The sequence below is a fragment of the Tachypleus tridentatus genome, chromosome 4 (genome assembly GCF_004210375.1).
Source record: "Tachypleus tridentatus isolate NWPU-2018 chromosome 4, ASM421037v1, whole genome shotgun sequence".
In the NCBI taxonomy this organism is placed as follows: Eukaryota; Metazoa; Arthropoda; class Merostomata; order Xiphosura; family Limulidae; genus Tachypleus; species Tachypleus tridentatus.
Window position 1 is genome coordinate 99,450,564 of NC_134828.1, and position 56,638 is coordinate 99,507,201.

Sequence of the window (56,638 nt, forward strand, 5' to 3'; positions counted from 1 at the left end):
ACTTAACGCTGGTTCCCCGCTGGTACATCGGTAAGTATACGGATTTAAAACCCTAAAATGAGGGATTCGATTTCCCTCGGTGGACTCAGCAGATAGCCACAAGAAAACACTTATATGGTAAAAGCTAACCTCCTGCGTACGCCATGTTTATTTATATTTTTTTTTAAAAGTGTTTAATTTTATTGACTATAATCCTTATAAACATTTCAAAATGTTTACTTTTAACTTTATATCAACACAGCAGTAGGAATAGAGAAAGAAAAAAGATGAAAAAAAAAGAAGAAAAAGTTGGAGTGAAGGCCAGTTTCTTAGCATAACTATTTAGAGCAAATTCCAAAATTTATGAAGTTTAACCGGCACAAAGTCTTGTATTGTGACCAGGCTAAACAAATTTCACGTCATCAAACCCTAGACCTGCCTGAGACTGTACGAAATGTGGTCATCATCCTTAGTTGGCCTGGGTTCTTTGGGTTGTGTTTAAATATGAATATTCGGGTGAATGAATACTTCAGGCTATCTATGTGTGCGTTCGTCAAACCGGTTAGAAGAAATACCACTCCTGTTGGTATGTTTATGATAACGTCTTGTTAGTCTTTGGACTCGGAGTGTTATCAAACGGACGGTTGTTAGGCTAAGTGAGTTTTGTATTAATTTGTTGTAATCAAAATCAAATAATAAATTAGCTATTTCTTCATAACAAACAGTATTTCGTAAGTAGTAGTAATAGTAATAGGCTATTACTACATAGTAATTTTACTTTACCCTGTAGTGATGCTGATAGTGAGCGATGCTGGTAATGTTATTTCGTATCTTCGAGTATATTGAAAATTTGCTAAGACTTTGGAGTTATGATAAATACTATCACTGTAACACGAACGTAAGTTAATTCGCGATAAAGTCGAGATATTAATAGTTAATAACACTCATCCTTGATCTGCGTATGTGACTAGCTGAGCAAGGCTTGGCTAAAGTCGTAACGGCTTCCTCCATCTTCAACTATTGCTGTGTAATAATGTAACATTGTAACCTGTACGATTTAAAGCCACAGGTTGGTAGCGTACATTACGTTTCTAATAATCCTGTTAGTGTTAGTATTAATTAACTTATTATATTAGGCTAAACAAATATTCCGATCACAAGTTAGTCGTAAAGCTGATGCAGGACGAAAGGCTTAATTTGAAAGCCCCATGTAGTAATTAGGTTTTGAGTTAGAGTTATGAGAATGACAAATAATGAATAATTTTTAGCCTACATTTTACGTACGAAGTTAGTTGTTTATATAGAGTGAGGGCTAATAAATGATAATCTACCCTTTCAACCTAATTAGAATTTATATTGGGTGTAACTAAAAACTTGCGCTGTAAATCGAGCTAGCTAGGCCTATACAGTACTATTGTACGGATGTCATTTTCTTTGCCTGATAAATTTCGCAAATAGTAACATTAATATTAAGGTATTCAGTTAGTGTTATGGGTGAACTTGTGTGTTTGACAGTTAAAGAATTGTAATTAGCACTCCCTTTAGGTTTTATAGTTTTAGAACTTGTAGTGTGAGGTTGGTAGAATGTAATAAAGTTATTAAATATTATTTAAACTTACAGTTTATTTATTATCATTATTATCAAATAGTTAGAGAGGTTTTTTACCTTCATCTAAACATTTTTTCTCTTAATATTTTAAGCATTTGTTAACATTGAGTAATGTATGGCATACCCTCATTGTTGGAGACACCAAAACACATGAATTTTTAAAATATTCACTGCACATGACATATTTCAAGGTAGTACATTGGGAAAATAATATAACAAAAAAGAAAATAATAAGTGCAATATCTTATCTTATCAAAAAGTTCTAAAATAAATGTTGTATAAGTAATTGTGGGACAACAAAAACCAACAGGTTATGTTAGAACACCTACTTTGCACAAGTTGCTAAAACTACAGTTGCCTATACTCTCATGTACAAGATTTAGCTTGGGAAGTTAATTGATATAATTAGTTACCTATGAGCATTCATTATATGAATTAAGGGTCATGTAATATTATGAAAATTACATTTAAGTTGATTTATGACATGAAAATAATGTTTGTGATCATTACTATTTTTGATTATATCAGCTATCTGAGTCTTGTAAAAATCATGATTAGGTGAATATAACTGATGAATGAGCCTGATAATTAATTGATTAATTAGTAAGTTACACCAGTTACCTAACTCTGTTTGTTATATAATTCTGCACTTCTGATGTATTGGTGAATAATAATAATGACATTAATAGGGGCACAGTTAGAAAAGTGGTTAAGTTTGCTGAAGTGAGCACACAGTGGTTTCACAGAGACTAGGTCAATTAACATATCACAGACGACATTTAATTATGATAAGTATTGGATTATGATTGTAGTTTTCATAATGAAAATAACATCTATAATGTAAATGGAATCCTCTTATAATTATGCAAATGAGTTACAAATCTAGGAATACTAAATGAAGCAACTCTTAACTTGTTCAGCTGGACAATTTAATGAATATAATCAATTATCTGTGAGCATGGAGTACACTAACTAGTAGGAACAGTTAGTGTTTCTGTTTACTGCTATTTTTAATTTTACTAATTGAATGTTTGTATAGTTTCTGATTAAACTGAATGTAACAAAAGTAATCAACTAATCAAAATTTAGGTTCCCAGTTATCATTATCTTTAAGTATTTTAACTAAGTATTTGAAATATCTCTATTGTGTTTGTTTGTTGTTAAGTGCAAGGCTTAAGGCACCTTTCTGGCAGCACCCACTTGTTACATTAAATATTTTTATTCTCTTCTGTTTACTTGTTGTGATTTAAGGAACACTGTTTCATCTTTTAATTGTATTTAATCCTAGGAAGGTCAAAACATTGTTCTCTCCTTATCAGTAAAAGTGTTAATATCCACACAAGCTGTTCTGAGATGTATAGATAATAACTTCTAATTCAAGTACTGAAAGCATTTACATGTGGATGCTTTCTTGCCAGATTTTCTTCTCTTTGTCACTCTGTATCTAACAAGTACTTTGGTATAAGAAACCTACAGTAAATCCCTTGAGTGACTCACTAAAATTCCTCAAATTTCAGTAGCTCCCTACATGAAGGTTATAGTTCTGCTTCTAGTCATGAGTTCTGATCTCTGACATCAGCCCCTCAGGACATTGGTACTCAGAACAGATTTTGTCTGTATTGAAGACTTCCTCTGCTTAGTTGTATTGCCAGCAGTATTAGTAATTATTGCATGTTGTCATATGATGTGTGGCTTAGTTGCAAGGTTTTCTGGACGTGTACTTATCAATCTAGAAGCTCTGCAGATCCGTGGGTCACAATTAGCCATTCATTTCACATCTTTGCTCCCTATTATCCATCCAACCTTTTGGATTTCTGTCTCTCACAATTCATCAGGGTTTGGGGATTAGTTCTAGGGTTATCTGAGTCTTGTTGTGGGGGTATTGAGAATTTAGTTATTTCTTTACAGCTTTAATCCTTATGAAATGTTGAGCCGATGAAGACTGGAGATTAGTGTTCAATCATTAATTTTCCTTGTTTATATCAATGCTTAGATTCTCCAAGGTTTACAAGTTAATCATTCCTTAATCTGTGTTAACTTTTCACTGGGGTTGTAGATATCCAACTTGGTTGTGTTTGGCTCCTATCTGCACTTTGTCTTAGCAGTGGATTTGCACCACAGTCAATGTTTGTGATGGACAGGGCTCAGGTACTGAGGTTTCAATTTTTTTTCCTTCATTGTTGCATAGACTTAACATGGGTTCTCCTGTATCACAAATTTTTTCTTACTTTTCATTACATTGTATTGTGCACACCATTCCGTGGACACCTGGTTACTGCTGGCAACATCTCTTCAATTGTTATATCATCACATCCTGCTTCTACTTACAGATACAACTCAGACAGGCTTCTCTTTTGGTACTGTGACATCTATTCATGCTCCAATTCAGTCATCATCAATCTGGGTTTTACTTCATCTCATCTCTCAGTTGAACTCAGCTGTCTCTCAGCCTGCTCAACCTCAGTGCTGTAGAATAGATTGCCACGCTCTTGGTCACCTCTCCTTCTCCCACAACACAGATGGTTCTCTCTCTTCTAGGAATGTGGGCATTACTCAAATCCTTCATGCCTTTTGGGGGATGAAAACACAAGCAATCCTTGTATTGGTCTTCATGGAACCAGATATTATGCACATCTGTTTCCTGGTTTTTCCAGTTTCCTTCGTTGGGACCATTCTTCATTCTCAGGAGGATTAAGTCAGATTCAACTACAAACTGAGTTCCTCTACTGCTGCCTTGTATAGAGCTCCATTCCCTTTATAAATAAATGCCTTGCTTTAGGGATGGGGTACATATACCAACAGTTGGGAATTCAAAAACATTCATATCATCTGCTGACACCATAATTATTCTTCAATATTGGCTTTGTCTCTGAAGCTTTGACAGCTCCCTTCACTTATGTCAATGCACTCAATGTCTTGGTATTGTATATAAGCACCTCACTCAGATAATATAATCATTTTTTCTTAACAAAGTGTAGGTTGTGGTTTTCTCTGAAGTGTTATGCACCATTTGATTAGGGATTGCAATTTTCACACCACCTTGTGGATTTCTCTAAACAAAAATTAGATGTGATATTTGTATGAATGAATTCCTGCTGTTGTAAACATAGCAGCTAATTTGCCATCCCTTATTTTTCCTTTATCTATTGTTTCTCAAGAGTTGGGGAGGGTCATTCCCAGAGGCTTGGAAGTTATTGTCTTCCACTTCAACTCAGACTTTTGCTGCTGCACTACAATTCACTGGTACATTGAGAGTGCAGACAGATTTCTCTATGTATCCAACAGAGTCATTCTCAGGCTATCTTAAGAGTCTTTTGGCTCTATGATTAAGGTCCACTTCCTTTGGCTCCAGCTTCTGGATCCATCTCCTTCAGCCTTGAGATGAAGAAAAATTATTTGTTCACACCCTCTGTTACTGGAATCTATGCCCACTGACATAGAACTTCCCATTTGACCATGGGCAGAATTCAGGGAGGTGGACAGACCTCCTTCTCTGAAAGAAAAATGATGTAGTTGAAAACAGAACTCTGCCTGATTCTCCTCCACATAAGTAGAAATGGCCACTTTAATACAATGGAATTGTCAAGGTTTTTGTTCTAATATAGATGACATTAAGGAATTGATTGATTCTTATTATCCTGTGTGTCTTTCCTTGCAGGAAACATTTTTGAAACCTGCCAATACAGTCATCTTTGTTCAGAAATTACAGATTGTGTGATGGATGAGTGCATGGAAGAGTGGCACTGTTGGTCAACCAGCATGTGCCCACGCTGTCTTTGCCACTCAATGCACTTTTGCTATAGTCATCTGTGCTTCCTTGGGTTGTATGATCACTATTTGTCTCCTAAAACCTCAACGTGTTTTCCACAATATCACTGTCTGTGGTGGAATTCTTCCTGCTAAATGGAAGGCTTAAAATGGGCCTGGTATAACTTTTGGAGGTATCACACACTTTCAAACCATATTGCTTTTCAGTGGGCTGTCATGCACATGCTCAACAGGTATGACATCGAAATCAGAAGGAAACTTGGATTAAGTTCACAACCAGCATCTCTTACCTCCAGTTCCAAAATCATATGGGACAAGATTCAGAAGATCAATGGGCAGTGTACTTCCATTCCCTTTTCAGTCATGCTTTCTGATGGCCAGAAAGTTGCTGATGCCCCACAGCATTACCAGTACTCTCAGTGAAAGCTCTTCTCTTGCATCTAGCACTTCTGTTTCATCCCCTACCTTCTAAGCCATTAAGACTTGGGCAGAGCAATTGCCTCTTTCCTTTCAGGCTGATTGACTCTCTGACATGGGTGGAGAGTTTATAAACTGGATATTGCCAAGGGCCTTTTAGTAGGGCATAAAAGACTGGAACATGCAAGACCAATGCTTCTGTAGATGAATCTAATGTCAAAGAATGGCTAATGTGTCAGTGAAGGTAAGTATTATTGGAAACACATTTCAGTTTTGGAATATGTTAACTTCCAGTGTATGCACAGACAAAGAGGATTTCCTATACAATGTTTTTGTTCTTGCTCTTAAACAGGTAAGGTTTCATAGTTTAGGTTTTGTGAGGAGTAAATTGTCAGGCTTCACTCTAACTATTCCATAGTGGTGTTTCATGTTTCTTATCAAGAAGGCACATGATCTGAATCTCCTTGTTCTCAAATTCTGGACTTTCTGGGCCTAGGCTTAATTCATCACCCGTCAAGTTTGCCCCGTTCCACAAGTGATGCCTGTGGTAGCAGGCCTATTGTCTCAATTCATACAGATTCTCCCAACAAATAGATGTTGCATTGCAAGGCTCAGTTGGATTGCCTCTCATTTTGCAACTCTATTTGGTAGGTTGGCCTCTCATTGGATCATCCAACTACTGACGATTTGGTCTCCAGTACCTTATCTTTGGGCCTTGGCATTAGATGTTTTCCACCTGAACAATGTGAAATTACCACTCTCAACCTACTCTACACTTCTTATCTTACTCGGGGTACAAAATATGATTCGACCCCAACCCATTATTAGATCCTGTTGAGCACACTAGATTGGCAGCTACACCTTGGTTGTTGTTTCTGCAGTCCCTTCTGGTGTGTCCAGCTCTTCTATTTAAGCTCTTTCTGTTCAGGCAGCCATGATCAGATATAGTACACCTGGCTATTCAGAAGCTCAAGCTTCTGGTTTAGAGGTTATGCTGTCTTTGACATGGCATTGGGATTTAATTTCTAAGGTTTTTATGTATCCAGCTCAGTTTCAGGTTAGTCTGAGAGTCACTTTTCTCAAATTTAATGACATGCATATTGGTAATGTTGTATTGAAAGGAGATCAAACCCTTTGCAATCAGTGGTGTCAACCATAACTTGATTTTGACTTGGGTCATTGACAGAGGATTGTGCATATTCACAGTTTCCATTGTATACAGTGATCCTCTTGAATTACAGTTAGATTATCACAACTATATACCTTTCAGTCCACAGTATTCTCCTGATTCCTTACATCATTTTGGGTAATTGGTTCCAAATGACCATTCCATTTACTTAACATGTGACTTTGGATTATATGTTCTTTCTCTACAATTTTGTATGCTGCATATTCCTTTTACCTGCATGTTTATTTTTCATGGCTTTTCATTTGTCAGAGTGATTTTGTGCTGTTTGTGCACAGACAACTTTTTCATTTGCACTACTTCCTCAGACCAGTTCTTCTTACCCTACCCAGCACTCTGTCAGACAGGAAGGGATTTAGTCCTTTTATCTGGTTCATCTGCTCAGTCTTCTCCTAATAGGGTCCATGCTTCTAGTCTTGATTTCTCTAACCCTGTTCCATTGGCTGCGGTTTCACTAGATAGTTTTCTATACAGATCAATGTAAAGGAAAATAGCAAAATTAACACTATGTTAGAATAATTCAGTGGTTAAAACAGTTGGTTCATTAGTACATACATCTATTTTTATTTTTCTTGTACAGTTATAAAGGGACATGGTATACAAATCAATCTGCAAATACTGCTAATCACCTTGCTCTGAAATACTACCCTTATGAGATAGGTCCAGTTTTAATATTCAAATGGATGGTAACTTTAATTATAAAATTAAACTGAATTATAATAGAACTCATTTAACTGCAGTTTTTCACTGTTGAAAGTGGTCTGAAGGCACGATGGGTTTATCAACATTTACACTTAAAACTTTTTCACACTACAAATATTTTTCTTGCATAGCAAGTAAACCCTTTCTCGGGGGCAAATATTATTTCAAATCAGTACACAAAAGGTAAAGTATTCTGATATTTTAAAAATTCAGGAGGAACTACTATAGAAAAGGTAAAAAATGGAAAGGGGTAAAAATTGTTAAACAAGAAAAAGGAGTAAATAGAAGATGGGAAAAGAAATTATTGGTGACGAGAAACCCACTTGAAATAAAAATGTATCTCAGAACAGCTGGTATGGAAATTACAATTTTGCTAATAAAACAGAGAACAATGTTTCAACCTTCCTAGGTAGTGTTGGTTATTGAACATAAACTTGCAAATAAATGGCCTAAGTATGGGGAATCCTGTATAACCAGTTCTAGCTGACATTTTCATGACACAGAATCTCAAACGATCAATTAAGCCTTACACCTACCACTATATTGGTACAGGTATGTTGATACAATTGCTGTGTTCACATCTGCAGAACATGCACTTATTTTTTTTCAACCACTTAAACTTTGTACATTTTAATGGTAAGTTTTTATTTGTGAACAAAAAAAAAACTCACCAACTAGCATTTCTTAACCTTAAGTTCACAAGAACTGATACACAGTTCAAAACAGAAATCCACAGAAAAATCACCCACACTGGATTATACATTCCCTGGAACTCAGCACATGAAGCAAAACAAAAACAACGTATTAAGAAACCAAATAAATGCAGCCACAAAACTATGTTCACCTGAAAAAATTAATGGTGAAATTAACAAAATAAAACAACACTTCATCAACAAATCTCCAAAAACTGTTGAAAAAACTATATGCATATACTTACATCAACAACAAACAAGCAATAATAAATCCCAAAATAAAACAAACTACAAAACCTTACACTGCTGCATACCCTATGTTCCCGACATCAACAAAAAAAATAACTGTGTGGAAAAAGACTTAAAACACAACATTTCAGTAAACATCAGATTTATTCAAAAACCACTTGCAAAACTTCAGTTCAAACTATGCAAAACTACACTGAAAAACACAACACTAACATTATTCATAAAATACAGCTCAACTGTTATAACTTCTATACTGGAGAAACAAGCAGAAAAATGGAAACCAAGTTCAGAGAACAAAAAAAACAAACATGTTTTTGAACACTGATCAAATGAACACAACATGACCATAGAAAACACTCAGATACTAAGAAGGAAAAAAAAAAAAACAAAGAAACCCTACTTATATAAGTACACCTTAGGAACACCTTTATACCTATACCAATTAGTAACCTAAAATTTAACTGCAATGTCCCCAGCAGTCTCATACCTATTTATATGCTCATTCCTAATGTGCCCAGCAGTGGTCAGTTGCAAACTCTTTGTTAACCTGAAGATGACTTAGGAAACTTGAAACATTCTCTGTTTTATTAGTAAAAGTGTTAATACCCACATCAGCCATTCTGAGATACATAAGGAAAAAAAGAGTAACTGTATTTAATATTGGGTTTTATCATTAAAGCTTTTAGCCAACCAGTCAGGCACATTGAAAAATTTGGTGAAAATTTGAAAATCTGTAAGTGAAATAGGTAGGAAAATTTTGAGTATTTTGAAATAATATTTACCCCTGTTGTTTTTTTTAATTTTAGTTGTATGAATGTTCAACATTGTATTTTATATACTAGTGATTTCTCAGTCTGTCAAGATTTTTCTGAATAATGAAATATTTCCTAGGAATAAGCTTTCTTATGTAAATTTAGTGACTAAATATTCATAACTTACAATTTATGTTACTATAAGTATCATTTTTGTCATATGATAGGTGTCTGAGAAACATTTATTTTTAGCAAATGATTTTAAAGCAAAAAGTTATAACACGTGAAAAGCAAGAGGTTCTATGAGAGTTATAGGTGTAGAAGGAAGATAGAACAGCATTTATTTTTTGTAAGGCGTACTATTTTATCCTGTCAATCACCCCAATAATCTTTTAAGGTTCAGTAAGATTTTCTTTCATTCATCATTGCTCAAAGTAAAATAAATTTAAAAACCTTAACCTATTTCAGAAGTTAACTTTCCTATCCTTGGAATCTACTGATGTGTATTACTCATCTTCTAAAAACAGTGTTTTTTAGCTGGTTTTGCCAGATTTGATCTTTGGTTGTCACAATCCCTCTATGTCTACAAGAACAAAGGTGATATATACACCTCAAGGACAAAAAAATTTGGTTTGGTTTGTTTTGAATTTTGCTGAAAGCTACAGGAGGGCTATCTGCACTTGCTGTCCCTAATTTATCACCATCCACCAGCAACTCTTGGCTACTGTTTTACCAACAAATAGTGGGATTGACCATTACATTATAACTCTCCCACAACTGAAAGGGCGAGCAAGTTTTGGTGTGACTGGGATATGATCCTGCAACCCTCAGATTACAAGTTGAGTGCCTTAATCACCAGACTATGCCAGGCAAGGACAAAAAAAATGCTGTCCTAGTACATATAGTTTATGATCCCCTAGAAACGTGCTTGACATCCCAATTGAGTGTGATATGAAATTGTTTTATCTACTTTACCTTTTCTTGGATAATCCATGTGATTTTGCAGATAATAGCTCAATATTTGATGTATGTGGATGAATTTCAAGACAGGTTTTATTTTTACTGAAGTTTCATTACGATTTTTGTTATGAATTCTTGGGATTCCACCTTCTCTTCTCCATGGTTATTCTTTATGGTATGTGGAACCTTTAAGCACTACTTTTCTAGCATTTGTAAAAAATTCAAATTAGCTTGTTAATATTGATTTTTATTACTTGAAAACTGTAAGAATGTTCCTTATGTTCAAATGTCCCACCTCAGGATACCCATCATGGATGTAGTATTAGAGCATCTTAATTTCAAAGATACACTGTAGTTGAAACTTTGGGAGTCACTTCACAGCCAGTTTATCAGAAAGGGATTCCATGGGCACTATTTTCAGTATTCTATCTAGGTTGCCTTTGTCTTTTTATTCCTCTGTATTTCAGATAAAAAGAAATCAATCTGATTTGTAAAAATATTATTTGGATTATTAAAGTTTTTAGAAAATGAGATTCCACACATAATGTGATGTGTAAAAACTATTTCTAATGTGATGAATTATATATTCATATATAAACCTGTATTTACTGCAGATGAATTTTTTGTGCAATACTACTAATATATTTTTACCTGTGTACTATTTTCTACATATAATTTGTACATGACTTGTACAAACAGTAATTATCAGTATTACTAGAGGATTCATTTGGCTTGTAAATGTGTCAAGATGTTAAACTGTGTAATATAACTATGATTCTTTGCTGAGTTAATTAGAGTATACATGTAGTATTTTAGGCTTTTTAAAGCTTGTTTATGTTAGTGTGTCTGAAATGAATAAAGATTTGGGTCACAAGAGCAGTTGCTTCATATTGCAGTCAGTCAACCCAATTCTTTAGTAAACAAGTTATGTTTAGTGTGTGAGAGAAAATTTTAGTAGTTACAAAATCTGACTGTTGAGCATGTAAATTTTTTTGATAATAGTTGATAGATAGCAACATATAAAAGTTATCTGTATGCTGTGAGAGCAGTTTTGGAAGAAACAGAATTTCAAAGCTTGGACAGTACAAGATGTTGAAAACAGAACAAACCAAATGAATTATGCAAAATACAATACAAATAGAATGACAGGTAACATAAATAATAAAGTAATTATCTTTATCATGGAGGTAACTAAGCTTAATTTTAAATCAAAATCACTACAGTGAAAGGATATATGCAGTGATATATGGTTAAAATTAATTTATTTTTCTGAGTTTATAGTTATTTAATCAAGTTTGTTGAAAAACAGCAGAAACAAGCTGTACTGTAATTCTGATTTGTATATTTTCAAATACTACTGTTTCTTTCAGGAATGTTTTATTTATTTATTTATTGGAAGTTATTTTTTCTAAAAGTAGTAATAAAAATTAGTCAATTAAGAAGAAAGTGGGAAATTTGAATCCTTGCTTGCAACTGTATGATGTATATTGTATTTCAAAGCTTAAGTGTGGCAACGAGTAGTAATTGTAGATTTGCAAAAGGGGAGAAAGGGAAAGCATATCACACTTAAGGCATTATTTCCATTCAGTGAAACTCTTGTATTGATTGTGCTAAACATACTCAGTGTTTTCACCGCTGTTGCTATTTTGGATTATTATGCCTAGGGATAGGCTGAATTGTTAGATATACAAGACTGTTTAGTGTAAGCATTGTTATTTAATTTAACAGGTAATATCTTAAAATGAGCTTCACAGTTTAACAGAGATAAAACAAATAATTTCTCTTGTCGAAGGGTTTTCTAAAGTAATTCAATCTGTCTGTGTAGACTTTAATGAAAAGGAGACAATTATTGAAAGTTCAATCTAAAACTGTGATAGCCAGTGGTTAAGCAAATCTATTGCAGATTGGACTGTAAGAAATGGAGAAAAATAATTTGTTCTACCAATTTGATTCTAAAGCAAATGAATCAGACTGTGTAGACTTGCAACAGAAAAAGAATTATTAAGTGTGATACAGTTAATATAGTGTACAGAATTTTTGTACATATGTTTGACTTGTTTTGAATATATTATTTTGATATGGTAGGTTACCTTCATTCACATAAGAAGCTATTCTCATTCATTACTGCCCTTTATATGGCCAAAAAAAACAACTAATCCCAATGTGCCTTGTATGAAAATTGTGTGACAGCCCTCCTCTCATGAAAGCACAATGTACTCTCTTGATGTATGTGACTATTCAGTTCAACCAAGCTGTCACTTGGCTGTAATCATAACAAGATATTCATGAAATTTATTAGTCTACCTGATTAGTACTTGATTTTCTCTGTGTTTATCCAGTGCCCCATTTTCCTGCCATTTACTTACTGTTACTTCCTTTTTCTACTATCCGTCTCATTTTGAGGCAGTCCACAGACATCTTGAGGTGTTTTTTTTAAGGGATAGCATCCATCTAATCACCACCACTTTGGCTCATTTGTTGTCTTCAGCTCTCGAGTTACATATGGTTTATCTGTTGTTGGGATGTCTTAGGTCAAGACACAACCTTGTTCCAAGTTTGTTTACCATTCCATTATCTTAAGGACTTACAATTGGGTTCCCTTTCTTTGATGGTCTGTTTTTGTGATGTACCTGAGACTTTGAAATCATATGAAGAGTTTATACATAAACACTTGATCCTGACCTGGGGCCAAAACAAGCTCTTATTCCCATTTTCTGCCCTAGTTCTTCTGAGCCTTCATCTGTTCCTCCTTTCAAGGGTTCATCAATGCATAATTTTACTTAATGATGATGCAAACATTGCCAACAGTACTGGTGACTACTTGGTGAGTTTCAATCCAGTGAGAGGTTGTTTGTCTGAATTTGTTCCCCTTTGGTGACTTCTGGCCATAAATTTATAGATTATTATGGTTGTATTTAAGGGACTGTTTCTTCATTTTTTTATCCCTTTTTTTTTTTTCTCAGGTATCTATTTTTTTCCCTATTCCTTAGGATCATGCTATCAGTCAGTGTCTGTCCAAACCACTAAAGATTCCTCCATTCTTATAAATGTGGTACGATTCTCTTTGCTACCCCCACTTGGACATTGGTACTTAGTTACCTGGGTTTTGGATCACAGTTGACCTGCTGCAGTATGATCCTCTTTTCTTCCCCCCACATAGATGTTGGTAGCCAGTGGTGAGGTTTTGGATTGTAATTAACTTACTAACAGTATAATCTTCATCCTGCTTCTGCATGAATGTTGGTTTCCAGAGGCATGGGTTTTGAATACAGTTGACTTGTTGTGTTCAGCTCTTCATGCCCCAGGTACTCAACATCTAGATGCATATTCTTTTTCTTACAAAATTTTATGTTTTTGGAACTGAATTTCATAAATATTGTGTCTGATTTGATAACAGTTTTAGTTTATTTGATAAACATAATAAAATTAGTGTTTACTAACGTTGAAATTCAATAAAACCATATTTTGTGTATTAAAAATGAAAATTATATTTAAGCAAAGAATTAAATTTCAACAGAATAATTTTATTTATCTCCAGTCATGTGACTTCTTTGTTTTATACAGTGTATGTAACCTTTGTACCTGGTGGTGACAAATCTTCTCTATAAACACTATGAATTTATTACACATTCAACCCATCTTTATATTGTATAAACTTACCTTTTCTCAAGTTATCTGGTGCCTTCTTGTAGAAGACACTCTGTAACTTTCAAACAAGATATGATTTGAACTTATATATTCAGTATTATGTGATAGCCTAATTCTTGCCCTTTCCAGTCATGTATGAATTTTCTTTATAGCTTTTTTTCAAAGTTGTATCTCACTAATAAATAACCAAACCTATTAATTATGTTAACATAACATTTAAGGTTTCAACCAAGATCTGTACAAAAACTAAGGAAAATTCTTGAAAAACCAAGAGATGGATTTTTCAAGAGGTGATAAGTTTATAACAATAAAAAAAAGCTATTATTTTGAAGGAGTAGAAAAATTCTCAAATAAATTGATAAGTGAGTTGTTTGTCATTGTGCATAAATGAAAATTTGAACTTTATCTGTCTCTATGAATGACACCAAGTAGATGTGAGAAAATAACAAAATATTAAGATTTTCTGAGTTAAAATTGTTGTAGTTAGAATTAACATACAAAAATTGGCTCTAAAATTTATATATGAAAAAATAAAAAAGTAGGGGAAACCATCTCTGTAGGCTGCAAGCATGATGGTTTAGAATTAAGTTGCACTTTTCATCTAAACTTTGAATATGAAAATATACATGCATTGCAACTGCATTATTTAAGCATTAGAAACAATGAAAGATTTCACTTGGCAGTTACCTGTTAAAACAATACTGTATACACTTTTCCTGAATTATATTTACATAATGTTTAAGTTTAGATTACTGTACAATTATATAACCTAAGTTATGTGGGTATGTGATGATTATTCTGGCATTGAGTCAAACTGCACAACTGTTTGAAAATGATGAGTTAAAAGGAGTTCAGAAATATTACATACACACTACCATTATTTATTTGGCCTTTATTTATTTGATTTGCTTATCCAGATTGTGATGATGAACCTGTAACCCTTTGGTATGGGCTCAATATAATTTTCATGTTCATCTACACATTTGTACTATAACGTTTGATACAGCATGTGTATTTTCACAAAATTTGAAATACTTTCAGTAAAGATTACAAATATTTTGTACACAAAAAATCAATTTTTTAATGAAATATTTTTGCTAAATATTTGTTTGTGAAAAGCCTTTTTTGTTACTAGTCTGATTGCAAAGTGATTTCATGTCATGATTTAAAAAAACTATTCATCCCAAAACTCAAATATTATTTGAGTAATCTCTAGGACCTCCTAAATACATTTCAAATGTTTGTTTTCAGTAGGACTTTGTATTTTTTTCTATACTAAAACTGGATGAGGTCCGTCACTTGATTAACCTCGCAACTGTCATAAAAGAAATTAGGAAATATAAATTGCTTTTTTTGTGCTAGAATAACTATGTATTATAACATGAAAATACGATGTTTAGTCTTAGTAGCTTAAGTCTCATAATGCTGTATATTAACATATATTTATTATTTTTACCTTCCAGTGTAGGCTTAGCTAACATTACATAGCATGCATTCATGTTATGTATCCATTAATGTAAAACTGACCTTTAGTCTTCCCAGTGTTTTAGTGGATTATTATTTTGTAATGTACAGTCACATTTCAATTATTATACCTTATATATGTATGTAATTAGATTATTACTATTTAGAAATAAATTGCTAAAGTTATTTTTTTAAAATATGGAACAATAAATCAAAGAGTAAAGAAAACAGTTATCTCTCTTTGGTCGGTTATTGCTGGACATAGATTGCTAAGCTTTTTAAAATTTTTACATGGGAGGGTATCAAACAAATTTTTTTTAAGTTTTATATATACAACTGAATAACCAAAACATCATAAATAACTATACTGATACCTTAGAATTGCTCTATAATGTATTAAGCTTAGTAACTAAGATTATTTAGATTTTCAAAAAATATGAAACTTCAAGAAGACTAAAGACATAACACACCTCCTTGAAATTGTTGTTCAAAAGAACATGGTAGCTTTTTCACAGATTAAAAACCACTCTGGGAATATTCTAAGCCATTGATTGGTTATTCACATGTATATTGAAGTAAGTGTATATAAGTGACTATTTTAAAAGATGTGAACAGGATTACTGTTTTATTCAATACATAAGCCATACCTCAGCAAAATTAAAAGATATAAGGCTATTATTTTATATTCTAGCTTGATATTAGTAATTTGAGTTCCTAATTTGTATGAAACTATAGACTTAGTATTTTAACATCACAAACATCAAATTTTAAACAGAGCTGCATTCAACATACTACATGACTCACTAAAATCTATATTCAAATGTGTTCTTTTAATATTTACTTTCAAATTAAGAAATTAACTCGTGTAATACTAAACTTTGAATTATAACTGCATTTATAATCAACTTATTGACATCAATTTGTAAAATAGTAGTCCAATAAAATTTTGAACACAAGTCAACAAATGCAATGACATGGCCTTTGACTTGTGACTCATAGCAAAAGAATTAAAAGGTGAAAGTGCAGTTCACACCAGAGGCTATGCCAAGTCAAAGAATATAGTAGATCTCTTGGTTAAAAGATAAGAAATCTAATATCATTTTCCAATCTTGTTATACCAGACATTTCATTATTGTTTTCTTGTTTATAGGGGTGTTTATAGCTTAAAATATAAACATTAGCCAAGTTTAAAACATTTAAAATTTTCAAGTCAAATTTTAAGAAGCTAGGGTTATGCAAAGGTTCCTTCAATGCATACTCACAACTTTTTCATGTAACATTACTGAAAAATAGTGAGATTCACATTCCATTTGTAAAGCAGGTTATGCTGCCAGTCAGTTTTGAACAAATTCTATATTACTATGGTAATTAATGTTACTAATAAATTTTACATTGAACAAATAGATATTACTACTGAATTTAATACAAGACTGTGACAGACTTACATTTTAAATGCATGTGATGATTTAGTTTTAGCAGGATATTCATGCTCATAAACATTCGTATTGCTTTTCTTACAACTTGAGCAATGATAAAATCTCTTGTATCTTACACATACCAACTGATGTAATTCTGATTCAAAGCTTGGAGAAATTTTTTGGCTTTCCATTCTTTAATATTTGTTTAGCCTTTAAATTCTGGCCAGAATTTGATTTGTCTAAAGTTTTACACCTAACCAGTTTTCTAAAGATATTTTGAATGAATGAAGAATGCTATTCTGGGTAGCAGTATATAAATTTGATTGCATGCTTAAAATACAAGTATATCTGTAAATTTAATATGTCAAGGAAATTACAAATGATACCCCTTTACAATACCTATCTTGCATAATTAATTATTACCTCCTATGAAAACCTATCCATTCAAAAATACAGTGTGCTGAAAATGATGTGACACCATTCTTCCATAATCAACTGATAATATTGACCCAATTAATGCCATCAATACAATATACAATCAAATGTTTTTGACACAAACTTTTCATAACAAACTGTGTAATGTACTTTCAATGGTAAGATTGGAATTGTTGATTGGCTTATACCTATATTATGCATATTAAGTTGGGAAAGTATGAATAAATGTTTAATGTCTTGTTGATTTAATTTGTTTGTATCAAGAACTTGGAAACCAAGTGTGTGATGGTGTGGTGTATAAAATACTGAATTGTAAAATGAAAAGAACTCGGGTTTTGCTTCATGGGAAAATAAAAACATAAATTGGAACTTTAAAGGCATTATAAGTAGCTGATTATATCAATTACCAACATGTATTATGTGACCTATAGAGGAGCTGTATAAATAGTCAGCAAGTCTTTCTGATTCTGAAATGGTTGTACAACCACAGTGTCAGTAGATTTCTTTTATAGAATAACTACTGTAATAGTGTTTTACTTGTGTTTTATGGAATAGTTAATTTCTTTTTTACACATAGTTCTTATTGTTGTCTTCTTAGATTTGTAACTGAATTCATATGTTACACATTTTCTTTTACAGAATGAAAGGTTTTGTTTCAGAGGTGTACATTGTTTTTATACTTCAGTCTGGATTTTCTGTAAATACTCTGAATTTGTATGCAATGTGTAATTAGGGCATTTTTTAACAATTCATTACATAAACTCTTATTTAAAAGTAATTTTGATTAGCTAGAATCTCTATATTTTTTTCAGAATTATTATTTTATTTACATCTGATTTTATGGTAAAAACCAGTATAATTCTTAAGTGATGTGATGTTTTCGTTGAAAAAAAAAGTCTGTCTTTTTTTTTAATGCAGTATCAGTTAATTAAAAAATCAGAAAATAATTCTAAGGATATTGCTTTAGTTTACTATTTTATTTGAAAAAAGGAGTTTCCAAACTTGATTCATGCTATATAACAAACTCGTGTTTCATTTTTAAAGTTACTGGTATGTGCATTATTCTATACATCTATTTACAGAATCACAAACTTCATGCAGCCATTAATAAGTTTAATGAAGCTTTTAAAGTGTTAGAATGAAAGGTGAAGACGAAGAGGGAACAGTTCAAAAGCAAAATTTTAGCACAAATATTACAAAGTTTCAAGCTATTCCATATAGAGGAAGAGAAATTTATGCAAGGTTTGAGCATTATCGGTCAAAGAGTTATGTCCAAGCTCTACATAGTACGTCTTCCACTTCAGTCCATCACAAGTCCACCCTTCACTCCAGTGTGCCAATTATTGATTCAGATGTTATGTCACCTTCACAGAGTGCTCCTGCAACTCCCAAGGGAAACCATATCATTAAAAAGTCATCTACCTTACCAGCAAGTAGTATTTGTGAAATAGCTTTTCCAAAGCCTGTTAAATCTAATAGCTCAAGTTTAACAAATTTTTTTAAGAAAATTTCTCCCAAACTCAGGCGAAACTGTTACAAGCAGAAGGAAAAACCTTGGATTGTTATAGAGTTCTCCCAGGAAGAAATTGATGGGCACATCTCTGATAGCATGGAAAGTGATCATTCTGTTGAACTAGCATTAAAAGGTAAAGAGGAGTACTTAGCCAGACAGAAAGAGAAATTGCACAACAAAGACACAGAAAAAACACAGAAAATTAGAAGGAGCTCTGAAGTTGCTGATCTCTGTTCCTTCTACTTGGACAACAGTGATAAATTGTGTAGTAAAAAAAAAATGTCACCTAAGCGGTCTAAGTCTGAGATCAATAACCGCTCATTTTTCTCAAGGTTTCTGCTCAAAAAATTTGTTTCAGCACAAGAAAACTATGCTTCTACCAAGCTCAAAAAGAGTAAAGCAGAAAAATGCTCAAACAGATACAGGGATGGTAATGGGAGACCAGCAAAGGTAAATTCTAAGTACAAAATAGATGAAGATGAATTCTGTGGAGAAACAAAAATTTCTGAAACCTTTAAACCAGTGTGCAGCTCCTTGATCAAGGATTCTTCCCAGGTATTTAATTTAATGGATAACATCAATGCATGGAGGTTGAAAAACTATGTACACCTTTGCCTGAATATACTGTGTATGGTTACTGGCATAAACATTTAAGTTACTGCTGGAACTGATTAGTAGAATGTGGATGTGTCATTACTAAACATGTACTTTAAAACCTAAAATGTGCTTTTCTTCAAAAACCTAAATACGTGTGGCAATTTTTTTTCTATGAACAGCATGTAGAAAATAAAATGGGTGCATGTGCATTTGCACACACTAGATCAATTTCTGTGTAGACGTCCATGTAGGAGGTTGCTGTGATTTATAGCATGTTTGTGCAGTGGTAGATAGATTGATATTTTACAAGACTGTTTTTTTGGCTTCGACCTATGTTTCTTTCACGTAAAAATGTACGTTTAAATTTACTTTTGTAGAAGCAGAATGTTTGTTCTTTAGTGTTTTAAATTTTCATCTTCAAAAGATATTTTGGTTCCTATATAAAACTTTTGTAACCATGTTTTGATTCAGCAGCATGTTTAGAATGATAGTTATATATAACTGTGCACCATGTATATGCTGTAGATCATGAATAGCACATCACTCACATTAAAGTGGTTTGTTTGTCATTATTTGTAGCCAAAACAACAAAAAATATTTGAATTTTAGTGCATTAATTTTTAAATCATGTAAGTAATGAAAGTTATGAACTGATTGAAAGACAAAGAAGTAATATACCTTATAATAAAATATTAAGGATTAACAGGATACGTACAATATATTTTGAAGATATAAAATACTTTGATAAGATAAAAATAAGAATGTGTACTTTTATTTAAAACATATGACTTCCACTCATTTCTGAATGTATCATTCAAGATATTTTCTTTCCATAGGATGAGGTAGCTTCTTCCAAAATTCAGTCACCCACCTGAGTTTTAGCAAAAATAAGGATTTTATTTGTACATGATAACATTTAGTGTGAAAGAGCTAGATTCCCTTAAAACTGTGCCATTTGAGACATGTATAATAAAAAAAAAGTGAAAGTTTAAACACACAATACTCCAAACTAACAATTTTATATATATACATATGTGTGTGTCTGTTGTTAAATACCATTAAAGAGGCAAGTAGTTTTGAAAGTTCTTTGTGTGTGCATGTGTATGTGTGTAGTTTTCATAGCCTAATGGTGCATTGCATAACTGATATAATCCCAAGTAAGTAATTTATGAGGAATTTATATTATGTTTACATTTATGTTTTTGATAAGATATAGTCTGTGGACTGCTGGTGTTTTCAATTTCATTCAGATTGCTATTCTCCCATGCATGTACATAAGTAGATGGTGTACATCTGTTATTAGTACACTTGATTACTGCATAAATAGATATACGGTTACTATTTCTGATGACTTGTGTATTTATATAAATAGTATTTGAACTGCATTACTTATTGTTTTGTTAAAATGTGAATTTATCATTTTTAAAGGGATTTAGCACAACTAAAAAGTTTAATTTTGATAATTGTTTCAAACACATTTTACTATGGCTAAAATAATCCATGGAAATAATGACTATATGAATATTTCAAATTGTTATTGCAAAGATAAGTCTGTTCCTCAAAACATTAGTTGAATCTGTTGTGTGTGAATGTGTGTGTACATGTTAAAGATGTGTACACATACACGGACCATAACCTTTTCGTTTATTGTTTCTAGTCCAGTGTACATACAATTTTTGTTTTAAAGTTTGACTGGTATGAAAATAGCATACAGGAATTTTGTAAAAGTAAGTATCTGTGTTTGGAATCAGTGATTGGCTGAGAAGGCTATTTTGAACAGTCTGTATGTTGCATTAATCTGATAATACAAAAAAGTAATTGTGTATTTTTGAGACCATTTTCTGTTTATGATTGGAAATTAAGTGGCTCTAATGTACTAACCATTTCGTTTGAAATCTCCTTAATTTGTATAGTTACTGAACTTGAACAGGAATTCTGTAAGTAAAGATGTGCATTCTTTTGCACAAAGCTAGCATGAAACCTCTGAAATGCACCATAATAGAAAACTTGTTAGAAAGAAATGTATTGATGTCAGATTTGGATGAAATAAAGTTTTATACTTTTTGAAATAGGTTATAGTGGATCTAAATACCTTGTTTGTATTCATTGAGCCGAACAGTGTTTTTTTGGATTTTTTTTCCAGAAGAGTGATTTTAAACAATACAGAGTAAACAAGAATGTCCAAAATTTGAATGGTTGGGATTGTCATCACCAAAAGGTATGAAATTTGTAAAAACTAGTATTTGCTTTATTTTAAACAAGTTTTATATAATTCTTTGAACTTAAATTCGAAAGTGTAGGTTTCATGTTGTTCAGGAATATACTCAAAGTCTCATTCAAGTTATTAAAATTAAGTATAAATGACAAGCAGCAGCAGGTTTGTTGTAACTTAAATACACTTTTGCTCACTGTTTGTATAGAGAATAAGCATGTAGATGGTTCTAAGTCATTTGTGATTGACTGGTCAGAAGTCCAAATGTTTTAGCAACTTTTTCAGTTGTCTGAGCAATGAAGCATCTTTAGTTTTTACTAATGAAGGCAAGTTAAACATTAACATTTATTGTGTATATTTTAAGGTAGAAATAAGGAAGTGTTAGGTTTCTATTTTAATTTTAGGTTGTGAAACTTCAATGTTGATACATTTCACTGTTAAGTGATGTCTAGAAGGATTTTATAAAATAGTATTTCACATCAACAAATTTCAAATAGCCCTTTTTTAAAATTTAAATGGCAGTTATTTATATTTCCATAATCATAATTCCATATCTGTACCATTTACTGGGTTTAGAACTACATGTAATGTACATGTGAAAGTTAACTGTCGTACAATGATTGTTTTAAAATTGTAGTGTAATAAATTAATAAATAGCTATGCGAATCAGTTTATGTAACTGCACTTTTCTGAGAAAGAGGCCAAGTTAAATGACAGACTATACTTATAGAAAAAAATATAAAATATCAGAAACACCTTGAATTTTTAATTAAAGTAGTGTTATAAATAATGTATGGAGTTTGTATTTGTACTTACTGTTGAAATTATTTGTACTAATGCACATAGATATGTATAATAACCTACTTTTTACATATCAGGAATCTCAGTTGAGTCAAAAACTAAATCCTTGCAGTTCAAAGGTTGTTGCTGTAGATCATTTAGTTCCATTTAACAGGTATGTCATATTTGAATCATCTATAGTATAAGGTAATACTTCATTATTACCAGCGGTACTAATGAGTGCATGTGTTAGTCTTTGTGTGCTGCTTGACTAATCACACTAACAGATTACTAACGTTTAGTAACAAAAACATAAAATGAAACAGAACAGTATAATGTACCATGAAAGGTAATAAAGGTTAATTTAGGACTGTTTAATTGGTTGTTGTAAAATAAATTTACATATATTTTTGTTTTACTGTGAAGTCAAGGTTAGGTTCATAAATGTTGAACATTATCTCAATATTTAAATATTAAACATTAAATATTTAAACAGAACAGTATAATGAACCATGAAAGGTAATAAAGGTTAATTTAGTACTGTTTAATTGGTTGTTGTAAAATAAATTCACATATATTTTTGTTTTACTGTGAAGTCAAGGTTAGGTTCATAAATGTTGAACATTATCTTAATATTCAAATGTTTTTTTGGTTTTTTTTTATTTAAACGAGTATTCTGTTGAACTGAGGTGATAAAGGTATCAGCTAAGAAAAGAGAATTTTTCATTAAATTTAGTTACTTACATCCAGCATACAGTATTGAAAACAATTATGGAAATATTAAGGAAAATACTTTATCATGTGAAAATGTACTGCACCAAAGTGCACTGCAGTTGGTTGTCATTTAGTCAACAGTGTAGTTCTACACCAGTATAAAACCTTATAAATGTAGAAGTAATTACATGATATTTAGTGTTAATAATGTGAATTTAGTTGTGGCTCTAGTGGCAGAAATAAATGACAAGCATTTCAAATCTCAAGATTTTAGTGGTAAGAATATTCAGTACAAAAAATTGTAGCAGTACTCCACATTTAAGTATAAGCTGTATTTAAGACTGAAAAGGGTATGAGATACTGAAAATGAAATATTCGGGGTAGAAAACAAAATCTCTTCAAAAGGTTAATTTAATATCTCATTTAATGTTTTTTTGTCAATTAGACAGAAGTCAAATACAGACCTTTCTAAGAAAATACTTCACTTTTATACACAGTTTAGCTGTCTCTCATTGCATTTTACAAAGAGAGTTGCCTGTCACTAGCTTTGAAGTAACTCCCATCTAATTTCATATGATTTTTTGTAAATTTATCTAATACACATTTGACCAACATCCCCCATTAATAGAAGGGTGACATTTCCATGGACAATAACTCTACCTATAAGCTTGTACTCATGGAATTTCATTTTTTCCTTGACATTGTATTGTATAGCTGTGTTTAAATATTTTATATGTATTCAATATTATTGAGCTTTGCACTGTTAACCACATGCTTCCTGATCTCCTACTATCCTGAATACTGATTTTTTTCTCCTCACTCGAGAATGATCTGTTCAACCATGTTTTTAACCTATTTTGCTTTGGATCGTTCTTTTCTGTTCATGGCACAACCTTAATCTTTTATTTTCTCTTTGAATTTCATTCTCAAGTGTGTTCCTCTCCTTATATTTTTCTATATTTCTTATTAGTTTTTATTTTATCACTCCATGACTCATGTTTCTTGGGTTTAGTTTTTTTTCCTCTTTGCTTGTTATTAGGATATATACTGTTTCTTTCTGTAATAGCTTTTTTTTCATGCCCAAATTTCTCTTTCCTCTTTTTTTAGTGCTTCTTTTTATCATGTGTATAGCCTTTGTTCATTTCCTTTACTCAGTTCCCTTATTTTCTGTTTCACTTTCCCATTCTTTAATTTTGTATTTGTGTCTTTTTCTCTCTACTTATCTTTCCTATCATTGCCTTTTACCTGGAGCATTTATTCTTGCATCAGATGGCTTCTGGACATTCCTACTTTTCTTTATTTGACCTGTGCCACTTCTGCTCTATCCCTCTGTACTTTTTTGTTCCCTTGCAGTTGGAGCTCTTTAGGTCAAGTTACGTCCTTTCCCTTACTCCTTCTTCATCTTTATTGTACACTTATTATTACCTGGACTCCATTTCTTTGTCCAGATGTCTGCAATGGCTTTTCTTTCTCCTTGGCAACCTGGAATGATATTCTACAACTCCTGGTCTCTTTCTCTTCCAAGAGGTTTTAATTTTTCTCCTATTCTTCCTCTGGATCAGATTCCTGCTGACCTTTTCATTCCATATTCTAGTTTAGTTTTTTTTCTTGTTTTCTCACTCTCTGACATGTTCATCACTCTTCTTGTTTGTGACTATCATTCCTGGGTATCCAAATTTTCTCCTGCTGTTGATATCACTTTCATTTTTCATTTCTCCAGCTTTGTTTTCTCACTCCTTTTAGGACTCCATATGTGGTTTCTTTTTTCACCTGGACTGCTGTTGGCCATGGACATTGTTCTCTGTTCTGTCCATCAATTTTGTCATTGTATCTCACACTATTTAATTTGACTCAGTGTCAGCCCCTCTTGTATTCGTTGTTTTTATTGGTTCTTCTTTTGAAGATGTTTCCTTGCAATATTTGCAACCTGAGGCTAATGTTTATTTCCATTTACTGTTTATATCTTTAAGCCCATTCTTGGATGTTTCTTTTTCTACTGCCTTCTTTCTTTTATAATGGCTACTGTGGTTATATTGAGATCTAAACTCTTTTTCACACCTTCTCAGTGTTAGAGACTTTGGGGCATGTTTTTTCTCGATTTTCTCATTCAAGTTGACCCTACAGTCTTTGCCTGTGTGTAGTGGCATATCTGGTCTCTTGATTTTTCACTTCCTGTTTCTCTTCCTCGATGAGTTATTCTTTTGCTTTTAGAGACTATCATGCATCTCTTACAGTAGAACCTGTGGATCCATGTTTTTTGTTTGTCATTTTTTTCTTGGGTCTTTTGTGATCTTCTCTTCAAGAACTTGTCATGGTACCTAAACTGTACCCACACAACTTCTTGTGTTTTCTTACCATTTCTTCAGTTATTACCCTCCCTTTTAATGCTTTTATCTCTTTAGTTACATTTTTGCTGAGGCTAGGATCTCTGCCAATTGAATGTAGGACAAGAGTTCACATCAGTGTACTTGACCTTTTCTGTCTTCATCGGACATATTCATATTCCTGTTCCTACAAGTAACTTACTTGTTCATGTTCCATTTAAACATTTCTTTCTCCAACCATCCTTGAGGCTCCTGTTCCAGGGTCTTTTGTTTCTGAGCTCATTCACACCATTTTCCAATAGCTTGATTTTTGGTGGTGGACTTTCTCTCTAGGCCAGTTATATTCTATCAACAGTGAATTCTTTACAATAACATGTTTTCTATGAAGTTTACTGTTGGATGGATACTTTTTCACTTTATTCATCTTCAGGCTCCATCTCTTAGAGTCCTCTGTTCCTCATCCTTTGGCCCTAACAGTTGATTTTCTCAGCAGGTTTTGTTCTTACCTCTTTCTTTATACTAACTTGCTTATTTATCTTCTTTTTGTGGGCTTCAGTTTACACACAACTCTCCTTCTTGGGCTGTATTGTTGATGCCTCTTTGACTGCCTTCAGTTTTGTCCCCTTGACACTTAGATCCCATTTTATCTCTCCCCATTATCCCCTCTTTTGCTCTCACTTCATACACATTTTTCTTCCTACTTGCATGTGGACTGTGGCCAGTATGTCACTCCTTGGGCCGGATTTTTCACTTATGTGACATCTTTCTCGTCGTGTTATTTTGTTACAGATCTTTCCACTATCCTTTACCTCCTGGCAGTAATTCAGTGCATCACCTTTCCATCTTTTTTACTGTAATGTTTATTGGTGGATTCTGTGTTCCAGTCTTTCTTGGTTTGTGAATGGCCTTTCTCCTTTCCATGTATTCAGAAGCATCCCTTCTTCCATTATATCCCACTTTATTGTTTACCTAATTTCTCCTTGCTCAACTTTCTTACCTGCCTGAAACCTGACTGAGGTTTGGTATGGTCTCATATATGCCCTGTTTGAGTCATTAACTTTGTGAATTTTGTACTGTCTTTATTCCTTGATTTGTTTAATCCTACTTCTCCCCCAGGATTACTGTAGTTTGAGTGGTTTTTCTTTTTTCCCTCACTCTCTTCCACCACACTAGTAATTTTTTTTTCTTTTCCTGACTGATCTGTTCTTCCTTGACCTTAGACCAATTGGGAGGTAAACTCTGCTTTTTTTCTGTCTCTCACTTAGCAGAACATTGGCATGGATCAGTTCCTGTGTCTTATAATGGACTTCTTTCATTGTTTCCATACAAGATAGGTGTGTTGACTTCTCCATTGACATATTTGTTTTGAGATATGGATGCTTGAATGCTATTTCATTCTTTTATCATTTGATTCATCACCATTTTTTTCCTTCTCTTACATCTCCTATAAGCAAGCATGTGGCCTCTCTTTACATGTTTCTCTCCTTTATACATTTTAGTTGTTTTCTCTCCTGATGGTTTTTGGATTCCACAGGTCTCTATTCTTCAATCACCCACCATCTTTGAGAATAATACATACAAGAGGTTCTAGTGGTTGACTGATTTTTCCTTCTAGGGTATACTTAACCAAAATCCACAATAAGCCAGGATAATATAAGGCACTCATACCATCCACCCTTGCTCTGCATGATCCCACTATGAGATGAGGGTGTTTTACAAAACAGTATTCATTCTATTATTTAGTTCAGACCTGAAAAATTTTATAAACTCTCATGGAAAGAGCTAGTTTCAAGGATTTGTTCTTCTTGTTTCTCTAGTTTGTTGTGGTTGGTTTTAAAAAAATAGGGTTTTATGGGCACCATCACACAGTTTCCAGTAAAAGGACTTTTCAGACTGAAGGATCAGTGAGCATCTGGGCACTTACATTTGGTCTACCTTAGGTGAATTCTCCCATCGTTCATCAAGTGCAGCACAGGAGATCCTTACCACTTACCAGATTTTAGTTCCTGAGGTGATATGCCTTGGAAAACTCTCACCACTTAGACCCAACTGCTCGGGTTAGAAAAAGAAATATCAATATGGTGAGAAGTAGTGGGGTGGTAGTGATACTGTTCATGTAGTGTGGATCACCCAACATATGAATTATATAAATCACTCATGCCACCTGTTATTTCCTTAGAGTTTCATGGTAGAGTTGAGGTGTGCACTGTGTGCAAAACTATGATGTATTACAAATATACCCTCCTACTGCAGTTGGTGTTAGTCTTGTAGAGTCTGAAAATAGACCTGAAGCATATAAATGTATCCATATTGCATGACAATTTGTCATCTTCTGCAGTTGAGTCTATCCCTTGATGGTACAGTTGAAGTAAGCACAGATTCTTATTACATGTGTCTTCCTCCCACACCTTGAGTCTGACCCAAAGAGTCTGATGGTTGGGTGAGGTGTACATGTAAGATACAGTCTGATGTGACTGCATATATTGGCTGTCTAATAACTTTGACACAAGAACTGAGATGTCCATGTTCACATTCTGTTTATCCCTGCAGTGCAAATTTTGCTTCCTCATCCCTCTTTCCTGTACAGATAAAGGTATGTTCCACCACTGGGTAACACATTCCCGTAGGCTTTCCTCAGATGCTTTTTGAAGGGACTCATCTTGGGAATTTTGCACCTCTTCCTCCACTATTTCAACATGGGATTTTAGCTGAACTTAGTGTAGAGAGGGTGTAGAATATTTGAGATTAACATTTTTCTCATCTGGAAATGTATTTCAACCTGACCTCTCCACTTTACAGTGCACATTTTATTACTTACTTCATTGAAGAACAAAGTTTCATGAGTGCAAGTCCATAGGAGGATAGGAGGGGAGTTATTGTGTAAGAAGGTGTCACCCTCCTATTCATAATTCATGAAATTAGGTGGGAGTTGCCTCAAGGCTAGGGCCATGCAAATTTCTTTGTCAAACATGCTGAAGAAAATAGCTAAACTATGTACAGGAATGAGAATCTATCAGAAATAACTTTTTTGGTAAGGCAAATGTTAACTTTCAACTGACCCTGCTGTAAGTACAGTTGTGAAGATTACCTTCAGAACAGTATATACACATTGACACAATGTAGTCTTAACAAATAGTAGCTATTTAAAAAAACACTGCTGAAAAGAATTAACTAAACCAAAAGGTTGAAGTGGGCATTGGGTCACGAGTAGTTGAATGAGCAAAAACAGAGATGTATGCTCTGTGCAAATAAATCCAAGTTTGAATTGTTTGACAATAATGAACAACATTTTGTCTGCAAACAGAGAAGGTAATAATATTATCATAGTCAATTTACAATATATACAATGAAGTGGTGGGAGAATTAGCATAAGCTTGAGGCTATATCTCACCCAATGAGGTTGGTGACATGCAAAAAAATTTATGCCATCCTTACTGCTGACAAGAACAAATACATTATGATTGATCATGCTATTCCCTTAGGAACATGACTCATCAGGCGAGAATTCATCTACCAGTAAGGCAGTGATCCCAAGTAGAAAGTAGATGTGGTGAAATTACATCTTGGCTGTAAAGATGCTGATGGAATACTCACAATGTGGTTTGGTCTGCAGAAAATCTTTATATATTAATATAAAGGCTGTGTGGACTTGTGCAAAGACTGAGAAAACTAAAATGCAACCAGAAAACTTAGTTGAATTTTTGAGAGTCATACAGGACATTTTCAATAATATTTATTTTACATAAATTTGAATTGATAAGTCCTGTTGTTTGATAACCAAGTTTTTATGATTTGTGTGTAGAAAAAGGCTTCCAGGTAAAATACTAGTGCTCTGTATAAATTATGTTTTGTACTTTGTGGTTTCTGTATATGCATCACTTGTTTTTCCATAATTATTTCCATTACTGTATGTTATTAAATTTGAAAACCACTGTAAATAAAATTTTAAGTATGTGTCCGATAAAAGTTATTATTTATAAATATTTGCTCCCTTGCATTGCACTTGTTTTTTTATTCATATATTGCACTTCTTATATTGACATCAATTTATTCAGTTCATAGGAGACCTTTAACAAAATTTTGATGCATGCAAAAACACAAGTGTTGGCTGTATTTGCTTGTCATATTTTGTTTAAAATGAAGTTAAAAAAAGGTCTGTCTTGCTGGTTTCTTCTTGTATATCCTTTTTTTTCCTTCTTAGTGCCACACTGCGAAAGGCTCAACCGCCACAGAGCCTGAATCTATGGAACACAGTTCACGCTCATTCCCACCTAGCAAAAAATGTGGCCAACCAGTTGGCCTCAGTTGAGTCCATTGGTGCTTGCTCCTTAGATGTTGAAACTGCCACAGAGGGTGGGTCCTCAGAACTTAAAGAAGATAGTGCTATTTCTGATCCATCTCTCACCAGTAAAAGAATGATGTTATCTTGTATGTCACAAAATGAACTTGATGCAGGTCATCATCGGGGAACAAACACAGCAGATAATAAGAAACAGCAGTACACAAGCCACAAGTCAATTTATATGTGCGTTGATTTTACATATCTTCCTTGTTTGAAGCATGTTATTGTTATTTCACTGTCTAATCATAATGAAAATCTTTCAGTTTTATCCCCTGACCTTTTGATGTTGTGCTAGTATTAATATTTGTTTTCAGCAACATAATAAAAATATAGTTGAGAGTAAAATGCACCCCTGTAAATGAAATAATTTACATAAGTAATAAATATTACCATTCAGGGCTCGACATTAACTTTAGAAAACCAACAAATTTCTGGTAACTGTTTGTGTTTTTGTAATAAAACATAGAAGGCACTAGAAAAAGATGCTAGTACATATTTCAGAAGGAAAATTCACAGATTCTTTCTATAAATACACATGTAATGTATGCATTTCAATTATATTTTATGTAAGCTTCACTCTGAAGGTAATTATAATTGTGATGATGAAGGTTGTTTCATTAGCTAGTGCCATGCCGATTTTATGATTCCTGTTTAGCTGCATTCTGTATTCATGCTAAGTAACAGAAAATAGATATAATAGCATATCAGCTTCCACTTATTTGATTGGTTACCAAAACAACTTGCAAGAGGATGAGTTGACGAGACTTGTATCATATAGCTTTGATGATAGCATGGTTAGGATTACTGTGCCCAAGTGGTTGATCATTGGAGTTAAGGCAATATGAATCACATTAACTCTATACAATATATTCCACATTTTTCTTAAAGCGTCCATGATTAACCTTATGTGCACAGCATTAGTTTATTATGTCAATCTACATTTAAATAAAGCTATGTATGATAGTATGTACTATAATTCCAGATTTACTAAGTTTATTTTCAAGAAATATTTTAAGCTTTCAGTAAGCATTAAAAGTATAAAAATCAGAATCTTTAAAACCAATTTGTTTGTGAATTTATGGAATCAGCCTAACTGAGTGTAAAGTGATTTTCATGTTAAGAATAAAAATACATTTTTTTAATTTTAAAATTTGTTTTCTTTAGATCTTCAAGAATGAACATTGAATGTTTTTTTGCAGTAAAACTGTATGTTTTATCTGTTTTTCTTTTTCTTTTCTCCTATAACACTAAATAATCGGTAATATGAGATGAAATGAAAAGTTAAAAAATATGAAATCTGTTACTTTTTTTCTCTCTAGAATAACTGTATACTTTTGCAGACAGTAACAATTATTTATCATAAACAGTTTTATTATGCTCTTTGAATTATGTCTAACTACTAAACCTGTGAAACAAACCTATGAATTATCCAAAACACACCTTGCTAAAGTTACGAACACATGGTTCAAATTATAGTAAAAAGTAATTATGCACAAGCTTCTTGTATGCATGCCTTACCAAAACCTTTTTTCATTTATATTTTCTTATCTAACCTAATAAGTATTGAATTTTTACATTTTAGTTACTTTTATAACAATAAATCATCATTGAAGAAAAGAAAGAAATTTATTACTTAGAGGTGGGTTTTGTAATTTTTACAGTAAGTCTTGATAATGGGTAATTCCAATTGTTGGTGAGAGTGTTTTGTTTTTCTTTTCTTTTACTAGATATTTATTTATTTAATGTATTCAGTTTAGAACCCATAATTGTAACATATATAAATAATACCCTATAACTTATAATTCAGCTGGCTTTTTAACTAAGCTATAAATGCATTAAAATAGTAAGCTAATCTTGTTGACCTAAGATCAGCAATAGAAACTTTGAACTGTAAGATGAATAATTCAGAGCTGTTTTTGGAAGAGTCCAGTCTTATACCTTTTTTTTTTCTGCTGGTATAAATAACAACAACAACAAATGACACAGAGAATTATTAACATTTCCTGAAAGACAGTATGCGATAGGAGGGTGTGGTAAATGGGTTTGGCTTTATGATTTATATTTCAGTAAAGTGAGAATAGTGGACACTATAAAATTGTATTGTAGCAATGTTTATACTACAACTGTGTAATTTATATGAAAACAAAATGCTAAAATAGGGGTGGAAAGAACATCTGAACTAGACAATTCAGAATGAAGAGTTGTCATAGAATCAAAGATTAAGAATATTTCCATTTGAAATTAAGAAATTAATACTTTATATAAATAATATTAAAATTTCAATTATCAGTCACATTGATGCCATGTTATTGGCATACATTGACAATAAAGTTGTTTAATTAAAAATCAGGATGTAACTGTATAAAAATTCATGTCATGCACTTTGGCCCAGACATGTACTTAGGATTAACAGAACTATTATGCCTATGGTTTTTAATACTTCACCAGCTTTCATACCTTTTAATAATAAAATACTTTTCTTAGGGTGGCTCTTAACAGTGGATTACTATAGGCTTTGTCAATCCAGGTCCTTGTGACTTAAATATACCAGTTTCTACCTAAATAAAGCATTTTTATAAATTTGCAAAGTGGTTAAAATGTATTTGCATGGAATTAAAATTAGTTTTTTTAATGTACAACAACACTTTAAAACAAAGCATGACACATAGGATTTGTACATAATACTTGTAAGTGGTATACATACATATGTATAAACATTTAACACATGAAATTATTAATTATGATATTTAGACTTAATTTTAGTGGTAGTCTGAAGTGTACTTGTGAGGAAATAAAACAACTAGCAATAATTTGCTTGTGCCTTCAAAAGTTAAGGTCGAGGTCTGTAATTTAAAGTATTTGTCATAAAAACTACCATAAACTTCTAGTACAAGTAACTTAGATGAAGCTTTTCTGTTTGAAACAGAAACAACCAGAGCAATGGTAATTTCAATAAACTTTTCCCTAAAAATAGCTTTATACTGATACACTAAATAAAAAAATATTCAATGAAGATAAAATAAATGTTGTTTCTCTAAACCTGTTATCAGAATATCAGCCAAACTGGTATTCATAATGCATGGAATTTAATATGGAATCAAACAAGTAATAGAGGTAAGCCATAATTTGTTAACTTTAGGATGTTGTAGTTGAATGAAAAAGTCATTTTTCTTGTGGTTGTTATAAAGAATTAGATTTACCAAAGTTAATTTTTGCTTGTTTTGTTTACGTTAAAATAAGCTCATTTTATCAAGTGGTACTGTTACATACATTAATCTATCAGTAGTGTATATTTTGTGAATTTCAGATACAGATTTTATTGGGAGAATTTTGTAGGGAATGAAAGGCACAATTACATGTGATTGTTCAAGTTGTATTTTAACCTTTAAATTACAGATTAATTTATATGCCATTCACCAATAACAAGGTCCACGTATTCCATCGTATTGAGCAATCTTGTTTTTGCCCGTCACAACATTATATTAAAGAACTAACCAAAAATATTTGGTGAAATCACTGATGGTCAAAGTAAATTGCATTGGATACTCCAGTAGTGATTAGTGGGGCTAACTGCATTTTGATTTTTTTGTTTAAATGATTTGTGTATCTTATTAAATGTTCTTCTAACCTGCAGAGTTACAGGGCCACAAGGAATTTAACCCATGGAAGACTCTTGGTAATTAAGTAATCATATCTGTCATATATAGTTTAAGAAGTGTTTGTGCTGGTCATAGACACACCTTAAGTTTGTTTTAATAAAAAAAAAAAAAGAAATTTATTAACTCGTTATACAGTTGTACAAAATCATAATGAGACTCCAGAAAAAGATAATGTTAAGTTTACACATCTGTATAGAATCAGGACAGTCCTAGAAATATCTGGTGCTAGTTTCACATGTTGAGGTGGGGGTTCTTTCTCTAGGACAAGTGAAAAAGCTCTTTCCTTGAATTTAATCTTTCTCTTCCCCACTAGATTTTCTTTTGAAGTTTGAAGGTTTTATTAGTACACAATAGTTTTTGATATGAAAAGGCTAGGCACCCTTACAACCATACATTTTAAATATAATCTTAAAGAAAATGACTCGGGGAAATACAACCAGCACGTTTATAGACATACTGTACCTTTTCAATATCAGTCACAAAATAAAATTCCTTTCCCTCTCATGGAAAACATTTTGAGAAAAAACCATACATGAAAACAGACCCAAGAAATGGGAAAGAAAAGTGCCAGTGAAATAAGATGGTTATACATTTGCACAGAATCTTCATGTACATGTACATATATGTGTGTGTATAGTTATTAAGAAGGGAGTGTAAGTTATACACACATGTACAGAAGTAGAATGGTTATTGGTAAAGCATGTGTATGTAGAACCTTGACATTGCCTTTTTTTCAGTCTTAATTATTTGCATAAACTGTTTGTTATTCATGCTGATTATATATTTAAAATATTTGCTCATTTACTGAACATTTTATTAAGTGATGCGTAAAAAAGGATAGGTTTCTGAAATTTTGAAATTATTGAGGTCAGATTTGGTTTGAAGTATTATATGTACAGATAATGCTTACATGTGAGGTTATTTTGAAAATATTTGATTAGAATATTATTAATGTGCTATGGATGGATGTACAGAGGGTTAATTGCAGTTTGAGGCAAATGCAGAAATGTTTTACTGCAGATGCAAGCTGAATGTTGCAGGTGATAATGTTAAGAACCTATATCTTTGGTTAAACTATCATCTTACACAGCCTCTCCAAGGAAGAATTCTTGGTTATTATGATTGTTAATGGTCTAGCATGAAGGACTTTTTGAGTAAGGGAGTTGCTAATATTCTCTGTGAAAGTGGAAAATTTGAATAGTAGAGAATTGGTATCATTGGCCTTTTAAATCATACACTAAACCAATCTGGAACAGTATCCTAGTTTGTAAAGTGTGGTTGTAGTTATGAAAAGTAGTATGCTTACACAAAAAGTTAACACAATGAAGCTTCAAAATAACAGATAACAATTTCAAGTTAATGAAAGTTCCCTAGCTTCCAACCCTGCCAAAACAACAGCCATTTTTATTAAAAAGATGGCTGAAAAAATTAAAATACAAGTGGTCTCACTTGACCCCCTGTATTGATTTCTAATGCATTTTTGGCAAATTTCTGCATTTTAAACATGTTTAAACATCTTGAAAGCTGACTTCCACATAAAATGAAATGTATGTGTAATTTTTTTCACAGTGAATTGGCCTTGCCATCCTTTACATGAACTTGTTCTAATGGTAACTGATGTCAGTCAACAGTTCTTTATTATATTGATTGTAATCAAGAATGGAAGTAGTGGTTTCTGTGCATGCTTTTGAAACTACTACTTCCATGCTGCAGTGAGATTAATCAAACTGTAAATATTACTTTCTAGTTCTGTTAATCTCACTGCAAGATCTAGGCTAATGATAGTATGATATCGTGCAAAAAATAATTGTATAATATATAATTTCTTTAATAATGTGATGAAAGGTAGAAGTTTACTTAGGAATAAAAAATGTGTAGTTACATTACTCCTAGGTATGTCTGTATGTGAATTTAATAACATTAGATCTCTTCAGTTCTCATTCTGATGAGATCTCTAATGTGTCCATGTTGTATTTAGAGTTAGTTGTATAGGTAATTGAAAATGTATAAAAGCAAACCTTTACATAGCAACTGACATAAAATAATGTAGAATTAGAGAAATGGAATTCTTGATGAGAAACCCACTTGAAATAAAAACGTATCTGAGAACAGCTGGTATGGGTATTAACACTTTTATTGATAAGGAGAGAACAATGTTTTGACCTTCCTCGGAAGATGACCTAGGAAGGTCGAAACGTTGTTCTCTCCTTATCAATAAAAGTGTTAATACCCATACCAACTATTCTGAGATACAGAGTAATGGAATATTTATGGTATGCAACTATGATCTTCTCTTTGACAACTCAATGTTGTTAAGATAAAGATACAAATTTTTAGAAGCATGCAGAAACATTAATTGAATGTTTGATATAAATAAATGGCATGTGCATATTAAATTGACACTGTATTTAAAAATTATGGATGTACTATTCCAGTGATATTGTTTTAAGCTGGATTTGTATTAAATTTACTAATCTTCAACCACAAGTAGGCTGCATGTATTAAGATATGTACATTATTAAAAAGTAATGGGTCAGTGACAGTTTCTCCTTACAATTATTTATTAACTAGAAGTACAACTTTTGCTGCTGAAAGATTTATGTTTTTGTTATAAATATATCCTGTGTCTCATGAAGTGTTTCTGAAAAATTGTTTGAACTGATGGTGGTGGTGGTGGTATTATAGCATAATATGCATATTCCAATTAACAACTGAATATCTATGTTAACACAACTTATAAAAGCATGTTGTAATATCGCATAAAAGAAACTTAAACTTAATTTTTCATGTAGTAAAAAATGGTTTAAATATTCTTCAAAATCAGTTAGCCTTTATTTCTAAAAGGAAGAAAATAGAAAAGTGAAAACATGTTCTTGTGATATGGTGATGTGTTTTTAAAAAACTGGATTTCAGAAAATCTTCACTAATCAAACCTATTATTCTTGTTTCTCTGCTTATCTAGCATCCTGGTTTCTCTTTGTATATGTTCAAATAATTTTATTAATAATAAAAGTTTAGTAAAATCTTGTGTTGGATAGATATCCATTAATTTATTTAAAAAGTATTTAAGGTTACATTTCCTAAATATTATAAATTTGAATGTCATTTTTAAGGCATAAATAGGTCCAGTATTAGAGCTGAAAATGTTGAATGAAGATTGTTAGTCTTGTAGATATCCTGCTTAATATTAAAAAAATAACACTTTTTTTATTATATTTACTGTACATGTAAAATCTGGGAGAGTTCATGTAGAATTGACATACATTATTTCTCACTCTGAAAAAATAATTAGTTAAGAGTTTTTCTGTATGATTGTTCATTTGTAAACATATTACATTGCTGTTGAGAACATTTTTCATAAGAAACACAGTTTATTTTTTTTAGTTTTCTCTCAATTTTTCAAACTTCAATAAACTATATCTTAAGAATTTAGTTGTGTCAAAATGCAGATTTTCTTGGTTAAGAACAAAGACAGTTTTTAGATATAATTCATTCATGAAGTGTTATGTAAAGTTACTCTGTTCTAAGTATACAATAATAACTGATTTTGTGTGACTGAAAAAGTGTTCAAGGTTTAACATGGTTTAGTAATTCATAAAAATAGTTACTTCAGTATTAAATCCTTGCTCACAAGAGTTTATGTAGTTATGTAACATAACCATTTTTAACAAATTTCATTTCATTTTCTATGTTTTAGAACCTCAGAGAAATGGGAGAGTGATGGCAGAAATACATTACAACCTGAATGGACGTTGACTGAGCTGAAACTTCCTTCATACATCAATATCAGCTGTGTTGTCAATGGGTATACAAATTTTCATCGATTTTGTTATAGTCGTGACAGCAGTCCAGCTGCTTTTGTGAAGAAAGATAATCTTATACCAAATATTCCTGTAGAAAAAACAGGGAAACAGGACTTGTGCTTTTGTGGAAGTAAAAGAAACAACATGCAAGCACACATAGAACAACAAAAATATCTGCTGGAGAACTCTCATGCTTCACCTGGGAAGCTTGATCAAAAATATACTGACAACAAAATGAAAAAAATATTAAAACCATCACATTTTATTGTAGCAGATCCTATTAAAACGATGTATGATAATGATGCAGAAAATAAGCATTTTAATGGATATAAAACAGAAGATTCAGCTAATGGATTGGTTAAGGTTGCTATTCCCACTAAATCGTTAATACAGCAGAGAATTGAGAGTTTATATGGACACGAAGTAGCTAAAGTATGGAAAGTTACAAGACAGAAACCATTTTTACACAAGCCATCAGGAAGGAGCACAGTCTCTGAAGAAAGATATGTTCCATATAGTAATCGGAGTCCCTCTTGTCCTCCTCAAGTCATAAGAGCTCGATCGAGTAAGTAGTTATGTAAGTGATATAAAAATTAATCAGTGAATAATGTCTGCACAATGTTCACTTACATTAGTGCAGTGGTTTACTAAAATAATGTTCACTTCATCTTGGTCTGCCTCTCCATCAACCACTATTGAAAAGTTAGCACATGTAGTATATTATCTAAATATAACCTAAAATTTTAATTTAAGTTAGGTTGAAATAATCAGAAGTTTTATTGAAAAGTTATGAAATTCAAATTATTCAACTAGAATTGCATGGCTACAAAGTTTGAAACAGGTACTTATGTTTTCAGAATTCTGAGACATTGTTTGCAGTTATAAATTCATTTTTTAGATCTGATTGTGAGAATAAAGCTAGCTATATAATAGAATTACATGTAATAATACATATTATGTGATCATTTCAAATTACTATAATATCAAAGAATAATATTTTCTGAAACACACTTTGGCTTTATCCTGACAAAGCATCTAAGCATTGGTATGAATCATATCTTGCTTGCTCTAGCATTTATACCCCACTATGTTATCCATAGAATTATTTGAAGTTTAAAAAACAAAAAAACAGACATTTCCAATAACAATTCTCACATTTACATCTTTGATATGGAGTCTTCTAGTGCTTCTAATCTTCCACCTTTGGAATCTAACATTGCCCAGGCATCAGGGGGAAGTCTACGGAGGACATTCAATCTTTCATATACAGAAAGATGAGATCTTATACAGGTCTGATGTTTCTTCTCTGTCAACTCGGAGGCTAAGTTGGTGGGTGATTAGAGGCAGACTGAAAATAACTTGGATTATTTTTCCAGGTCATTCCTTTGCTCAGACAGCTAATTAGAAGTCAGGAATGGACATCCCACTTACTGCATCTAGTATATCAAGTGTAATGTCTTGAGCGTTTTTACTTTGATGTACAACTCTTTTATTTGTTGAGGAAAGTCAATCTGCTGATTACCTTGTCTTTTCGCTTTTATCAGATATTGCCGTACATTCCATGGAAGACCCACATTTAGATTCTCAAGAGGTTAAATCCTCTTCTTCCTACTTGAGATTCTGAACCTGATGTCACCATTTGTCTTAACTCAGTTTTCCCAGATTCAGCAGTCCCTTACAACAGTTTTGTATTTCTTTTTATTTTCTGTTGTCTGAAGCATATCACAAGTTTTCTCAGTTTTCAGAGGATCTTAGTCATTTATTAACTACTTTGGAAAGGTCATCAGCTTCTGCCCTTTTCTTGGTCTGTTTCTGGGATCTTTTAGACAGAGCTATGCTTTATTTGACCCTATTGCTATGAATATCCTTTACTGCTCATGATGCAGAGTTTTAGTGGCTATTTTGTTTGTTTTACCAAATAGTGCGCAAGTTTTATATTCTTAATTCTACAAGGCAATATATAAAAAACCTTGAAGCTTCTCTAGTGTGACACACAGAACACCTTTTCTCTTAGCATGTCATCATTTCTATTTTATCCACCATCCAATAAAAAAGTAGGAAAATAGCCATAAATTATTCTCCAGAAAATTGTTATTGCTTAAACAAACCACGTTTATTACAGTCTTAAATTTTGATTGGTTACATAGCTATTGAATAGAAACTCGGATTTCTCTTGCCACACTTACCTGTCACATCTTGTATTTCATAATTTATTAATAGTTCTCTCTTACTTTTAATTATATATTATCTATAACCAGTAGAAACTCAAGATTTTCATCTGTCAGCACATTGTGTATAATGTTATGTTCTAAAAGGTTAAGTGACATTGTAACTTGGAATACCAACATCTTTCCCATGGGAAAGTTATAACAACAAGCTTGGATGAATTTGTAACATTTTGTTGCTGAGTTAGAAAGCCAGAAAATTTTGAGAGGTAAAGGAATTTGTATTCCTTTTGTATCTTATTAATCTATACTGTGTGATGCATTATTTGATTAAATAAAATTAAATGCAATACTATGAGTAGTATCCAAAAATTAGAATCAGTGCTCTTTAACCGTTAGAAGCAAGAAAGAAGATTGTATATAAGTATTTTATTTCTATCATTTATGTGTAATTTTAAAAGTAACTAAAATATAAAAATAGGGATTTTTTTAGATTAATTAAGATTAGATTAAGTTATATAAATAATAGTAAAAATGTTTCACAAGGCACATATGACTTGCTTGTACTAGTCATAATTTCTTGTCCGTAGTGTAACATGATCTTCATGTGCCCAAAGTAAATTTAAACTTATAATGGCACAGACAATAGTTAGAAAGTGTTCAGAGGGCAATAAAACAATATTTTTTTTATATATAGATGTGTAAGGTCATGAACTTAGAGCTACTTAAGGTAAGTGAATGTAGTATCGTGTTTCAATTTGGTCATTTTAGAAAGAAAAAAAGAGTAACTTAGATTTATTTTGGTTTTTTTTTCTTAGTTACAAAGTCAGTCATATTGACTGATTTTGTTTTGAGATAGGATAGAGGAAATAACAGAAATTGAAAATTTTACTGAAAAAACTTGAAATACATTTATGAGGTCTTGGGGATTACACAAAGGAAAAGTATTTTTAATTTTAACATAATTACTTTTTATATGAACTATTTGAAACAAATATTCAATATATTAATGGATAAATGTTTATGTTATGAAAAATACTTCACTAAAAATATTATTTTTTCTATATTAAAGACTTACAATACTATCTGAAAGACAGCCAAATTTTGTCAAGATATATATACACTATATTGGAAGTTAGAAGTATTAAACTTAAAAAGACTAAATGAGTACAAAGAGGTCACCTGGTCAGTAATATAGACCAAGGCTGTAATGAGAGGGAGCTTGACTTTCTTCTTTGGCTCTTAGAGATCTCAGAGAAGCTTCTTTTCTCTGACAATCAATTTTTGCAAGTATTCCAGATTTCATGGATTCTTGGTGGATGTGGTCCATTCCCCCCCCCCCACCCCCCTCTTACTTTTCCCAATCCTTCTACAGGATGGTGTACCACATCTCCAGTGTGAGTTTCCACATTTGTAAGCTCCATGTTCTGTTGGATCACATAAGTGTGATTCCATCCTTATCAGCAAGCATTCTCCACTTTTGTGGAACACTGACGATAACATTAGTGACTACTATATGAGTACTGAACTCAGTCCATTTGTGTCAGTATAGGAGATCTTCACCAACATTATGTGGGTCATTCAGGTTCTTATAAGAGAATTGGTCCTTCATTTCATTTCTCCTACTCCATTGTCTGCAATAATGGTTGCTTTCCCATCCCCAAGAATCATCTTGCATCCAATCATTGAGAAGAAGCCATCCAGAATGCTTACCTCTATATATCAGTCATTGAGTTTTCACATTATCCTTTCCATTTTGTGCAAAATATACAGGTTTTTTAACTCTGTGTTTCACATATTTAGCTTTACATGTGCCCTCCTCCCTTGTTTTTCTGGGTAGTTGGATCTTGTTTCCATCATCTTCAATCAATGGGCATTCACACTCACTATCCTGAGGATGACTGGCTTCTTTTCACTTTTTACCACCACCTGGCAGAGTTTCACGTTTATGCTTTTTTCTACAAATCAGCGAGTGATGAGTTTCTCACCAAAATGGAGAAGTCTGTTCATTCCCTCACACAGTACCTTATTGATTTAGGGGTATTTTATCATTTCACATCTCATGTATTATAAAGACAACTGGTATGAGCATTAAAAATTTAATTAAAATAAAGTATAAAACAATGTGCCAACCTTCTCAGGTCATTTTCAGGTTAACAAAGAGAGTTTACAACTGTCTGTTGCTGGGCACGTCTTAGAGACATTCATAAAGTTTTAATACTTATACCAATAGTCGTTAGGATACATTTTTACTTCAGGTGGGTTTCTCGTCATCATGAATTCACATTTCAGTCATGCCCAACCTTTGCCTCTACACTGTTAGGTCATGTGATGGATCATTCTTCTTATATAGTCAGCTCATTCACTGGTGCTTGTGGTTCTCTCTCTTTTAAAATTGTGGTCATCTTTGGAATCATTCACTACTTTGGATTTGGACAACAAGCTTTCCCTTTAATGGTTATTACATGACCAATGGAACATTTTCATGTATGAGCTGGATTATCTGGTAACCCAGTCTGCTTCTAGGCTGATCAATCTTAGCTGGTGTTTGATCAGGGACAACACAACAGTAGGTTTTGCTGTCTCACCCCCACATTCAGATATACGTCTTTTCGTGGTTGCTTCCTTTCAGGAATTAGGGAGCTTGAGTAGAGGATATGGAATTCAAGAGTCTCTAGTCAAAGGAAGAATATTCTTTTCAAATTAGTCTTTTATGGCTTCTAGCAGTTCAAGGAGCTGTGTTTTAGGCTGTTGAATTGTTGTGATGGAAAGTGGTAATGCTTCACTTGGACAACTCTCTATATCACCTTTTGGTCAAGGCTTGTTTTCTTTTACTGTTTGCTAGCAGATGTCAATGTTCGGAAGTGTTTGTGATTCGTGTTCTTAAGGCATTTTACCATTTCACTTACATTCTGTTGTATCCTGATAAGTTCTTTCTTTCCAAAACATAGTAGTTATAGAAGGGTATAGGGCTTTCTCTCTATTCATGTCCTTGCTATTTCCCATATTTATGAAATCTGGGATCTGGGGCATCTTTTATGCTTGGTTTGGCCTCTTCAATGCTATGTTGTATGTTGTGCACTGAATGATATGGGGGTTCATGTCACATTTTTATTATTCTGTTGAGATCTTAAAGTTTCACATGACTTGTCCCCTGTCAATTTGACAGGTTGGATTTGTCAGTTGGTGTGCCTTGCTTTCTTTGGGCTTTCGTTGAAGGAATGCATACTTCTTCAGATCTCATCTCATTAAATTTTCCATACCTCAATATCACTGGCAGATCAGTTGAGCTGTCTACTGGAGGAGATTGTACAGATTGGAATGTGGACCAGCCCTAATATATTTCAAGTATACTTATTTCTAAATCTACACAAGCTACCAGTCAAACAATCCCAAAGTTTCTTGGTAGCAATAAGTTCTGTTGAGGTAAGGTGTTCTATAAGACCATATTCTGTGCTTTTTGGATGCTTGTTATAAACAATTATAACACAGAGGACTGCCACTCGTGGACTATTGTGAATAAATATATATGCAAAAACGGCTCGTTTGGGTTGAGAAAATATTTTACATAGAAGAGCGAACAACGTTTCAACCTTCTTTGGTCATCCCATATATTCCTGACATCAGCAAACAAATAACCAACATTTGGCAAAAACTAGTAACAAAATATGACATTCCAGTTAATACCAAATTTATTCAAAAACCAGGCACAAAACTGAGGTCTATACTATGTAAAAACTACACTGACAAACACCACACCAACATTATTTATAAAATACAATGTGATAACTGCCACGACTTCTATATTGGAGAAACAAGTAGAAAAATGGAAACCAGATTCAAAGAACATAAAAAGTCACCTTCACACATTTTCGAACACTGCAAGTCAATAAAACACAACATAACCATAGAAAACACTCAAATACTAAATAAAGAAACAAACATAAACAAACGCAAAATTAAAGAAGCCTTACTTATACAACAACTTAAATCCAAAATAAATCAATATAAAGGAACGCCTTTATACCTATATTAATATAATAAAATAAATAAAATTATATATTCAAACATCTAACACTGCCCTCTACATTCCGACACTCAGTTACACAACCCCTTTGAAATATGTGGTCAGCTTCCGGTCAGTTACCTCTTTCTTTGTGAACCTGACGATGACCGAAGAAGGTCGAAACGTTGTTCGCTCTTCTATGTAAAATATTTTCTCAACCCAAACGAGCCATTTTTGCATATATATTTCTCTACAAGTGGGTTTTCTCGACATCACTGATTATTGTGAATAAAGCTGAAGAGGATTTTGCCCATCCATACTGATCCCTAGATTGAATAAATTGAAGTTGGTTTGCTTTTCGAAATGGGAAAAGTGGTTTGCCTGTTGCACTATCTCTAGAGAATTGTTTCTTAGACTTCCCAATGCAAGTATTTCCCCTTTTTTCCCAGTTGAGAATGGGAGTCCTTATCATTCCATGTTTCCAGTCACAGGAGTGGTGGCCAAAGGTTTATTCCTCTTGAATAATGTTTATAATAGTTATTTCACTGAAGAAGAAGGCAAGGCTGGATCCCCTCCTTCCAGTAACTCTGGATGGTTTCCCCAGATATGTAATAGCATGTGATTCATTTTGTATTTGTAAATTTGAAAGCTTTGTTTAATATCTGTCAAGATAGTATACCATAGTATAGAATGAAGAGGTATAGTACTGTGTTGATATTCAAGTTGAAGCAAATGAATTGTTTTTACCAAAATTTGAAGTTCATTCATACCAGATACATTGAAATGTGTGTCATACTCCAGTGAGTAGCTGTTAGTGAATGTGTTTTGGATGTGTTTTATATTTTATATCTGATGGCTTTAGGTATTTAAAAAAGTCATTAACAAATCTGTTTTAAATCCGAGGAAATTTTAAATTGTATTTGTTTCTAATGCCTTTAGAAAGCCCACCTGTGTTCAGACATCTAACAAAAGACTTCAGGGACCAACTGCGAGCTCTGGATTCTTCAAATTCTTCTGGTGCTGTAACTAGATTGTCACGTCGAACAGAGAAAAAATCAACTCCCCAATCTGTATCTCATAATCATTTTAAGGCATCTTTTCTAAATGATGCTCCATGCAATAATAATAATAAAGAAACCAATTCTGACTGTCTAACTAGAATCAACTCTCAAGTTACACAAGACAGTTCCAAATATCTAAAAGTGTGCCAAAACAGCAACAATTTTATTGCTCAACCTTGTGCATTAGCTCCAGTCAATAAATGTGAAAATGATCTGAATAGAAGTAGAAGGGATTTGAACGGTGAAAGTTTAAATGGTAAGTGATTTTTCCAGTATCACAAAGTTTTTTGTTTTTTTGAAAAACTATTTAATTGGAATTGTCTTCTTAATCTGCAGGGATGGAGGAGTTTGAGGTTGTAAACAAAATCAGCCTATCACATATGACACAGAAATCTTCGATACAAGCCTCGGAAATAAACAGTAGGGTCTGAAAGTCTCTGTAACCAATAGCAAACAGCATTTCTAAATCAGGCTTGACTGCACTCAGTATAACAGTGTAATATCAGAACTATTACATATATTATTGTTGCATTATTTTCAAAATGGAAATGCATGTTTTACATGGAATCATTAAATGCGTATTTAAAATGAATAGTCATTGTCTGGTAAAACATTAAATTAAAAGAATAAAGTCCTACAGATATAGGAGGTATATGATAAAGAAGCAATAATATTAAAATTCATTTTGCATGAATATCTAAATAGTAAGTCAAAATCCACTAGATTTTCTTAAAAAATAACTTATTTTCTATATTTCTTTGCCCTTCCCTTTAGAATATGGCACCAATCCTGGATTTGGCTTTGTTTGACAACAAGTTTTATCTTTTTTCTACCTTACATATTCTCATTTATGCATGTAATGTTAACTTATTCTGTTTTTTTACATAATTTTCAAAATTAATTTCTCTTTTTCAGTGTCTTAATTGTTTTTTTACTGTAGTAATAATCATACACTTTCAAGCAATCCAGTATAATTTTTCATTACATTATTTTAAAGTATGTAATTAAAACACTATTTTATCATTCCATTTTATTGTGAGTGTTTACAGTTCATGAAAGTTTTCCTATCTTAACTTTGTTTTAATGATATTATAAATTCTATTTAAAAAAAACTTCATTTTATCAGGTTAACATTGTATTTGTCAGTATGTTATATCACACATAGTTTAGTACTTTTGCTGTAATTCAATTATCTTAATTTTTTTAACAATTAAAAATGAAACATTAACAGCATCTTTAATCATGAAGTGGCACATGAGGTTCTCTAAAAAGTCATTTTTGTTTTGTGGAAGCAAATTGTAAAATTTATTAGTAATAATGAAACTTTTCTTCAGGTGCTGAGAGCTATTTAACTTGGGTTTAAAAAATAGTTTATCAATTTTATTTTTCTTACTTACAATCTAATTTTTTCACTGACTACCTGTGACGTACTGTAGAATCAGACACACATGTGACAACTCACTAACATTTGCTTCTTATGTGCCTGCAAATTCTCTTATACTATATTAGGCTTAGATCTTATTAATTACTGACTTGAAGAGTAAAATGACATAACTCATACTCAAAGGAAACAACAGCACAATTACTATCACTGGTATAATTTAATAAAATGAAAGAAATGTCTCTGTATGCAACAATAATATCCTTGTGTGGTGTTTTCAACTGCTTTGAAAGTGGTAAAGATTAATCCAGTTTTACTTTTGAGAACATGTATGACTTTCAAGAAGATAAAGAAACTTGAGTAAACTTAGAAATTCTTGTGAATGCTCTTTGAAATTATAAACATTTTCTACAATATACAGGAGACATAACTAAGTATAAGTGTTTTATGGTTATTTTTAACTCTGAACAATTTCTAGGAAGTGTTTTTTGTTTCGAGTCTCCTTGGAATAAACATTTATCCATTGCAACTATTTTATTTTCCACAACCTGTAAATAAAGTTTCAAATTTTGAGGAAATATTTTTACTTTACTGTTGGTTAAAGATTGTTATTTGTTATATAACATTGTTTTACAGGTCATGAATCCTTTTCTTCGGCAGAACTGGTTCCACCTCCTAAACCAGAAAGATGCAACTCTCTCCCATCATCAGAGTGCACTGCTAATGCCCAACTTCTGCCTACTCCACCATCATTCTCTTCTACGATGGAAACTGAGATGGAAGAGAGAGATGGGAACTGGTTTTTAGCTACAATGGAGAAGCAGAAACAACAGATTGAAGAAAACATTTTACAACTTGAGAAAGAAATGATGAGAAGTGATATCCCTGAAGATGCTGCTGGGAAAATGAGAGCTGCTATTGGTAAAGCCAATCTTTTACTCACTCAGAAATTTGAACAATTCCGAGGACTGTGCAAGAAAAATTTGGTAAGTTGTATTCTTCATTTGAAAAATGATTATATGATTATTTAAGACTTTTGAACATCCCAAATGGCATCTACTTCAGTCTTTTTTCCAAAGTTTGTATTTTATATGCTTTTCAAAATAAACCATGTTCAATATTTATATAAATTACAAAATTTGTGTAAAATAAGATGACAAGTGTTGCAGTTTGTGTTGTTATGCTTTCTGAACTTCATTGGCAATCATATCATGTAACATTTTCATATATAACAGTTAATGTTTACTGTGGTTCCAAATGTACTGCATGTACCATCACAAAATTTGGCAGGGGTTTAGTGGACATAAAAAAAAAATCTGATCCACCAGTATCATGAAGGAGTTGATATAATGGATGAATCATGGGTATAAGTAAATCATTTTTCATTTGTATCCTTATACTCCACCAAAAAGCCATACGATTCATGGGCATTACTAATTCATCACTATTAAACACTACTTCATTAGGTGTGATTTTCTGATATTATTGTGTAAAACATTACAATAAGGCCCAAAGAAAAATTCCAAAATGAAACATTTCAGCCTATTTTCTTACTATATTAACAAATAGTGTTCTATAGATTTTTAATTTTTAGAAAATATAGTTGGTTTTTAAAATGGATAAAACAAAATGTACTCGCTAAACTTTTAAATAGATTGTTACAAAGATTGATTTTTAGTGGAGCATTGTTGTTTTTCTTTCAATGCCATATTGTGATTATCCAAAGAAATAACTTATTTATGTAGAAAACATACTAGGTTTTTGAAATAAGTTTACTGTTTTGTTACACAGTGAATTTGGCAATAAAGTTCAGCCATTTCTTTATGCTACAGTGTTATGTTAGAAGCAAAATTAAGTTTCAGCCTTTTCTCTATTTCAGAATCACAGTTTAACAGAACCCTTTCCAACAACAATCTCTGACTTAGCTGGATTCTGGGACATGATGTTGTTACAAGTCGCAGATGTTCAAGATACATTTACCAACATAGAAACTTTAAAAGCCAATAATTGGCAGGAGAAGTTAGTAAACAAAGAGGTTTGTAAATGTTACATTTTCAATATTAAAAATTTTGGTGAAGTCAAGGGATACCAATTGGTATTGTATAATAACATTAGTTGTGTCTTCTCACAGCTAGTATATATAAAAACATACTCTCCTTACTTATTTTGAGCATCTTAGCTTCTACTTCTAGAATGTTGTAAGATGTATCTAGTGGGTCTTTAAGTTTAAAAAAGTAGTTGTCAATGTGTTTATAATAGGTGAATTGTAAGGTAATTCACAAAGTGTGTGTGTGTGTCTTGTTGAGTAAAACATATAAAGTAAGTCTTGGTGTTAATAAGATATTTTATAGATTAATATAAAAGATTTTCAGTAGTATTCAAATTTGGGGACAGCTGGTAATAAGTACTTCGAAAAGTATTTATATTGGAATAATTTCAACCGTCAATGCTGTCATTTTTATGTATAAACATAGTAATGTTCCTGGTCATTAAGATACTGACTAGTCAGTATCATAGTCAGTAAGATACTGACCACTAATAACATTTAATAGCTGTAACTGGATTACCAAACTATTTATTTGAAATTGTTTTTTTTAAATTACTTTAGTGAACATTGAATAAAAACAGAATCATCATCAAGTGTCAAGTCTCTCTTGTATTGATTGGTTCTTATGAGTAGTTGATGCATACTATTAATCTTAATGCTATAGTTTGATTGTATTCTCCAATTAGTGTAATATTGTTTATATTTTGTTACAGATTTTCCTGTCATTCAATAATATTTTACATTTTTAGTACATAAAATATCAAATGTTTTTCTGTTGTTCTATCAAAGGCTCATTTTTATCACAATTTTCTGACAGTATAATAAAAACCAAACAAGGTCTAAAAAAGCAGGAAGACAAAAAGTGGATAAGGCATTGCATCCACAGCATGAAAGATCAGCAAAGGCCATGGAAGCAGCAAGAACACGGGAAGAAGCTAGAAAAAGATTAATGGAAGCAAAGAAAAAGAATCGCTTGAAACATAACACTAAAGGGACTGATGTTCAGGTTTCAATATTTGTACCTGAAAATAATTAATTGTGAATTTTAACCTAGAATAAGAATGAAAGCCCAGAAAAAGAACTTTTTCAAAATAATTTAATAACTCTACATAAGTGGAACTTTTTCTTGTCTTGTGCTGTTTATGTTACAAAAGCATTTCAAATATTTAAGGGGAATGTTATTGATCAGTATGTAAATTATTTATTGATCTTGAAGTTATTTTAATATATCTTAATGTGTGTTTATTCAGACTATTAGTTAGTAATTAATATTTTTCTTTTATTTTTATGAGTGTTACGCTTGTCTTTAAACATACAAGAGGTTGTATGTTTGTTTCAACAGAACTGTAACTTAATTTTTAGATTGTTGTTAGCTTCACATCAACAACTGTCAATGTAGCTTTCAAGATGTGTTTGAGAATCATTGTATTATGCTATAATTCTTTTAATAATTTAAGTAACATGATGATTTTGTTTCTTTTTCCAGTTTTCATTCATTTTATCATATGTAAAAGTATTTTTACTTGCACAAAGATAAGGAATTGATAACTATTTCAGTTATGTTTGATTATTAAAATATTATACAAAAAATAAATTGTAGTTGTATTTGAAACTTTTTGGATTATCGGTTAGGCTTACTATTTAGCTCTGATGTGTTGTTTTTTTCTGAGAATTCTTTATTAGCCTCATAAAACTGTGATCATATTGATATTTTTGTCACATGTACATATTGTTTTCAATATTGAAAGTGCTTCAATATCAACAAAATTTTAAATGAGAAAGGTATAGGATTCTTGTAAATAAAAAAATTGGAAATACATTATATATTATCTGTTGAATTTTAAACTTAACATTGCTCACAAACTCAAAAATGCATTCCTATTTGAAAATTGATTTGTATTATAATATATGAATTACTTGTATAAAAATTAGCAATTTCAATTGCCACTTATTAAAGTTCATTTATTTAATAATTGAAGAAAAGGGTAGTTATATATAATGATTCCTACCATATTTTCTCAGTAGAATTCTAACATAGTATTTTAATAGAGAGGAACCAATTCATAACCTCAGTTATGTTAATAAAATCACATTCATTTAGTTGAAGTAAATTGCCAGCTTCAATATTTTGGCTATTTGTATATTCATCTTTATTCTTTGTTACTCTGTACCTCAGTATTTGATGTTACGCATAGAAAAATATTCTATCTGTATTAGGCAAAAGCTAATTATTTTTAGTAGTTTAAATGTCTTCTTTACTAATATGTAAAATATTTTCTTTAAATATTAAATTGTGTCTATAACAATAACAATAATCTAATTTTGATATATTGAAATATTTATTTTAATGTATGTTTATTGGCATTAAATTTGTATTAAATATTTGGTAACAGACACTTCTGGTTAAGTATAATCTTTGTACAATATGTATTGCATGCTACATTCGAGAGTTTCTGTGTGAGTAGATTGTAAAGGACTATCTTTTGATAAAATGTCACCCACAGAAATACTGTTTTTATTCTTGTCTCTGTTGTAAAAGAAAAGAGATAAATTTTATTTCCATATTATAAACTAAAATTCTACTAGCATTTTGTAGAGGAAGGATGGTATGATCGGTGACTAAAAATCACTATTAAAGTTAATATTGAGAAATTTATAACAAATTTCAAGTCAGTACTATCAACAGAAATAGTGACAGATGCTTTAATTTTGTTGGTTGAGATGCTATTGTATATGTAAAAGATTTTTACATTTACAAGTAAGGTGATTACAAAAGGGCATTTTAGCCTGTATGGCCATTTATCTGTAAGAGCATTTTTTGTAAATTATGATTACATTTGAAAATTGACTTTTTACACTATTATTTCAAAAAAAAAACAGAATGTACCAGTAAAAAAGTTTTAAACAATATTAGAATTTCACCATAATTTATTAAAATATCAAATCTAGTTTTAAGTGTAGTAAAATAAAACCACATGAAAAATATTTTGTAAATTGCTCAAACTCAATTCTTATATCATGCTCACAGAACTATATGATTTTGCATCATTAGCTTACACAGGTTTATTGAAAAATATTCCATATTTTCAGCCTCTCCATGTTTTCAGTGATGTCGAGAAACCCACTTGTTGAGAAATTTACATGCAAAAACGGGTCGTTTGGGTTGAGAAAATATTTTACATAGAAGGTCGAAACGTTGTTCGCTCTTCTATGTAAAATATTTTCTCAACCCAAACGAGCCGTTTTTGCATATAAATTTCTCTCTATGTTTTGTATTTTTAAGATATTTGGGTATGTTGTAAAGTGTTAAATAAAAATATTTTCCTATTGAAAAATAATTTGTACACTCGAACTTTACATTGGAAATATGGTAAATGATAAGAAAATACCAGCATTTTTTTTATTTAACTTTTGGTAGTTCTTTTTAAAAACTGATGCTATAAAAATTCAAAACGTTCAAAATTATAAAATCTTAATATATAGGTTTTTATTGTGTGTCTGTGTAGAACATCACCTATTCTGTGACTGTTTTCCAACTAATCTGAAGCTTGTGTCAAACATTTCCATTTTTGCTGTGTATTTCAGTAAGATACTATTGGCCCTTACTCTGGTATTGAATTTTGGTCACTGATCTGGTCAGTCCTCATTTTGTTCATTACTGTATTAAATGCTTTCAGTAGCTTATGATTGATTTTCTTACAGGTCTAACCTAACTTGAATAACTTTCAAAGTCTTAACAATAAAGAGTTAGTTATTTTTAGATTAGTTTAATAAAGTTGAAATATTGAAAATGATTTTGACAAAACATTGAAAACTTAGAATCTATAAAGTAACAATAAGTTGTCACAATATACTGACTAAAGAATACATAAAGGTTGAGGTATTAGACACTCCATTCAGTAAAAACAGTTGAGTTATTTATAGTATAACATATTGGTGTGTTAGATTACAGAATTTCAACAAGTATTAAATACTGGGGTAAAAGTTTCATTTTGTGATTTTTTTTAAATAAAAAAAATACACTAAAGTTTCATGCATTGGTCAGATTAAATTAATACCATTGTCATATTTTCCTGCTTTTGCACTAGCACATTTAAGTCTAGGCTGTGCATATAATTACTGAACAATGTTAATATATTAGCTTATAAAAATCATTCCTTGGTAGTATTATGTATCCACAGTTAGCTTGTCTCTTCAAGTTTTAGTCACTGGGGCAATTTCAGTTGTTTTTTTTTTTTATAAAGTATCTTTTTGCAACATTATTATTGTTTAATTATATCACTTATGGTCAGACTGTCATAAATCATTTAACATATTTTCTGATTCCGTGTTGAGCCTTTTAACATGGACTCTGTTTTTCCTTCCAATAACACTTGCATTAAAGCAAATACTTTTCTGTCCACCCAAATTGGAAATGATTCTTTGTATTGTTACCATGTTGTTATTTATTTGTATATGTGTATGAAATCTTATGGACCTGGGTACAAGCATGCTACAATGAAAGCAGTATTTCATGATACCAGATTAAATCCTTGTCTTGATGATACACCTTGAATAATTATATTCATCCACCAAGATAATATTTCCTTGGGATTGCATCCTTTAAATTATACACTCTAAGTAAGGAATATAATATTCATTACTTTATAGTGAATCTACAGTAAATCATTATTAGGCTGCTAAATAAAGTTTAGTTTGTGTAAATCTGACTGGTAAGAAACTTGAACAAACAAAAACTTTGTCTTTAATCAATGGTGCTAAATTGTTGTTAAAGCCCAAAAATACCAAAACTTGACCTTAATGTAGGTAAAGAGTATAAAAATAAAAGGTTGTTATTCCATGATGTAGAAAGAATAATTAGATTATAAACAAATTCTTGTTTCATAATGTGGAAAACATAAACATTTTTTAACCAATATTTGTTTGTTACTGGAAAGTACTGTTAATGTCTGTGTAGAAATAAGATTGACTAATGTTATTGTAAGATGTGAAATTGTTCTTAACAATGCTAGTAATTTAAGAAGGTGTTAAATGGAATTTTTTGTTTTCCATTTTCACAATATCTATTAAACTGTATTTGTTTGAAACTGCTACATGGTAATGTGTGTTGTTATATTTAAGTATTCAGTAATGCCATATGTTTACAGTAGTCTGGATCTGAAGGAGATACACGGTACAGAGAATAATTTAATGTTGAAATTTTTTTTCCATACAAAGTATCCCCTCCCCAGTGGCACAGCAGTATATCTGTGGACTTAACTGCTAGAAACTGGGCTTCAGTACCCTTTGTGTAGTTTGTGCTTAATATTAAACAACAACCATAGAAAGTAAATGCATCTCTTTAATCAAAGTTTAATTCAACTAATTTATTCAAACAAAATTAACAGCAGAATAAAACTCTAGTTTGATCCAGTTAAAAGTAACTTATCGTACATGTTTTGTAAATAGTGTCTGTACTAATACACCACAAAAGGGAAAGATATTAAGAAAAGCAATATGTATAATAATAAGACCATCATTATATTATCAGATTAAGAAACATCCAAACTTACGATCATAATCTGTTTTCCATTTCTCAGTTTTAGTAACATGTTTTCAAAATTGCATTGTTAAAAAATAAATGTGCAAGCTGGTAGGATAAGCTAAACTCAGTAGCGTAATTTGTAACGCAAACTGAGTATTTACTAGCAAGAAAGAATTTAACAGCAACATTTAAATTTATACTCAGACTGGTTTTTGAAAACTTTACAGTATAAAGTCTGTATGTTTAGACACATTAAACATAATGTACTGCAGGATTAAAAGTTCCATTTGATAAACATTTTTAACAAATTGAAATAATTTAGTTATATTGTTTAGACTGCAGGGGTTTCAAACTTAAGAGTGCCCGAGGGCCACAACTTTTTTCACGAGTCTAGTGGCGGGCAGCATTATATTTTTGTCAAATTAAGGTTTGTTGGTGTATTACGTAACGCAAAATAGAGTAAATATATGCATGGTAGTGCTAATTTATGTCCTTTCAACATGGTAAAATGAATTACGATTGGGGAAGGAGTTTATCTGAATGTGACTTACTCCAGGTTGATATTTGGACAGGCTTATTTGTGAAAAAAGATGTATTGTGAAAATAAAAGGAAAATGTAATTTAAACATATTCAGCTACGTAATAAGTAAATTTAATGAAAAATGGTGCATATAAAAGAAACTAGAATATAAACATATGATATTTAACGTAGTGAGGACATAAACTTTTCAATGTAAACTTTGAGGTCGTTCAGCAGCACTGACGAAAGTGAGTATGTCGATATGGAGTTCTGTCGTTGCTCGTCTCAGGAGGTGAAGCAAAAAAGAATCCTTGAGACGACTTCTGTTGTGGTTCTTAATGAATTTCATCTTGGGGAACACACTTTCACATATGTATGTGCTACCAAATATTGATGTCATTTTCTGTCCAGAAGCACGCAGATTTGGAAATCGATTTTTTGAAAGTAGTTTAAGAAATTAGTCCTTTTTCTTGCCTGATTTGCAGAAATGGATCAGTATGCAAATCACATAATTTAAGTTGAACGTCAGCTTGTTGATTTTCTATGTCAACACAAAGAGGATTATTGAACAGCTCTATCCTGATTTTTAGCATTTCAAATTCTTGGAATCTTGCGTTAAACTCATCTATAATATCTTCAATATTTACATAAAATTCTGAAAAATCAAGTGGCTCGTCGTCTTTGAACTGTTCTGTTTATGACTGACAAGTTGGAAAGTTGGCGAAGTCGTCGTTTTCTAAACAAGCTTTGAAAATTCTTATTTCGAAACCTTTTTATTTCCCATTAAATCTGATACCATCTGGTTCCGCTCCTGGTGCTTCAGGTTGAGATCGTTTAGGTGAGTGGTGATGTCTGTGAGAAAAGCCAGTTGTTTCAGAAAATCCTTACTTTTGAGCTCTTCTTCCAATTGTGTCGTATTCGATGAAACAAACTGATTGAGGAATGCAGGGATTTCTTTCCTTCTTCCAAAGAACCCTTCAAGGCAGTTTCTGGCACTGAGCCACCTCAACTGGTTGTAAAGAGCCAAATCCTCACATTCTGCCTCCATATCCTCCGAAAACTGCTTCAGTTGCCGATGTAAAAGAGCTTTGTTTCCTCCTCTTATCATGTTAATAACTTCAACAACAAGTTTAAAAACTTCGTTTTATTTCGCTGATTTCTCACACAATAATCCTTGATGAATAACACAATGAAATGTTGGGTGACTTCATCTTCCCTAAGAAAACTAACAAAGCCTATTTTTTTCCAATCATCACAGGTGCGCGATCTGTCACTATTGCTCAACAGTTATTGAAACCTCCGATTTTATCAACTGAATTTTTCACTGTCTTTAAGATATCCTTTTATGGTCTCGCAAAGAGCACATACATTCAATAATTCCTTTTTCATTGAAAAATCTTCATGAATAATGTGTACCAATATTAACAGCTGACTTGCATCTAGTTGATCAGTACTTGTCAAGACAAAGCAAGAAATAAGTACTTTTTACAACCAATACAACAAGCGAGTTTTCTACTTGTTTTCCCATATCAGTGACCCTTCTTTGTATGGTTTGGTTGGAAAGCTGCACTGATTCAAATTTCTCAGCAATTTTGGAATCTTGAAACGCCTTTACCATTTCAACAGCACATTTCTTTACGAAACTGCCATTGATAAAAGGTTTTTTCGCTCTTACAAGTTCAAGAGAATCGATGTACGAAGAATTCAAAGCAGATGTCTCCCTTTCTGACAACTTGCTAAACAAACTCGTTTGTTATTTTAACTTCTTATTGAAATCTGCAATCTGAACTTTTCGAGTTTTTCCTTAATATTTTTTGTTTTTTCATTCATCGTTGAATAATGCCTTGTCACATTAAATTCTTTAGGCACTGATATAATTTGCATACAAAACAAACACTGCAACTTGTTATTGTTTTGTAATTAAATAATCAAGTTCCCAACGTTCCTGATACATTATTTTCACTGTCAATCTTACGTTTCTTAACACTTTGCTCATATTTATATTTACCACGGAACTGGACAGTGATACTTTACAACACTTCAACCTCCACAGCATTAAACTGAAAGCAGCCACCAGCCGGGCGAGTACATTTTGTTTAAACGCAAACACAAACTAACGTGGCAGGGTTTAGTTTAGAGAGAGAGAAATCGTAAGAATTATCTCTCCAACTGGAGTGTTCAGGAACGTTGTGGTTCCTCTTCGTCCCCTTTCGTGGAAGGTTATTGAATTTAGCTTCTTTTATTTATTTATTTTATTATTATTAAATAATTTTAAACTCTTTTTTTGGGTGAAGGAGTAAAGTTTAGTATTATTCGTGAACGAGGCACAGGTAGCACTGGAGAAAACGGCCACATCTCGTCCCGAAAGGCAGATGTCACGGCAAATGTGAACATAAATCTAAACGACCCGATTCAGGGCTTGGCAATAGTTGCCTTGGCTGGGATCTAAAGATCCAATGCCTGAGTTTTTGCTGTGGGGAGAAACGGGAGTGCCCCGAGAAAAACCCACTTTCACAGGACAGGCGCCGAAAGTTTTACCTGTCCTGTGCCCGATACCTAAAAAATAATAGAAGATAATTTTGTTTTTATTAATTCTCTTTGCAAATTTTTTTAGTAAAGTCATATTGAGTCATATGCTGTGTTCATCGCATAGAAGCGAACCTAAGATTTCAGCGTTTTGTTTCTTTGTTTGTTTTGGAATTTCGCACAAA

The 56,638-nt window shown here is 32.1% G+C and overlaps 1 protein-coding gene across 9 annotated transcripts; it reads left to right on the forward strand.

The window, feature by feature from the left end:
* The first annotated feature begins 295 nt into the window (after positions 1-295).
* LOC143249757 (uncharacterized) lies at positions 296-52,976 on the forward strand. 9 transcript variants are annotated; one of them, XM_076500123.1, is made up of 10 exons: positions 296-635; positions 18,362-19,347; positions 21,533-21,607; positions 22,480-22,556; positions 29,621-29,944; positions 37,118-37,788; positions 44,334-44,711; positions 46,473-46,822; positions 47,716-47,871; positions 48,701-52,976. In XM_076500123.1, exons 2-10 carry the CDS (start codon positions 18,418-18,420, stop codon positions 48,917-48,919), a joined length of 3,180 nt encoding a protein of 1,059 aa, XP_076356238.1. In that variant the 5' UTR covers positions 296-635; positions 18,362-18,417; the 3' UTR covers positions 48,920-52,976. The 9 variants fall into 9 exon arrangements, with proteins under 9 accessions (XP_076356238.1, XP_076356239.1, XP_076356244.1 ...); XM_076500124.1 differs by having other exon boundaries at positions 349-565; XM_076500122.1 differs by lacking the exon at positions 296-635 and adding an exon at positions 800-1,048.
* The last annotated feature ends 3,662 nt before the right edge of the window (positions 52,977-56,638 follow it).

Coding starts and splice junctions, on each gene's coding strand:
- LOC143249757 (XM_076500123.1), top strand. CDS start 18,418: ATGAAAGGTGAAGACGAAGAGGGAACAGTTCAAAAGCAAAATTTTAGC. Junction 19,348..21,532: donor TGATCAAGGATTCTTCCCAG/GTATTTAATTTA, acceptor TTTTTTTTCCAG/AAGAGTGATTTTAAACAATA. Junction 29,945..37,117: donor AGCCACAAGTCAATTTATAT/GTGCGTTGATTT, acceptor TCTATGTTTTAG/AACCTCAGAGAAATGGGAGA.